This window comes from Salmo salar, chromosome 17 (assembly GCF_965601325.2).
Source record: "Salmo salar chromosome 17, fSalSal1, whole genome shotgun sequence".
NCBI lineage: Eukaryota > Metazoa > Chordata > Actinopteri > Salmoniformes > Salmonidae > Salmo > Salmo salar.
Window position 1 is genome coordinate 13,814,330 of NC_138307.1, and position 72,089 is coordinate 13,886,418.

At 41.5% G+C, this 72,089-nt stretch overlaps 2 long non-coding RNA genes and 2 other non-coding genes across 4 annotated transcripts in view; all 4 read left to right on the forward strand.

Moving 5' to 3' along the window:
- Window positions 1-1,275: 1,275 nt before the first annotated feature.
- On the forward strand, window positions 1,276-22,772 carry LOC106575374 (uncharacterized). Its single transcript, XR_014381093.1, has 2 exons — window positions 1,276-1,658; window positions 19,976-22,772. It is a non-coding gene; the product is annotated as an uncharacterized LOC106575374 (transcript).
- Window positions 22,773-27,421: 4,649 nt separating this feature from the next.
- On the forward strand, window positions 27,422-36,467 carry LOC106575375 (uncharacterized). Its single transcript, XR_014381094.1, has 2 exons — window positions 27,422-28,332; window positions 33,911-36,467. It is a non-coding gene; the product is annotated as an uncharacterized LOC106575375 (long non-coding RNA).
- Window positions 36,468-59,494: 23,027 nt separating this feature from the next.
- LOC106575378 (uncharacterized) lies at window positions 59,495-63,091 on the forward strand. Its single transcript, XR_014381095.1, has 2 exons — window positions 59,495-60,291; window positions 60,590-63,091. It is a non-coding gene; the product is annotated as an uncharacterized LOC106575378 (transcript).
- Window positions 63,092-66,547: 3,456 nt separating this feature from the next.
- The window catches only part of LOC145861357 (uncharacterized), a 17,301-nt gene continuing 11,759 nt past the window's right edge, over window positions 66,548-72,089 (forward strand). The window contains exon 1 of the long non-coding RNA XR_014381096.1: window positions 66,548-67,408. This is a non-coding gene — a long non-coding RNA (uncharacterized LOC145861357). The remainder of the gene's footprint in view (window positions 67,409-72,089) is intronic.

A 72,089-nucleotide genomic window follows, 5' to 3' on the forward strand; every position in this document is an offset into this window, starting at 1 on the left:
ACTACCAATTGGATATCATGAAAAATGGGGTAACGCCATGGCCCAGAAAAGTTTGAATACATTGGCAATGCTGTCAATCCAGAATGACTTCTGCCGCATTCAAAACAACTGAAACCTATGGTTTTTACTTGGTGTACAGGGAGAATATGTTCTGAATTCTAGTGCTGTACATTTTCAAAAATACTGAACAAATAGTTATATTGACTACATCCTTCCTAGCTTGCTCATTAATTTCTTAATTGAAATTATGGATTATGCCATAGGTCCCCCCCCCCCCCCCCCCCCCCCCCCCCCTACAGGGTGGTTAAGCTAATGTAAGCTAATGTGATTAGCATGAGGTTGTAAGTAACATGTACATTTCCCAGGGCATAGACATATCTGATATGGGCAGAAAGCTTACATTCTTGTTAATCTAACTGCACTGTCCAATTTACAGTAGCTATTACAGTGAAAGAATGCCATGCTATTGTTTGAGGAGAGTGCACAATTATGAACTTGAAAATGTATTAATAAACCAATTAGCCACATTTGGGCAGTCTTGATACAACATTTTGAACAGATATGCAATGGTTAATTGGATTAGTCAAAAACTTTGCACATACACTGCTGCCATCTAGTGGCCAAAATCTAAATTGCACCTGGGGTGTAATAATACATTATGGCCTTTCTCTTGCATTTCAAACTGCCTGTAGCTTCAGTTCCTGAGCTACAGGCAGTTAGATTTGGGTATGTCATTTTAGGTGAAACATTGAAAAAAGGGTCAGATCCTTTTAAGCAAGGCAGCCATATTTTTAAACAATTATTTAACTAGTTAAGTCAGTTAAGAACAAATTCTATCAGCAATGTTTTTTAAAAAGTCAGTAAATGAGGCTGAATGAACTGTTTCGCTGCCAGACAAGGCTCCGCTGATAGACAGGTGGCAATGATTCACTCCATGGTGCTGAAAAGAAAGCTCTGCTGTTGGGACAAATTTATGTAGGCCTTAACAGTTTGTGGGCACCGTTTGTCACCGTTATAATGCAATGAATGTATTGCTTAGTGTTGTGTTGTGTAGTGGCTTTGCTGGCATGCATCAAACTTTTTTTTTTGGTTTGCCCCACCAAGATTTACAAGCTAAAATCAACACTGTCTCTCATTGCCTTCCCTAAACCCGACAAACCCCGGCGTTGTCATGTCAGTTTGCTTCGCAAGCTTTCCCAGAAGTCTCGCGATGTATTTGTTTTTAGAAATGAATACTCTGCATTCATACGTAAAGTGAAACGTCTGCAAGCATTTTACGACACTTCGTTCTCGGTGGGTAGTTCAGGCTTGCTGCGTTTTTCTTCTTTTTAAACCGCATCACGTTCTGGTGTGGAGAGAGGAATACCAGCAGTGGATAGACGTGCAGCAGCACAACAACAGTCGTGTGAGATTGTTTTATTATTTACTTTGAATCAAATCTAACCAAAAGCTTCCATTTGCAACCTGCAAAAGCAGACAAAAATATTGTGTATAGAATAGAACAGCAGACTTGGTTGGTTTGCAGCCTCTGGTTTTACCAGCAAAACACCTCTGTTGGGATACAAAACACACCATTGAAAATGGCGGAACTTGAGGACGCAGGACTGCCCCAAACAATGCAGGAGACCCGAGATGAAGAGGAGCCGGGCAATTCAAAGGTAACACAATGACGCCGAGACATCGATTTTTCACTTCAAAAGTATGCCAAACAAAAAAACATTGATTGCAAAGTTAAACAAACCATACAACTCTTTGCACAACTACTTTTAACAATTTCCACTGAAGATTTTACACAAACACATTTACTCGAACAGTACAGATAAAGTTTGTTAACAGAATGACACTATAACCTCCATCAGTTTGACCACGTTTTCCAAACCTCTACCCCGAATTATGATTCAAAGATGTCGGCAGAAAGAATGCGGCGTCAGCTATGATATGAAGACTCAAGTAAAAAGAAAATATATATAAATATGTATATATTTCGCTTATTGAGCTACAGTAAGTGAATTGGATTAACACCCAGTAACAGAATGATGGTAATATAATCACATCATGGGGCCCTGATCTGTACAGAAATCCATAATTATGAATGTTATTCTCTTCATGGTGATGCATTCTGAGTACACAAAGGTAGAAAAATGTAATATCCTCCTTTGCATGTTTGGGTATTCTACGCACTGGCTATTATTCTGAGTTCTCTCCCCAAACAAGACCAAGTTTGGTTTGTCTGGACCAGACCAAATCTGTACCGATCATAAACATCTATGTTAAACAAGTTTGGACATTAAAGTACAGCATGGTAGTGTATAGTTCAGTAGAGAAGACAGTAAATTATACTGAACTTTAGTGTACTAAATTCTACTGTACAGTACTCTGTTGTACCGGACTATACTCTGCCCTACTTTTATTTTACTGTACTGTCCAAACTTGTGAAACAGACATCTGATTAGTTCAGATTTGGACTTCCCAAATTTCAACTACGTTTCAACATCCATGGTCGGTTGGCGCTCAGTGGGTGAGGATGCTGATTACAGTAAATGGAAAGAGAGGGGGCTAATGTGTAGGTGTCAGTAAGCGCAGGGTAGTTAACATTAACTGGAGAGAGAGACAGGGAGAGGGAGGGGTTGTCCAGATGTCACAATCCTGCTTTGACCACCACCTGACAGAAAGAGAAAGTAGGTCTAACTTTACTTGTTACTTCTGTGAACTAAGAAAAGATCTTAGCATTTTGGTAACAGAATTACTTACATTTACAGAAGGCAAATAATTTCTGCAAAACTACATTTAAATGTTGATATTAGTTGGCAGGTGTCTTTACACATGATTGTTTTTATGTATTTCTAATATATTTTAAGACTATTTCTGCTAGATGTTTTCTAAGACCTTTTTTCCATCTGTTTGACCAGTGTTAGGTTCTGAACAAACAGAGTAGAAACTCGAATGGACGACTAGAAAAAGATCAAACCAAGTTTATTCAACCCACTGGGTGCTTTAGCTGCAGACACGACATACAAGTCACACAAGCATATATTTATATCTTCCGGCTGGCGGCTTCATCTTGCATGTCTAAGATAAACAATCCTTCTCTGTTAGGCAGAAACACAGTAGATTCCTCTTACTGGTATTGCCATGGCCTGCCTAAGTCTATGATCCTCATGGGCGTGGAAGTGTGTGTGTGTGTGTGTGTGTGTGTGAGAGAGATGGTCTTCTGGGTGGGCCCCTGTGGCCCCCCTCCCAGCAGTGTCTTCTCTCTTCAACTGGTGACCTTATCTCGAGCTGAGTTCCACATCCCTCATGGTCCTAGTTCCAAAGCAACTGGCCTGCCTTATCAGGAAATGAAACTAGACTATTGCTCTTTGCCTCCTTGCTCACGAATATTCATATTCAGCAACAACATGTTTTAACAGAATATGAACTTTCTGCACTTGTCACCCCTTGTAACTTTCCATACACAGCGTTCCTATTCACCTTTCATTGACCCCCAACATATACATTTCTTATACAGGTAAAGTAATAACTTCTGGTATGGTAACATAAGTATATTTCAAGCTCAAATCCAAACAGTCTCCTTTTTGAATAGTATCTCCATACTGTTTAACATTTTATATAAACGTTGACATTACTTATAAATGAACAGAAAATAAAACATTATTCTTATTCCCACAATACATTTTTTTATTTTATTTTTACAGGGACAATGCACAATAATCAACGTTTCAGTAAATCAACGTTTCAGTAAACTCCGCCATCATATCGTTTACACTGATTTAATTTCTGTCACTAGTTCAGCCCCTAAACAAATGTGTAAGTATGCCTTCATCTGCTCATATACCTCTTCCCCCTGATGCTTGACCGTGAGAATAGTTTGGTTACCATATTCAGTCCTCGTGGTCTGCTGGTGTCTAAAACCTTCCCTGACCACTTTACTCCTTTAGTTGCAGTACTGTAGGGGTTATACTGATGAATGTAACCTCTTACATGATAGCACTTCCCCAAATCAAATAATGTTATTGGTCACATACACATGTTTAGCAGATGTTATTGCGAGTCTAGCAAAATGCTTGTGCTTCTAGTTCCTACAGTGGAGCAATATCAACAAGTAATCTAACAATTCCACAACAACTACCTAATACACACACGTAAGTAAAGGTATGGAATAAGAATATGTACATATATGGATGAGCAATGACCGAGTGGCATAGGCAAGATGGTATAGAATACAGTATGTATGTATGTATATGTGTATGTATGTATATGTGTATGTATGTAGTGTGTATGTATGTATGTATATATGTATGTGTATGTATGTATGTATATATGTATGTGTATGTATGTATGTGTGTGTATGTATGTATGTATGTGTATATGTATGTATGTGTATATGTATGTATATATGTGTATATGTGTATGTATATCTATGTATGTATGTATGTATGTATGTATATATATATATATATATATATATATGTATATGTATATGTATGTGTATGGGATGAGTAATGCTAGATATGTAAACATCATTATTAAAGTGGCATTAATAACGTGACTAGTGATGCATTTGTTAGCGTGGCCAATGATTTCAAGTCTATGTTGGCAGCAGCCTCTCAGTGCTAGTGATGGCTGTTTAACAGTCTGATGGCCTTGAGATAGAAGCTGTTTTTCAGTCTCTCGGTCCCAGCTTTGATGCACCTGTACTGACATCGCCTTCTGGATGGTTGTGGGTGAACAGGCAATAGCTCGGTTGGTTGTTGTCCGTGATGATCTTTTTGGCCTTCCTGTGACATCGGGTGCTGTAGGTGTCCTGGAGGGCAGGCAGTGTGCCCCCGGTGATGCGTTTGACAGACCGCACCACCCACTGGAGAACCTTGTGGCTGTGGGCGGTGCAGTTGCCGTGCTAGGCGGTGATACAGCCTGACTGGATGCTCTCATTTGTGCATCTGTAAATGTTTTTTAGGGGCCAAGTCTAATTTCTTCAGCCTCCTGAGGTTGAAGAGGTGCTGCTGCGCCGCCTTCATCACACTGTCTGTGTGGGTGAACCATTTCAGTTTGTCCGTGATGTGTATGCAGAGGAACTTAAAGCTTTCCACCTTCTCCATTGCTGTCCCATCTGTGGATGGGGGGTGCTCCCTCTGTTGTTTCCTGAAGTCCAAGATCATCTCCTTTGTTTTGTTGATGTTGAGTGAGAGGTTGTTTTCCTGACACCACACTCCTGAGTGCCCTCACCACCTCCCTATAGGCTGTCTCGTCGTTGTTGATGATCAAGCCTACTACTGTTGTCATCTGCAAACTTGATGATTGAGTTGAAGGTGTGCATGGCCACACAGTCGTGGGTGAAAAGGGAGTACAGGAGAGGGCTGAGAACGCACCCTTGTGGGGCCCCAGTGTTGAGGATCAGCGAAGTGGAGATGTTGTTTCCTACCATCACCACCTGGGGGTGGCTTGTCAGGAAGTCCAGGACCCAATCGCACAGGGTGGGGTTGAGACCCAGGGTACTATGATGAGGGTGATGAGGGTACTATGGTGTTGAATGCTGAGCTGTAGTTGATGAACAGCATTCTTACATAGGTATTCCTCTTGTCCAGATGGGATAGGGCAGTGTGATAACGATTGCATCGTCTGTGGCCCTATTGGGGCGGTATGCAAATTGCTGTGGGTCTAGGGTGACGGGTTAGGTGGAGGTGATATGATCCTTAACTAGTCTCTCAAAGCACTTCGTGATGACAGAAGTGAGTGCTACTGGGTGATAGTCATTTAATTCAGTTACCTTTGTTCCTGTACCCAAGAAGACAATGGTGGCCATCTTGAAACATGTGGGGACAGCAGACTCGGATAGGGAGAGATTGAATATGTCCGTAAACACACCAGCCAGCTGGTCTCCGCATGCTCTGTTGACGAGGGTAGGGATGCCGTCTGGGCCGGCAGCCTTGCGAGGGTTAACACGTTTTAATGTCTTATGTCGGCCATGGAGGAGAGCCCACAGTCCTTGGTAGCGGGCCGTGTCGGTGACACTGTGTTATCCTTAAAGCGGGCAACATGGCCCAGAGTGCTGCGTTGTGCCCTTCTCCCTGAGTGCTGTGCAATCCGAAGCGCATCTCACTCACATGGCTCGTCATCACGTGATCTGGTCTTTTTCACAGGCTACAAGTGAAGACCGATACATCGGGGACACAACTGCGCGCGTCCTTATCTATTTCCGAGGTACATATTGAAGATACTGTAAAAACTGTCCACATTTACTTTTCGTAAGCCAACAAGATGAGTAGGCCTAACGAACAGCAAAAGCACTAGCCTATGTCCATCTACTATCCCCCATAGTACAAAAGTTAACCTATTCTGTGCTACAAATAAATATTCCAAACATAGTCCGGGACAGTTGTGGGATGCAATAGATCCCAAATTAATATAACCACTAGCATCAAAAACTTTTTTTACGCAATGTGGCTGATGCAACAGATCAGAACGTTTAGCTTAAAATGTTGATAAACTATTAGGCTGTTTCTTCACATTATAAGCGCAACTATGCGCACATGGTAGTAGGCTATAAGCACAAATGTTCCATTAGCGGGAAAACGCCATTATAAAAAGTGACCGCAAATGTGATCATGCATGTAATGCTTTTATTATAAAGGTGCATTTTTATGGTGAAAATGTTCTTCCCCAAATGTCAAACTCATGCGCTGCTTATCTATGCCAGTTAGGCTCTACACCCATTGTAAAGCGGATTAATGTGTTTCATTTTAAGAAGTTATTTGGCCACTTAAGTTGTGATACAAAACATATAGCCCTATGGGCTAGGCTACATGAGGTATGACTATGATTTGAAAAAATCATCAAAAAATGCTTTGTTTCTTATGCTAGGCATCATTCACAAGTGATTATATATTCACAAGTGACAGGCTAATATTGTCACCATCAGACTATTCTTGATTTAATCTTGTCTTTACAAATACTTAATGTGTGTAAAATTTGTTTTGATTTTTAGAATGGACCATTATCATGCACATGTCTCGAAACAGGGGCAGCGGGAAAAAATACATGTCATCTATGCACTTAGAGAATGGAGGAAGCTTTTCCTGTGGTTCATTTTCCTGCCAGCCACAAATCAAATCAAAATGTATTTGTCACATGCGCCGAATACAACAGATGTAGACCTTAGAGTGAAATGCTTACTTACAAGCCCTTAACCAACGATGCCGTTAAGAAAATACCTAAAAAATAAAAGTTAAAAAAGTAAGAGTTAAGAAAAACAAATAATTAAAGAGCAGCATTATGTACAAAACAAGTTACGAACAACGTGAAAAAACTAACAAAATAGCATGATTGGTTGAGGGCCGATAAGACGGCAGCCCTACCCACCGTCGCCATCAATGCTTATTATTCATAGACTATACTCCTGTTGTAAAGATAAACATAAACAATGTGCTTAATATTAGGAAAGTTGAGAAATAAATATAGTAGGCCTAGTCTATATAAAGCTGATGGCCTCTACTAAAAAGAGGATCCCATCACTCTGTTTTCTCGCGCAATTGCATAGCCTATGAAGTGTTTGATTCGATTTTCGATTTAATTTGCGTTGATATCAGAGTGATTAGAGTGACAATGGAGTGCTGAGTACCAGGCAGTTAGTAAGTTTGGTAGGCTACTAATGACCATCAGCAGCATCAGGGCATGGAGAAGCCTAATTACCATGACTAAACGGTCATGTGGAAGTTGACTGCCTTCTTGACTCGTGACCGCCAGTGTGGCTGTAATACGGTCACCTCAACACTCCGAGGTAGCACTAGTCTGAAATATATTAACTGACCCTCAGCTGATTGAGAACCCAAGCCCATTATGTTAATTTAAGGCAGGAGAGAAAATGTAGTTTAATTCCTTAGACTCTGTGCCATTACTTTCCTTCCATACTTCTTTCTGTACCAAGATTACACCTTGTTCTGAACAGCCTATGCCCAATGTACTAGTCCTGTTATCAAGTTGTTCCACCCAGAGTACTGTGCCTTTTGTGATTAGTGACCTCTCTGGTCTGTGTGGCGGTAGTCCTGACTCTTCCCAATGTACTCTCGTGTCTTTGTATTTGGCCACCCATTCTATGCGTTTTGTCAATCTATCCGTCTTACATGTGGCATTGACCATTACAGCAACTGACACAGACTAGGGTGGTTAAAAGTAGCTCCTATACCCCATCCAACTGCTTGTTTACAGTGGAATGTACTCTTACTAAGGCTTGGCGATTCCCTATGGCTATTTTATCTGTATGACTCATATGCGCTTCACATTTCACTACTGGGTAATTGACACGCTTCAAATAATGCTTCTATTTGCCCATTTTTGATTGGTGTTCCTGTCACACACAGCATACCCCGTCACCCTCTTCCCTTCTGTGGTCATGTAACTAGAGCCGTCTGTGTAATTTGATCTGGGTTACATACATGCGTTTCTTCCTCCCCAGGCAACGGCGTTAACGACGCAGGATTCAAAGCACCGATTTTATGGCTTTGTAGATTTTCCCCATTTAATGTTAACTCCCATTCTGTCCATCTCGCACTAGTAATGTGCTGTTAACTGTGGTTGCTACAGCATGTGGATCGATGCAGTGTTATGCAAAACCATTTCTGTCGCCTGTACTGCCCTCAGACACTGCAGCATTCCTCTCGCTACCGAGTCTAACGATTTACTCCAGTACGTGGTCTCTCTTTACCCCCATGATTTTGCGTACCCACCGCACTACAATGTCCTTCCTGCTCATGTACAATAATGTTAAAAGGTTATTTTAGGTTTGGTAACCCCAATGCTGGCGCTTGACACAATTGCTTTTTTAACTCAAACTGTGAGAGAAATTACAAATTTACCTGATTTGTTTGATATTAATAGTTAGATATTTCTGTCCTGTTAATGCTACACCTGTTGTATTCGGTCAGAGTGAAGGCCTTGAGGCCGATACGTAAAGCTTATTAAAGAGCAATGATGCTATCAAGAGCAGTGTGCGGGTTTCTTCTTTTTTCTCATTTTATTCAACTGTTACCATGCACCTGCAAAAAGGACAGCTCAGATGTGCGAGTGCCTTTTGAATTTAGAATATGACGGAATAAAATGTCTCACAAAATTGAGAAGCCCTATAGTTTTCCTGAGTGTGCGATGAGTGTTTTGTCGTGGTCGCCAGAGAACTCATTGTCTCTACTGGATCGCGTGTAATGTGCTTTGTGCACATTATATGTTAACTCCTGTTTGGCCATTTGGGCTTTCTTATATGATGCTTTGTGACCCTGCTCTGCCAAATAGTTTACTATTGTTGTAAGGTCTCTGTATGAGTTGCTTTGTCTTTTGACACCAACAACAAATCATCTATGTACTGTACCAGACGGAACCCTCAAATGTACTACTTAAAAAAAAATATATAGATATATTTTTGAGATTTTTTTTTTATGCTGTGTGTTACAAAGTTACTGTTTGTAAATCCCATTGGTACCCTTGACTACGTAAACTGCTCCCTCTGACAACAAAATCCGAACCAGTATCGTGACTCCTACACAGCCACCTGCACTGACCAAAATCATTTTTTCATGTCACGCACGCTGTACTAGGGCTGGGCGGTATACCATATTTTACTATATACTGGTATGGATGCATGGACTGGTTTGGGTTTTTATTTTACCTTCTATAACGTTATTTGAATGTTGGGTTTGTTAACCTCTCTTGGGGAGGTGGGACGCCACGGTTCACACTATTCAACAGCCAGTGAAAAATCAGAGCGCCAAATTCAAAACCACAAAATGTCATAATTCAAAGTTCTCAAACATACGACTATTTTACATAATTTTAAAGATGCACGTCTCCTTAATGTAACCACATTGTCCGATTTCAAAAAGGATTTACGGCAAAAGCATAAAGTTAGATTATGTTAGGACAGTTCCAACACAAGAAAAACCACACAGCCATTTTCCTAGCAAGGACAGGCGTCACAAAAACCAGAAAACCAGCTAAAATTAGGCACTAACCTTTGACGATCTTCATCAGATTACACTCCTAGGACATCATGTTACACAATACATGCATTTTTTGTTCGATCAAGTTCATATTTATATCCAAAAACAGCATTTTACATTGCCGTGTGATGTTCAGAAAATATTTTGCCTCCAATACTGCCGGTGAATCAGCACAACAATTTACAAAAATACTCATAAACGTTGATAAAATATTAAACTGTTATTCAAAGAATTATAGATGAACATCTCCTTTATGCAACCGCTGTGACAGATTTCAAAAAAGCTTCATGGGGAAAGCACACTTGCAATAATCTGAGTACTGTGCTCAGAAAAAGACATCAAGCAATACAGATACCCGCCATTTTGGAGTCATCTAAAATCATAAATGGCATTAGAAATATTCACTTACCTTGGATCTTCATCAGAGGGCACTTCCAGGAATCCCAGGTCCACAATAAATGTTGTTTTGTTCGATAAAGTCCATAATTTATGTCCAAATACCTCCTTGTTGTTTCCGCGTTCAGTAAGCTACTCCAAGTGTAGGAAGCGTGGCCAAAATGTCACGAAGAAAAGTATAAAAGAAGTTATATTTACGTTCATTCAAACATGTCAAACGTTGTATAGCATCAATCTTTAGGGCCTTTTTAACTTATAACTACAATAATATTCCAACCGGACGATTCCAATGTCTTGAAAAACGTTTTGGAACACAGCTACCCATTATGTGAACGCGTGCCAATGAACTCCTGTGCTTTCCTGAGTCAACAAATTCCAACTTCCTCTGTTCGCTCTCTGTTCATCATAGACGCCTCAAACAACTTTCTAAAGACTGTTGACATCTAGTGGAAGCCTTAGGCAGTGCAAAATGAACCCTAAGTCACTGTGTGTTCGATAGGCAATGACTTGAAAGGACTACAAGCACCAGATTTTCCACTTCCTGGTTAGAATTTTTCTCATGTTTTTGCCTGCCATATGAGTTCTGTTTATACTCACACACATCATTCAAACAGTTTTAGAAACTTCAGAGTGTTTTCTATCCAAATCTACTAATAATATGCATATTCTAGTTCCTGGGCCCGAGTAGTAGGCCGTTTAATTTGGGTACGTTTTTCATCCGGCCGTGAAAATACTGCCCCCTACCCTAGAGAACTTAAATGTGATGCGCCGTGTGTAACGTCCATTTTTATAGTTTACTCCGCTATTTGAGTCATCCCTCTCCGCTCTCTCTCCACACCGCTTTCCACACAGACCTAGTCCCACTTCCTGTCACTCAAGGAGCACATTTGTCGTTGCTTGACCACGAGACACTTTCGTTAAGTCTGCATGGTCAATGCAGCACATGGCAACAATGTATCAAATTTTATTAGTCACATGCACCAAATACAACAGGTGTGGACCTTAGAGTGAAATGCTTACTTACGAGCCCCTAACCGACAGTGCAGTTTAAAAAAATATGGATAAGAATAAGAGAAAAGTAAAGAGGAGTAGTAAAAAAAATAACAATATATACGGGGGGTGCTGGTTAGTTGAGGTAGTATGTACATGTAGGTAGAGTTATTATAGTGACTATGCATAGATGACAACAGAGTGGTGGGGGTGGGCAATGCGCGTAGTCACTGGGGCCAAGCTAGACTTTGTGCTCCAGTACTGCTTGCCGTGTGGTAGCAGAGAGAACAGTCTATGACTAGGGTGGCTGGAGTCTTTGACAATTTTTAGGGCCCTTCCTCTGACACCGCCTGGTATAGAGGTCCTGGATGGCAGGAAGCTTGGCCCCAGTGACGTACTGGGCCGTTCGCACTAACCTCTGTAGTGCCTTGCAGTCGGAGGCTAAGGTAGTTGCCATACCAGGCATTGATGGAACCAGTCAGGATGCTCTCGATGGTGCAGCTGTAGAACCTTTTGGGGATCTGAGGACCCATGCCAAATCTTGTCAGTCTCCTGAGGGGGAATAGGTTTTGTCGTGCCTGCTTCATGCCTGTCATGGTGTGTTTGGACCATGATAGTTTGTTGGTGATGTGGACACCAAGGAACTTGAAGTTCTCAACCTGCTCCACTGCAGCCCGTCGATGAGAATGGGGGCGTGCTCGGTCCTCTTTTTCCTGTAGTCCACAATCATCTCCTTTGTCTTGATTACGTTGAGGGAGAGGTTGTTGTCCTGGCACCACATGCCCAGGTCTCTGACCTCCTCCCTATAGGCTGTCTCGTTGTTGTCGGTGATCAGGCCTACCACTGTTGTGTCATCGGCAAATGTAATGTTGGAGTCGTGCCTGGCCGTGCAGTCATGAGGGAACAGGGAGAACAGGAGGGGGCTGAGCACGCACCCCTGAGGGGCCCCTGTGTTGAGGATCAGCGTGGCAGATGTGTTGTTACCTACCCTTATCACCTTCGGGTGGCCCATCAGGAAGTCCATGATACAGTTGCAGAGGGAGGTGTTTAGTCCCAGGGTCCTTAGCTTATTGATGAGGTTTGAGGGCACTATGGTGTTGAACGCTGAGCTGTAGTCAATGAATAGCATTCTCACATAGATGTTCCTTTTGTCCAGGTGGGAAAGGGCAATGTGGAGTGCAATAGAGACTGCATCATCTGTGGATCTGTTGGGGCGGTATTCAAATTGGAGTGGGTCTAGGGTTTCTGGGATGATGGTGTTGATGTGAGCAATGACCAGCCTTTCAAAGCGCTTCATGGCTACAGATGTGAGTGCTACTGGTCATTTAGGCAGGGTTACCTTAGTGTTCTTGGGCACAGGCTCTATGGTGGTCTGCTTAAAACATGTTGGTATTACAGACTCGGACAGGGAGAGGTTGAAAATGTCAGTGAAGACACTTGCTAGTTGGTCAGCGCATGCTCGCAGTACACGTCCTGGTACTCTGTCTGAATGTTGACCTGTCTAAAGGTCTTACATCTGCTGCGAAGAGCGTGATCACACAGTCTTCCGGTACAGCTAGTGCTCTCGTGCATGTTTCAGTGTTATTTGCCTCGAAGCGAGCATAGAAGTACTTTAGCTCGTCCGGTAGGCTTGTGTCATTGGGCAGCTCTCGACTGTGCTTCCCTTTTGTAGTCTGTGGTTTGCAAGCCCTGCCACATCCGACGAGCATCAGAGCCGGTGTAGTACAACTCAATCTTAGTCCTGTATTGTTGCTTTGCCTGTTTGATGTTTCGTCGGCGGGCATAGCGGGATTTCTTATAAGCTTCTGGGTTAGAGTCCCGCTTCTTGAAAGCGTCAGCTCTAGCCTTTAGCTCAGTGCGGATGCTGCCTGTAGTCCATGGTTTCTGGTTGGGGTATGTACGTATGGTCACTATGGGGATGCCGTCATCGATGCACTTATTGATGAAGCCATTGATAGATGTGGTGTACTCCTCAATGCCATTGGAGGAATCCCGGAACATATTCCAGTCTGTGCTAGCAAAACAGTCCTGTAGCTTAGCATCTGCTTTATCTGACCACCTTTTTATTGATCTAGTCACTGGTGTTTCCTGCTTTAATTTTTGCTTGTAAGCAGGAATCAAGAGAATAGAATTATGGTCAGATTTGCCAAATGGAGGGAGAGCTTTGTATGCATCTCTGTGTGTGGAGTATAGGTGGTCCAGAGTTATTTTCCCTTTGGTTGCACATTTAACATGTTGATAGAAATTAGGTAAAACTGATTTAAGTTTCCCTGCATTAACCTCTATGGGCTAGGTGGGACGCTAGCGTGCCACCCGTGGTGCACTCCATCAACAGCAGGTGCATTTCAAGAGCGGCAAATTTGAATCCAAATAAATGTCAAAATAATTTATTTTCAAAAATACAACTATTTTACACCATTTGAAAGATAAACATCTCCTTAATCTAACCACGTTTTACGATTTCAAAAAGGTTTTACGGCGAAAGCATAAATTTAGAGTATGTTAGGACAGTACATTTACAAGAGTTGTGTGTAATGTTTTGTCAAGTCAAAGACAGGGTCACCAAAACCATAAAACCAGCTAAAATGATGCACTAACCTTTTACAATCTCCATCAGATGACACTCCTAGGACATTATGTTAGACAATGCATGCATTTTTAGTTCTATCAAGTTCATATTTATATCCAAAAACAGCGTTTTACTATGGCATTGATGTTGAGGAAATCGTTTCCCTCCAATAACCGGCAGTCAAGTCAGCGTCACAAATTAAATAATAAAATTAGAAAACATTGGTAAAATATTATATTGTCATTTAAAGAATTATAGATTTACATCTCTTGAACGCAATCAACTTGCCAGATTTAAAAATAACCTTACTGGGAAATCACACTTTGCAATAATCTGAGCACTGCGCCCAGAAAAATACGCGTTGCGATACAGACTAGACGTCATGTTGGGGAGATCTAAAATCGAAAATACTATGTAAATAATCCATTACCTTTGATTCTCTTCATCAGATGTCACTTCCAGGTATCACAGGTCCATAACGAATGTAGTTTTGTTCAAAAAAGCTCATCATTTATGTCCAAAAATCTCCGTCTTGTTAGCACATGATCTAAGCCAGCCGGACTTCTCGTCATGAACGAGGGGAAAAAATATATTTCCGTTCGTTCAAACATGTCAAACGTTGTATAGCATAAATCATTAGGGCCTTTTTTAACCAGAACATGAATAATATTCAAGGTGGACGAATGCATACTCTTTTATAACGTATTGGAACGAGGGTACCCAACATGAACTCGCGCGCCAGGTGTCTAATGGGACATCATCGTTCCATGGCTCTTGTTCGGTCAGATCTCCCTCCAGAAGACTCAAAACACTTTGTAAAGGCTGGTGACATCTAGTGGAAGCAATAGGAAGTGCCAAAATATTCCTCAGCCCCTGTGTTTTTCAATGGGATAGGTTTAAAGTCAATACAACACATCAGGTATCCACTTCCTGTCAGAAAATGTCTCAGGGTTTTGCCTGCCAAATGAGTTCTGTTATACTCACAGACACCATTCAAACAGTTTTAGAAACTTTAGAGTGTTTTCTATCCATATATAATAAGTATATGCATATTCTAGTTACTGGGTAGGATTAGTAACCAGATTAAATCGGGTACATTTTTTTTATCCAGACGTGCAAATGCTGCCCCCTAGCCCTAACAGGTTAAAGTCCCCGGCTACTAGGAGCTCCACCTCTGGGTGAACGTTTTCTTGTTTGCTTATGGCGGAATACAGCTCATTCAATGCTATCTTGGTGCCAGCCTTTGACTGTGGTGGTATGTAAACAGCTGCAAAGAATATAGACGAAAGCTCCCTCGGTAGGTAATGTGGTCTGCAGCTTATCAAACTCTACCTCAGGCGAGCAATGGCTCGAGACTTCCTTAGATATCGTGCACCAGCTGTTTATAAAAATACATAGACCGCCACCCTTTGTCTTACCAGACGCTGATGTTCTATCCTGCCGGTACATCATATAACCAGCCAGCTGGTATGTTGATATTGTCATCGTTCAGCCACGACTCCGTGAAACATAAGATGTTACAGTGTTGGTAGATTAATCTTCCCAATATCTCGTCCATTTTATTGTCCAAAGATTGCATGTTTGCGAGCAGAATTGAGGGGAGTGGGGGTTTATTTCATCGCCCCCTCCTCCTCAGAAGGCAGCCTGCCTTCCGGCCTCTTTCTCCGCCTCTTCACGCAGATCACTGGGGTCGGGGCCTGTTCCCAAGGGAGCCGTATATCCTCCGCCTCGGGTTCATCAGAGTCGTGAAAGAAGAAAAAGGATTCTGCTAGTCCGTGGTGAGTAATCGGAGTCCTGATGTGTAGAAGTTATTTTCGGTCGTAAGAGACGGTAGCGGCAACATTTTGTACAAAAATAGTTAATAAATAAGTTACGAACAAAAAAACAATAGGTTGGGGACACGTAACACGTCTGCCTTCTGTTCCGGCGCCATTTGACAGAATTTGATCTTTATATAAACCCACAAGCGTTCTATAATTACAATATTAGTTTGTGTTTCTTACATCTGCAAACAGCTAGTTAGTATTTTCTTAGCAAGTTAAGCTAAATCGTGTTAGCCACTAATGCTAATCTCTAGTTAGCTGGCTAATTAACTAATAAAGCAAACGTAGCTAGCTAATACAGCCTGATACCAGTGCTCTTGGAGGCCTAAATCAGCATGTTTGTGCAACAGTATTTTATAAATCAAAGAGGAATAGGGGAAGCATGAATATGTTGGCTATATGAATAAAGATTTAATGTAGCCAATGATTATAGGGTCCCCTAGGAAACACGGAACATCACTTTGGTTCCTACCCTGTCACAATAACTCATCCATGGCATTTCCATTCGTTGTCATGTCAAACACTGTATAATCTATTTCCATGATTCCAAAAGTTCACCCAAGTGTTTTAATCTAAATTGCAATTGCAACATTTGGTTAAAAGTAAGGCCTAGTATTTTTGCCCATATCGTGGCAGTGTTGAAAGGATCTCAAATGAGTGCAGGAAATGATTTTTAGGTTGAATTGAACAGTATAAACCAATCAGAATGGAGAAATACCCCTTGAAATAATTTAGAATCTATGTGTTGCCATCCTAGGGTCACGTACTACTCATAAAGCAAATGTAGAACTTTTATTCATCAACAACATAAAATACTGTCATACCGTCTAAAATGTGAAAAATACCATGATAGGATATTTTGGCCATATCACCCAGCACTACGCTGTACCAGTCTGAGGGAATAGATGCCAGTAGGTCTGCCAAATCCACTACTACTGGTGTGATTTTCATTGCATGTTTGTTTATGTCGTGAAAATTCACTTTAAAACGCCATTTTAGTCCTTTCTTTACTATAAATAAAGTGCTGTTGCATCGGACTGGTCCTAGTACCGCAATTCTTTAAATCTAACTAGGTAAGTCAGTTAAGAACATTCTTATTTACAATGACGGCCTACCTATTTACAATGATGGCTATGCCTCGCTCTAGTAATATTGCCACCGATTTCTCAGCCTCCGGTTTAATAGGATATTGCTTTATCGTTGACAGTGGATGTACCTCCACCACAACAGGGTTACAGCCTTCAATCTGACCGCAATCTAATGCGTCTTTTGCCCATAGGGGATGATCCTGAAACAACTATTGCTCGGCTTTCACCGTCTGTACTGCCAATGTTAATTTGTTACCTTTTGAGAATCCACTCCCCTAGCTTTTCGCAGAGATTATCCAACCCCAACATTGGTTCCACACCCGTCGCCATGTAAAATGAACAACTGGTCCTATGATATAGGACATGGATAATATTTGTATCGCTTTCCATTCCGCCCGTTACCCCGCTGAATGTGGTACTTTTTACCTGTCGCAAATTTAGCTAATTTCTCATTCTAAGCAATTAGTGATATTTGAGCGCCGGTATCTACTAGGAAGCTGTGTTTGACGTAGCCTCCTACGTCTCCTTCCACAAAGAAACCGTTATCTTGCTGAACCACAAATCGACTGCACAGAGGCCAGATACAGTACCAGTCAAAAGTTTGGACACCTACTCATTCCAGGTTTTTATTCTACATTGTAGAATAATAGTGGTGTGAACTTTTGACTGGTACTTTATATAACAAAATATTCCCAACTGCTGTTAAGAATCCCTCAATTTTTTTGGTCATTTGTGGTTGCTGGGTCACTCATTCCTGATTTTCCTTTTTACTCTTTTGTAACGCATTAGCCAATTCCTGCTTCTGTACGCATGCCCTTCGGATGTGCCTAGTTTTTAATGTTTTTATTAGTCATTTTATTGCTCCATTTTACCTGGCAGGTTTTTATTTTTGACCTTTTTTCCATTTTTTATCCTTTGCTGATAAAGTGCCGTGGTTAGGATACCGGTGTATTGTGGTCTGGGTCATTCTTTGATTTCAGTGTTCCACAATATGATGGCACCCATACACTCTTGGCTGGATTTAAACTGTCCATTTGATGGGATGTGTACCAATTTTGTCTGATTTTTGGTTAACTTGCCTCACCACTTATTTGATTCTTGGTGCTGATAGTATGCCCTTTTTTCAGCGCTTCTAATGCTTTGGTAACATTCTCCCCTCCCGCTCCAGGAGTCTCCTGGCCTCCAGATGCCATATCAGGTATTATAGGCTCCGCTCCACCCCCAACAGTGTTTAGGTTTCTGTACCCACGGTTCTAACACTCACCTTCTATTAAGGACTTTCCCAAGGCAGTGATACACACTCCCCCGGAGAGTAGTAACAGTGTAGGCGCTGGACGACACTGTGTTGTATTGTATGCCAATTCACCACAGACTATTGTGGACAACTAACCAAGGAGGGGGCTGCCCTCTAGAACTTACAGGCAACCTTCTATCACCATCCACATTCCCACTCACTGACAATGTTTCATCTTTAAGCACAGATATCTGCTATTCTCCACCGAGAGCACGTCGGCCTTTCCCCTTCTACATGGACTACTTCTCTACAACTTACTGTACTAGTATACAAGAATGACAATTTATCCATATACACACTTTATGGCCACCACGGCTGGGGCTTTCACCCCCTGGGACCTTCGTCCCGCTTACGGATCTCTCAGGGAACCAACCCTACACGGAATCTACCCTTCACCGTGGGGTCACCCACGGATCTCGCAGGGACCCATCTCCACTCTGGACCTATCCTTGCAGAACCTACCCTACACCATACATCTATGGCTGTTCGTAACACAATGGGACTACTGAAGAATCTCAGGTTTCCTAGGTCCGTATCCTATAATATGTGTTCAGCCTATGACTCATCTCCCAGAGATGTCAGAATGAGTGGTAACAGGTGTAGGAACTGTGCCTGCCTTGTTTTTGGTGCCGGCTCCAGCTCAACTGATTCGGACTCTCCAGTTCGACTGTAAATCGTGGTGAATCACTAGCAACACCAACTGTTAGGTTCTGAACAAACAGAGTAGAAACTCGAATGGACGACTAGAAAAAGATCAAACCAAGTTTATTCAACCCACTGGGTGCTTTAGCTGCAGACACGACATACAAGTCACACAAGCATATATTTATATCTTCCGGCTGGCGGCTTCATCTTGCATGTCTAAGATAAACAATCCTTCTCTGTTAGGCAGAAACACAGTAGATTCCTCTTACTGGTATTGCCATGGCCTGCCTAAGTGTAAGATCCTCATGGAAGTGGTGTGTGGACTGAAATCAGATGGTCTTCTGGGTGGGCCCCTGTGGCCCCCCTCCCAGCAGTGTCTTCTCTCTTCAACTGGTGACCTTATCTCGAGCTGAGTTCCACATCCCTCATGGTCCTAGTTCCAAAGCAACTGGCCTGCCTTATCAGGAAATGAAACTAGACTATTGCTCTTTGCCTCCTTGCTCACGAATATTCATATTCAGCAACAACATGTTTGAACAGAATATGAACTTTCTGCACTTGTCACCCCTTGTAACTTTCCATACACAGCGTTCCTATTCACCCTTCATTGACCCCCAACATATACATTTCTTATACATGTAAAGTAATAAATACGTTCTAGTATATAATAAGTATATTTCAAGCTAGAATCCAACACCAAAAATCAAAGCCTTTCCTTATTCCTAACTTTTTAGGATGGAAAATGGTTGAACATTTGATATGCCTTAATTTCTCAAATATAGGCTCTTAACTTTCATTTGACACTTCACATGCTAGTGATCATGGGGCTTTTTACATGGAAATGCACACTACTAATACTAGTCAATGAACCTTCTCTGGCCTCGATCACAAGCCAATGCAATCAATATGTTATATCATGGTGATCTCTAAGCCTAATGACAAACAACAAATCATCATTATCATGTTGATACTGCTAGGTAATACACATGATTAGACCTAACTACTACTGTAAAGATGTATAGACCTAAGTTATTTGTTTAGCTATTTATTGTATATGCTATCTATTCTAATTTGGACTTGAACCATAATGAAAAGTAGACTATTTTATGTATTACAAAATGTTGTTTTAGAGAACAGAGACGATAGGCCTACTAGTAATTATGCTATTTTAAATGTTTTTCCAGGCAGAGGAGATGGACACCTCAGAAGACCTGCAAGATGACAACCTGATCAAGCAGGAACACTTCCACAGTTCTAATAATGAACAGCAAGATGGACATTTGGCAGTTAGGAGGAATGTAATATTAGAACGAACTAAATTCAACCAAAGACAACAAGAAGCAGGAGAGACAGCTGATGATTTTATCACTGCACTTCATTGTTTGTCAGAACATTGTGGTTATGGAGCTCTGCTCAGTGAGATGATAAGAGACAGACTAGTCATGGGCTTACTTGACAGAAGACTTTCCGAGCAATTACAAATGGACCCAGAAATAACACTGGATAAAGCTGTCACACGCATTCGTCAAACTGAACTTGTGGAAAAGCAACAGGACCTGCCGGAGAATACCTTCAAAGCTGCCAGCAGGGCAGCAAATGTAGACGGTGTGCTTTCACATAGCAAACAGCAATGCCCAGCCAATACCCAGTGCCAATCAGAGAAGAAGAAGACTCAAAACTCAGAAAGACCACAACAACCCCAAACAACACAGGAGAATGAAGAGGAGCCCCAACATACTGGTGGCACTGATGAGTGGATCGAGGGTTTCAGTCCTGGAGGAGAGAAGCCTCACTACTGCTTTGACTGCAGTAAGAGCTTTAGAAAAGTGAGGGATCTTATAAGACACCAGCGAACACATACTGGAGAGAAGCCTCACCACTGCCCTGATTGTGAACAAAGTTTTGCTCGATTAGATCGTCTTAAGTCACACCAGCTAACACATACAGGAGTGAAGGCTCACCAATGCCCTGATTGTGACAAAAGTTATTCTCAATCGTACCATTTGAAAAGACACCGCCAGCGAAAGCATATGAAAGGGAAATACTTCCACTGCAATCATTGTGAGGAACTTTTCTCCAGGCCTAAAGATCTAAAAACACACATGCATGTACATGCTGGAGAAAAGGCATACCTTCAGCAAGAAACTCATACAGGTAAGAAGCCTTACCACTGCTCTGAAATGAATCAGTGCTCCGAATGTGGGAAGAGCTTTCGACAAGTGGGGGATCTTAAAAGACACCAACGAACACATACTGGAGAGAAGCCTTACCACTGCCCTGATTGCGACAGAGGTTTCGGTCGATTAGATCGTCTTAAGTCACACCAGCTAACACATACAGGAGTGAAGGCTCACCAATGCCCTGATTGTGACAAAAGTTATTCTCAATCGTACCATTTGAAAAGACACCGCCAGCGAAAGCATATGAAAGGGAAATACTTCCGCTGCAATCATTGTGAGGAACTTTTCTCCAAACCAGAAGATCTAAAAACACACATGCATGTACATGCTGGAGAAAAGGCATACCTTCCACAAGAAACTCATACAGGAAAGAAACCTTACCACTGTTCAAGGTGTGATAAAAGATTTCCTGACATGGCAAAACTAAGATCACACCTTCCAGTACATACTGGAGATCTGGCACTCCACTGTTCTGACTGTGGAAAGTGTTTCTTAAACAAGGCAAAGTTTGAAAGACATCAAAGAACACACACTGAAAGTGTACTATACCTCTGCACTGACTGTGGGGAGGGTTTTACAAATATGCAAAGGTTGGAAACGCACCAGCGAATACACACTGGAGAGAAACCATACCACTGCACTGATTGTGGGAAGAGTTTTGCACTTGAAAAAACATTTAAGTGTCACAAGCAAGCACACAAGTTCAAACTCTCTGGAGAAAGGGCAGCCTATCCTTGCTCGGAATGTGGAAATACCTTTTCTCGTTCATGTGACGTGATGACTCATGTGAGAAGGGTGCATAATAAAGAGAGACCTTTCCAGTGCTCCTGCTGTGGAAAAAGATTTTTCCAAAAGAACTCACTCACAATACACATGAGAATTCACACTGGAGAGAAACCATACCACTGCTCAGACTGTGGACAAAGCTTCTCTCAAATTAATGACAGAAAACGCCACCAGAAGAGGCAACACTCTGGAGAGGAGACGACCTCTATTCTGCAGTCTGAAAGGCAAAGTCATGGAGACACTCAATAAGGACTACTACAACAGACACAAAAATGCAATAAAGTAACAGTATAACTGACTTATTTCAGATTTTTATTTTCACTAATAGTAAACTTTATTTTATATATCACATTTAAAAAAATCTCATCATTCTCTTAGTTTCCACCCTGTATAAATTGAGTTCATCAACCCTCCCCTGCACCTAAAGCATTCCATAAGGCCAAACAACCAAATGGGTAATTATTTGCCCAGTTAAACTACCCAAAGTACTATTTCAAAGATTACAGTAACTGTAGTAAACATGGACTATTAGAACCAAGGTGTGAATATCAGCGACGTGATCAGAGTATAAATCATGTATGGAATAATTTGGGAAATCCAATTAAAAATAACAATTTCTCAGTATTCAAACTGGTGAACTGTTATTAGATGTCCATGTTATTTAGGTTGTACTCTCCTAAACCTCAAAGAGCCGTCAGAAGGTAACCGTAGCTGAGTTTGACTTTTTTTTTTAAGTGTCTTGAATCCTAAAAGCCTTTTCCACATCTCTTGCATGAGTATGGTCTGACTCCTGTGTGCACTTGCATGTTGGCTGCGACATGAATGGCTTTGCTGAATCTTCTCCCGCAGACGTCACAGCTGAAAGGCTTCTCTCATGGACTTGCCTTTTGCGATAACGGATTAGTAGAAAGTCTCCCACAATCACTGCACTTATGTGGTTTTCTCACTTGTATTGATCAGCTCATGTATCTTAAGAGATTGTTTTGTAATAAATCTCTTTCCACCACGACCACAAGCATTGGGCTTCTCTCCAGTGTGTAATTTCTGGTGATAGTCAAAAGTAACTTTATGGAGAAAAGTCTTTCCGCATGTGGAACAAGTGTATATGTTTTCTCCTGTGAAGTTCTCCATCTATTTACAGAGAACCGATGGAGATGAAGCCCTTCAACCATATCTCACAGCTGAGAGGGGTTTGGTTGGTCAGTTTTGGTTGTCTCGCTCCTTGAGTGTTTTACCCATTACCCGTGTGTGATAGCTTGTGTATTCTCAGTTGATAATTGTTATAAATTCTTTACACGTACAGTGGAGTCTAATAATGATAACTGTATAAAATAAATAACTCAAATACTGAGCTTTATTTCAGGGGCGGCAGGTAGCCTAGTGGTTAGAGCGTTGGACTAGTAACTGAAAGGTTGCAAGATCGAATCCCCGAGCTGACAAGGTTAAAATCTGTCGCTTTGACCCTGAACAACCCACTGTTCCTAGGTCGTCATTGAAAAATAAGAATTTGTTCTTAACTGACTTGCCTAGTTAATGTCCTACCAAAAGGCCTCCTGCGGGGATGGGGGGCTGGGATAAAATAAAAATAAATAGGACTAAACACACATCACAACAAGAGACAACGCTACATAAAGAGATACCTAAGACAACAACATAGCAAGGCAACTGCAACTTTTTAATTGTTTCAGATTATTTTGTGTCCAATAGAATTGAATGGTAAATAATGTAATGACAATCATGGATGACAAAGGGAAAATAGTCACGTCGTGGACACGTCTTGCTTCCGGACAAGCTAAACACCACCTTCGCCCGCTTTGAGGATAACACAGTGCCACCGATGCGGCCCGCTACCAAGGACTGTGGGCTCTCCTTCTCCGTGGCCGACATGAGTAAGACATTTAAGTGTGTTAACCCTCACAAGGCTGCCGGCCCAGACGGCATCCCTAGCCGCATCCTCAGAGCATGCGCAGACCAGCTGGCTGGAGTGTTTACGGACATATTCAATCTTCCTATCCAAGTCTGCTGTCCCCACTTGCTTCCAAATGTCCACCATTGTTCCTGTACCCAAGAAAGCAAAGGTAACTGAACTAAATGACTATCGCCCCGTAGCACTCACTTCTGTCATCTTGAAGTGCTTTGAGAGGCTATTTAAGGATCATATCACCTCCACCTTACCTGACACCCTAGACCCACTTACCGCCCCAATAGATCGCACTGCACACTGCCCTATCCCATCTGGACAAGAGGAATACCTATGTAAGGATGCTGTTCATTGACTATAGCTCAGCATTCAATACCATAGTGCCCTCCAAGCTCATCATTAAGCTCGGGGCCCTGGGTCTGAACCCTGCCCGGTGCAACTGAGTCCTGGACTTCCTGACGGGCCGCCCCCAGGTGGTGAAGTAGGAAACAACACCTCAACTTTGCTGATCCTCAACAGATGGGCCTCACAAGGGTGTGTGCTCAGCCCCCTCCTGTACTCCCTGTTCCCCCATGACTGTGTAGCCACACACGCTTCCAACTCAATCATCAAGTTTACAGACAACACAACAATAGTAGTCCTGATTACCAACATTGACGAGACAGCCCACAGGGAGGAGGTGAGGGCCCTGGCGGAGTGGTGCCTCTCACTCAACGTCAACAAAACAAAGGAGCTGATCGTGGACTTCAGGAAACAGCAGATGGAGCATGCCCCTATCCACATCGATGGGACCTCAGTGGAGAAAGTGGAAAGCTTCAAGTTCCTCGGCGTACACATCACTGACGATCTGAAATTATCCACACAGACAGTGTGGTGAAGGCAGCGCAGCAGCACCTCTTCAAACTCAGGAGGCTGAAGAAAGTTGGCTTGGCACCTAAAACCCTCAAACATTTACAGATGCACAATCGAGAGCATCCTGTCGGGCTGTATCACCGCCTGGTACGGCAACTGCACCGCCCACAACCACAGGGTTCTCCAGTGGGTGGTGCGGACTGCCCAGCGCATCACCGGGGGCAAAATACTAGCCCTCCAGGACACTTACAGCACCCAATGTCACAGGAAGGCCAAAAAGATCAACAACATCAACCACCCGAGCCATGGCATGTTCACTCCGCTATCATCCAGAAAGCAAGGTCAGTAAAGGTGCATCAAAGCTGAGACTAAAAAACACCTATCTCAAGGCTGTCAGACTGTTAAATAACCATCACTAGCTGGCTGCACCTTAGAGGCTGCTGCCCCATATAGACTTGGAATCACTGGCCACTTTAATAATGGAACACTAGTCACTTTTTATATAATGTTTAAATAATGTTTACAATACTGCTTTACTCATCTCATATGTACACTACCATTCAAAAGTTTGGGGTCACTTAGAAATGTCCTTGTTTTTGAAAGAAAAGCACATTTTTTGTCTATTAAAATAACATCAAATTGATCAGAAATACAGTGTAGACATAGTTAATGCTGGAAATGGCAGCATTTTATGGAATATCTACATGGGTGTAGAGGCCCATTATCAGCAACCATCACTCCTGTGTTCCAATGGCACGTTGTTAGCTAATCCAAGTTGATCATTTTAAAAGGCTAATTGATCATTAGAAAACCCTTTTGCAATTATGTTAGCACAGCTGATTTTAAAGAACCAATAAAACTGGCCTTCTTTAGACTAGGTGAGTATCTGGAACATCAGCATTTGTGTGTTCGATTACAGGCTCAAAATGGCCAGAAACAAATAACTTTCTTCTGAAACTCGTCAGTCTATTCTTGTTCTGAGAAATGAAGGCTATTCCATACCAGAAACTGAAGATCTCGTACAACGCTGTGTACTACTCCCTTCACAGAACAGCAGAAACGGGCTCTAACCAGGATAGAAAGAGAAGTGGGAGGCCCCGGTGCACAACCGAGCAAGAGGACAAGTACATTAGTGTCTAGTTTGAAAAACAGACGCTTCACAAGTCCTCAACTGGCAGCTTCATTAAATTGTACCCGCAAAACACCAGTCTCAACGTCAACAATGAAGAGGCGACTCCAGGATGCTGGCCTTCTAGGCAGAGTTGCAAAGAAAAAGCCGTATCTGACTGGCCAATAAAAGATTTAAGATGGGTAAAAGAACACAGAAACTAGACAGAGGAACTCTGCCTAGAAGGCCAGCATCCCAGAGTCGCCTCTTCACTTCACTGTAGCAACCTCATGATGGGTACAGGGAATTTTTCAAGTATCATGTAGTAGTCTAAACCTATCGACCTTACATTGAGCTGGGTGAATGGAATATGAATGACTGTCATCCAATATGCTGTAATAGAAATAAGGCCATGATCATAATTGTATTATCCTCCCTCATCTTAAACGGCACCAACCGCCACAGACTTTAGTTCAATGTCTAGTTGTGATTTACATTTGGTTGAGTTGTCAACTGTGAATGTGAATTCAATGTGAAATCAACAAAACATTTCACCATGTCATTGATTTAGGTTAAAAGTTGGGTGAAAAATGACAATGCCCTTCAGTTGTTTTACTTTTTTCAAATGCAGTCAGTTTTCCACGGTGAGTCAATGTCATCACATTTTTGGGGTTGAAATAATGTGGAAACAAAGTTGATTCAACCAGTTTGCGCCCAGTGGGATAGTACAGCTGGTGTACCTTGATAAGAAACCCTGTCTACAAGTGAGGCAGTTTCAGGGTTGATGGCTGACCCATTCTATTTTTATGGGTGGCTGACCCAGGTAAAAACCAGGGAGTAGCCTGGTGTAGGTTCCTTGGGAAAGTCAGACCCACACAGACGTTAAACGGGTGTCCCATGGCGCTTTTCATAACAGTAGGGGTGTTAACCCCCAGTGTCCTGGCTAAATTCCCAATCTGGCCCTCATCCCATCATGACCACCTAATCATCCCCAGCTTCTAATTCCCCCTTCCTCTCCCCTGTAACTATTCCCAGTTTTTGTTAAAAAAAAAAATATTTAACTTTTATTTAGACAGGGGGGGTCACCATTGAGACCAGGGTCTCATTCTCAAGGGAGCCCTGTGAACCTGAACACACAATTCAGTACAATATAAAGCAAAATAACAACAACACAATACAATAAATACAACAAGATTAATCCAAACAAACACAATGATCACATCTCCCACAATTGATCTAAACTCTCCAATGGTGTCCAGCAAGTCCAGCTTCAAGGTGGCCTGAAGGCTATTCCATGAGCCGGGGGCATAAAAACTAAAAGCATTTTCCCCCAGCTCAGTGGAGACCTGTGGGACTTCCAGAACCAGCCAGTCCAGAGAACGGGTTGAACATTTCTGGATCTCCAATTAATATGTGAGCTGAGGTAGTGGGGGAGTCTCTGAAGAACAGCTTTATATACAAAACGTTGCCAATGCTGGGCCCTTCTGGTAGTCAGAGACTCCCAGCCAACAGAACTATACAAAATGCAGTGATGTGTGTGTGAAAATTGTCCCCAGTGATAAAACGCAGTGTTGAGTCATAGACTGAGTCTAAAGGTTTTAAAACAGAGGCTGCCACATGCATGTAGAATATATCACCATAATAAAGTACTGGGAGAAGCGTTGCTTGAACAATCTTCCTTCTTTCCAAAGTGAGGAAGGATGTATTTCTACAAAAGAAACCAATATTAATTCTCTGTTTTTTTCAATGTGTGTTTTAAAAAAGAGAGCTTATCGTCAATCAAAATCCCAAGTACTTATAATGGGGAACTTTGGACTCCCTTTAAATAAATCAGATTTGACCTCTCAGACAAGTCACATGATTTGTATCTGATTTCCTACAAAGGTGGTTTGAAATAGCCGATTCGAATTGGATATGCGAAAAAATAGGATTTAAGTCACTTCAAACTGCCAATGTGAACAAGGCTTGAGTCGTTTGCGGAATGCCACCTGCATCCACATATAAATTCATTTGTAAAAGTCTAACGAATGATCAAATAAGCCTCAGGTAATTCAACACTCTCTTAGACCTCCATACAAAAAAGGCTTATTTCGCGGGCATATGTTGGACGGAGTAAATCCTCTCACTTCGCCTCTTCCTCGTCCATACTCCGCATTCAGACGTAAAGTATGCAAGCTTTTTATGACACTTCGATGTGCATGTGATTTGCATCCGGTCATGTAAAATTGTAATTATAGAGTGGCAATGACTGCAGAAAATAGTCAGCTAGATTCGTTCTCAATCAGTAGTTTAGCTAGCTAACCAGATAAGCTTGTTTTATAAACCTCAACACACTGCGTCTGGTTTCGAATAGCGAATCATACCGTGGGATAGATGTGCAGTAGCAACAAGGATCGTGTGAGATGGGCTTTAAAAAACATTATTTCACTTTGAATCAAAATCTAAGTGAAAGACAAGCAGACAAAACTGATGTGTATACAATAGCACAGCAGACTTCGTTGGTTTTCAGCTTCTGGTTTTATCCGCACCCCTTTCGTTTGGGATCCAAAACACAGAGAAAATGGCGGAATGTGAGGACGAAGCACTGCCCCAAACAATGTAGGAGAACCGAGATAAAGAGGAGCCCCAAGATACTGATGATTAAGCCAATCAAGATGCAAGACAACGCAAGTTGAGGAAAAGCTCATTGAAGAGGTAAGAAGGTACAAAAAGAAGACTACTACTAGGAACGTCGAACGTCCAGGCTGCTGCACACTGGTAGTAGTGGGGAGTCGACTCAAATAATCGATTATTCGGCTCCAATTGCTGCGTGTCAAGCATCGATTCCGCTAGGCATCACTCCTAAGATTCAGTATTTTTGCAACGCAGGAAACGGTTTTACTTATTCTACTATGAGAACCAGCTCTTGCGTCTTTCACAGCAAATAAATTAAGAGCAAGGCGGAGAGAGAGAGATGGAAGGGGCATAGGTCGGTATGTTTGCCAGTCAACTGTGCATCGGCAATCAAAAGATGTAGGCTATAGCAATGCTGTATTTCGCAATTTCTTCGCTTGCAATGTCTTGCGCAAGTTCACTAACGTAGAGGCTATCAATGAGTATGCTGAGCTATTCTACACACTACAGACCGAAGACCCAAACACACTAGAGAGAGGATCAGGGCAGGCAGAGGGACAGTCAGAACCGTGCATATAGGCTATATCTTGGTAATATGTATCTAGCAATGCCTCGTAAATTCACAAAGTATATTAAAATATACATTAGGCATTCAATGAGTACGACTAAGTTATTCTTCATAGTGCCAGTAAATTGAAGTTGAACATTGCCAAATGCATCAGTTTAATTATATCTAAATGTGCAATAAAAAGTATTGTCTAAAGCTTATGCAATGAAACCCTGGCTGGCGGTTGATGGCCTAGGTCGCTCCAACCCCAGTTGTAATTAACCTGACTTCAGTTTATCAACCACTATACTGAACAAAAAGCAACATGCAACAATTTCAAAGCTTTTGCTGAGTTAGTTCATATAAGGAAATCAGTCAATTGAAATAAATTAATTAGACCCTAATCAATGGATTTTACTGGGGCGCAGCCACGGGTGAGCCTGGGAGGACATAGGCCCAATCACTTGGGAGCCAGGCCCAGCCAATGAGAATTAGTTTCCCCCCACAAAAGGGCTTTATTATAGACAAAAATACTCCCCAACACCCTGCTCACCCTACCCTCAGACATTCCCGCAGGTGTCTGGCTAGACTGTAAACTCCTTCCAGACTCATATTAAATATCTCCAATACAAAATGTAAATCTAAAATCTGCTTCCTATTTTGCAACAAAGCCTCCTTCACTCATGCTGCCAAACATACCCTCGTAAAACTGACTATCCTACCGATCCTTGACTTTGGCGATGTCATTTACAAAATGGCCTCCAACACTCTACTCAGGAAACTGGATGCAGTCTATCGCAGTGCCATCCGTTTTGTTACCAAAGCCCCACATACCACCCACCTGCGACCTGTATGCTCTCGTCGGCTGGCCCTCTCCGCATATTCGTCGCCAGACCCACTGGCTCCAGGTCATCTATAAGTCTTTGCTAGGTAAAGCTCCGCCTTATCTCAGCTCACTGGTCACCATAACAACACCCACCCATAGCACGCGCTCCAGTAGGTATATCTCACTGGTCATCCCCAAAGCCAACACCTCTTTTGGCCGCCTTTCCTTCCAGTTCTCTGCTGCCAGTGACTGGAACTAATTGCAAAAATTGCTGAAGTTGGAGACCGATATCGCCCTCACTAACTGTAAGCATCAGCTATCTGAGCAGCTTACTGATCGCTGCAGCTGTACACAGCCAATCTGTAAATGGCCCATCCAACTACCTACCTCATCCCCATATTGTTTTTATTTACTTTTTGTTTGCTCTTTTGCACACCATTATTTCTACTTGCACATCATCATCCGCACATCCATCACTCGTTAATTTGCTAAATTGTAATTACTTCGCTACTATGGCCTATTTACTGCCTTACCTCATGTCATTTGCACACACTGTATATAGACTTTTTCTATTGTGTTATTGACTGTACGTTTGTTTATTCCATGTGTAAATCTGTGTTTTTGTTTGTCGCTTTGCTTTATCTTGGCCAGGTCGCAGTTGTAAATGAGAACTTGTTCTCAACTGGTCCATCTGGTTAAATAAAATAAAAGGTGAAGAAGCCGGATGTGGAGGTCCTGGGCTGGTGTGATTACACGTGGTCTGCAGCTGTTAGATTACTTGTGGGATTGTTAGATTACTTGTTAGATATTACTGCACTGTCGGAACTAGAAGCACAAGCATTTTGCTACTCACGCGTTAACATCTACTAACCATGTGTATGTGACCAATAAAATGTGATTTGATTTGAGGCCCGGTTGGACATACTGCTACATTTTCTAAAATGACGTTGGAGGTGGCTTATGGTAGAGAAATGAACATTGCATTCTCTAAACAGCTCTGGTGGACATTCCTGCAGTCATCTTTTCTCTCTCTGTGGATCTAACCCCAAGAAGTTCTGGAAACCGGTTAAAGACCTGGAGAATAAACCCTCCTCACATCTGCCCATGTCCCTTAATGTTGATGATGTGGTTGTTACTGACAAGAAGCACATGGCTGAGCTCTAATCACCACTTCATTAAACCAGGATTCCTGTTTGACTCAGCCATGCCTCCTTGCCCGTCCAACATTTCCTCATCTTCCACCCCTTCTAATGTGACTATCCCCGATGCATCGCCCTCTTTTTCCCCTGCTACAAAGTTTCTCTCTGCAGGCGGTCACTGAGTCCGAGGTGGTAAAAGAACTCCTTAAACTTGACCACAAAAAAACATTTGTGTCAGATGGATTAGACCCTTCTTTAAGGTTGCTGCCCCTATCATCGCCAAGCCTATATCCAACCTTTTTAACCTGTCTCTCCTCTCTGGGGAGGTTCCCATTGCTTGGAATAACGCCACGGTTCGTCCTTTATTTAAAGGGGGAGATTAAGCTAATCCTAGCTGTTATAAGCCTATTTATATTTTGCCCTGTTTATCAAAAGTGTTGGAAAAACTTCAATAATCAACTGACTGGCTTTCTTGATGTCTATAGTATTCACTCTGGTATGCGATCTGGTTTCCACTCAGGTTATGAATGTGTCACTGCAACCTTAAAGTTCCTCAATGATGTCACCATTGCCCTTGATTCTAAGCAATGTTGTGCTGCTATTTTTATTGACTTGGCCAAAGCTTTTGACACGGTAAACCATTCCATTCTTGTGGGTGGGCTAAGGAGTATTGGTGTCTCTGAGCGGTCTTTGGTCCTTTTTGCTAACTACCTATCTCAGAGTACAGTGTACAAAGTCAGAACATCTGTTGTCTCAACCACTGCCAGTCACCAAGGGAGTACCCCAAAGCTCTACCCTAGGCCCCATAATCTTCTCAATTTACATCAACAACATAGCTCAGGCAGTAGGAAGCTCTCCCATCCATTTATATGCAGACGATAGTCTTATATTCAGCTGGCCCCTCCCCAGATTTTGTGTTAAATGCTCTACAACAAAGCTTTCTTAGTGTCCAACAAGCTTTCCTTACCCTTAACCTTGTTCTGAACACCTCCAAAACAAAGGTCATGTGGTTTGGTAAGAAGAATGCCCATCTCCCCACAAGTGTGATTACTACCTCTGAGGGTTTAGAGCTTGAGGTAGTCACTGGAATGAGCTGCAACAAACACTCAAACGGGACAGTTCTCAATCTCTTCATTCAAAGACTCAAACATGGACACTCTTGCTGACAGTTGTGGCTGCTTTGGGTGATATATTGTTGTCTCTACCTTCTTTCCCTTTTTGCTGTTGTCTGTGCCCAATAATGTTTGTACCATGTTGTTGCTACCATGCTGTGTTGTCATGTGTAGCTGCCTTGCTATGTTTTCTTATGTGTTTCTTTATGTAGTGTTGTTTCTTTTGTCATGTGTGTTTTTGTCCTATATATATTTTTTTTAATATTTAAAATTATTTCCTGTCCCGCAGGAGGCCTTTTGCCTTTTGGTAGGCTGTCATTGTAAATAAGAATTTGTTCTTAACTGACTTGCATAGTTAAAGAAATTTAAAAAATCATGACAATTGCACACTCCCTCAATTTGAGACCTCTGTGGAATTGTGTTGTGCTACAAAACTGCACATTTTAGTGGCCTTTTATTGTCCCCAGCACAAGGTGGACCTGTGTAATAATCATGCTGTTTAATCAGCTTCTTGATATGCCACACCTGTCAGGTGGAGGGATTTTCTTGGCAAAGGATAAAATGCTCACTAACAGGGATGTAAACAAATTTTATTTCAGCTCATGAAACATGGGACCAACACTACATTTTGCGTTTATATTTGTGTTCAGCGAATGGGGTATGGTAGTCAACAACCTTAGTTCCACTTCTTTCAGTAAAAAACATTTGGCCCCTTGATAAAAAAAAAAATCGAGCTATGTTTGAATGCCACAGGATATCTGAACATCATTGCCAGTCAGGTGCATCCCTTCATTGTATCCATCTGCGAATAGATTGTTTTCTGCGGGATAATGCCCCATGCTACAAGGCTAGGATTGTCCAGGAATGGTTCCACGAACATGAATGAATCAAGCTTACTGCAATGGCCTGCCCGGTCACCAGATCTCAATCCAAGTGAGGATCTGTGGGATGAGATGGAATGAGCTATTCGGAGTAGAGATCCACTACCAGCCAACTTGACACAACTGTGGGAAGCATTGGAGTCAACACAGGCCAGCATCCCTATGGAAAGCTTTCGACAACTTGTAGAGTCCATGTCCCAACGAATTGAGGCTGTTCTGAGGGCAAAAGGGCGTGCAACTCCAATATTAGGAAGGTGTTCCTAATGTTTTGTACCCTCAGTGTGTATACGATGGTGTAAAGACAGACATAATGGAAAGTATATATGAATAGATAAGGTGTTTACAGCACTAGTTATAGAAGATGAGCCTTGGCTAGAATACGCATGCTATTGATTACAGTAGAACAAGCTAATCAAATCAAACTTAGAGTGGCCGCTTGGTAAATGTTATGTGTGCCGTTTTATAAGGTACTAATTTATCAAAATGTTAGCAACCAAGAGGGTGCACAATGTCACAACTCTTGGTTGCATCGAAGCTAGCAAAATATAAGTCATCTGAACACGTGTGACACGTATGTGGAGGTAGTCATTTTTATGTTTGGTCTTCAAAATATCCCAACTTATTTCTGCAGGTATTGATGATGATTTTGGACGTTTATAAATCGGTGTTTTGACACTGGGCTATAAATCTAAAATCGATGACAACCGTATCAATGTCAACTTATGTTTTAGGAATATAAATGATACGTTTAACATTATTTTCAATATGATTCTACTTAATGTTGTAAAAACTACTGAATGAGCCCTACAACTTGCTTTGATTTATAGATTTCAAAAAAAAATGTTTTGTGAAAATACATTTCTCAACTTATACTGTCAATGAACTTTCTCTAACCTAGATCACTAGTCTATGGTAATGACAAACAAATCATTATCATGTTGATACTGTTAGGTCTAATCATATGAAATACCTAACTACTACTGTAAAATAACGTAAGTTATTTGTTTAGCTATTTATTGTAATAGCTATCTATTCGAATTTGGACTTCAACTGTATCAAAGTAGGCTATTTTATGTATTACAAAATGAATGTTGTTTGAGAGAACAGAGACGATAGGCCTACTAGTAATTATGCTATTTTAAATGTATTTCCAGGCAGAGGAGATGGACACCTCAGAAGACCTGCAAGATGACAACCTGATCAAGCGGGAACACTTCCACAGTTCTAATAATGAACAGCAAGATGGACATTTGGCAGTTAGGAGGAATGTAATACTAGAACGAACTAAATTCAACCAAAGACAACAAGAAGCAGGAGAGACAGCTGATGATTTTATCACTGCACTTCATTGTTTGTCAGAACATTGTGGTTATGGAGCTCTGCTCAGTGAGATGATAAGAGACAGACTAGTCGCAGGCTTATATGACAGAAGACTGTCCAAGCAATTACAAATGGACCCAGAAATAACACTGGATAAAGCTGTCACACGCATTCGTCAAACTGAACTTGTGAAAAAGCCACAGGACCTGCCGGAGAATAGCTTCAAAGTTGCCAGCAGTGCAGCAAATGTAGACGGTGTGCTTTCACATAGCAAACAGCAATGCCCAGCCAATACCCAGTGCCAATCAGAGAAGAAGAAGAAGCAAAACTCAGAAAGACCACAACCTCAAACAACGCAGGAGAATGGAGAGGAGCCCCTAGATACTGATGACTCTGATGAGTGGATCGAGGGTTTCAGTCCTGGAGGAGAGAAGCCACACTACTGCTCCGACTGCAGTAAGAGCTTTAGAAAAGTGAGGGATCTTATAAGACACCAGCGATCACATACTGGAGAGAAGCCTCACCACTGCACTGTTTGCGACAGAAGTTTTGCTCAATTAGATAAGCTTAAATTACACACAAAAATGCATATGAAAGAGAAACATGTCACACAGACGGAAGAAACTAAACTGAAGGTAGACCGTGTGCACACACAGCAAAGAACCGCCAGCAGAGCCAGGAAGAAGAGTAAAATGCGTGCAGGAACACCAGGTAAAATAGTCCAGTCACAGCCAGGAAAAGAATTGTCTTGTAAAAGTTCAATTAGAAAGAATCAACACTCAGAAAAACTGCAACCCCAAACAACGCAGGAGAATGAAGAGGATCCTGAAGATACTTCTGATGACTGGACCGAGAGTTTCAGTACTGTAGAGAAGCCATACATCTGCTCCGACTGTGGTAAGAGCTTCAAACAAGCGAATCGTCTTATAAGACATCAGCGAACACATACAGGAGAGAAGCCTTACGACTGCCCTGACTGTGAAAAAAGTTTTGCTCGATTAGATAATCTTAAATTACACCAAAAAACACATATGAAGGAGGAATGTAATTTCCACTGCTCTGACTGTTTGAAAAGCTTTGTCCGACTGAAGCAGCTTGAAAAACATCAGCTAACACACAAAAAAAGTTTTGAAAGACACAGAACTCATTTGAGCAAAAGAAAACAATTTCTCTGCACAATTTGCGGGAAGGAGTGTCGCAACATGAAAATACACATGCGAATACACACTGGAGAGACACCGTATCACTGCACTGAGTGTGGGAAGAGTTTTCCATATACAAAATCGTACCAAAGACACATACTAACACATAATACCTCTGGAGAAAGAGAAACCTATCCTTGTTTGGAATGTGGAAAGTGTTTTACTCGCAGAGATGGCATGTTGAGACACGTGAGAAGGATTCATACTGGAGAGAGAAATCATCAGTGCAAAGACTGTGGAAAGCGATTCTTTCGAAAAGAGACACTGAAGAGACACATGCTAGTTCACACTGGAGAGAAACCATACCAATGCTCTATCTGTGGTCAACGCTTTTCCCAAGATGGAGACAGAAAACGCCACGAGAAGAGGCACTACTCTGGTGTCTCAAATTTCCTCAATCTATAATGCAGAAGTGGTGCAGGTACAGTAGCCTAGCGGTTAAAAGCATTGGGCCAGTAACCGAAAGGCTGCTGGTTCAAATCCCCAAACTTACTAGGTGAAGAATCTGTCGGTGTCCTTGAGTCAGGCACTTAATCCTAATTGCTCCTGTAAGTCGCCTTGAATAAGAGTGCTAAATGACTAAAATGTCATGTAAAATGTGTTTGGCATTGCAGGAAGTGGGAACCTACCTAATCACTGTGACTTGATAATCTAATAATCTGTTAACTACAATGTTGGTGGCCTGGAATTGGCACCACAGACTGTTGAAGAGACTCACAGACAGACTGTTGCTGATACAAGACTGAGTATTACTGTCTTCATAGCAGTATTTTTTTTTTTTCAAAAGTTGGTTATTTTAAATCAAGGGTTGTAATCGGTTCAGCGAACCGGACTTAAAATATGGAAAATAACTACATTATTTGAGTAACACTAACTGAAAACTAAAGTGATCTATACTGTTCCGGAACAGAACCATTATTTTAAAAGCATGGGAACCGATTAATAACATTATTTTACGTTTTCCAGTCCCACAAAAATCGTAAACAAAGTGCATATGCAAAGCCCTCACTCTGTCACTCAGAAACTTATTCCAGCGTCTGCCTGCCAGCTGGAAGTCTTTGCCAGTGGGTGTGCGTGTGTTTTGGATACCCTCCCCTCTGAAACATAGGTTACTGTAGCCTACTGATGACGTAACGAGTGTAATTCAGAAAATAGGCAGAGCTGTTTAATAAAATTATGGATTGACATATTTAATTGGTCGGAACAGTGGAGGGAAAAAAAAGTAATGTTCAGAACGAAATTATTGGAAAATAATTTCATTTCCGATATATATATATATATACATATATATATATATATATATATATATGTATATGTATATATATGTGTATATGTATATATATGTGTATATATATATATATATATATATATATGTGTATATATATATATGTATATGTATGTATGTTTTTTTAAACGGTATTTGAATATTTTGTTTCAACAAAAGTATACTACCAATAGCAGTCATTATTGAACGATGGTGGTTCAGTTACTTCATATTGTGTTAATGTTTATATTGTTTTGATTATCAAGTGGACCGTAAGCTAGTTTAAAAACAAGTCAATGAAAGGTTCACAGCTACAACCTTCAGTGAGTGTACCGGAGAATGATGCTGTCTACCGGTGTCGCTAACTAGCAAGCAGGACTCCCGTACACAGCAGGCCAGCTGAGATGCATGGGTGACCGGTGCACTATACTTCGCCCCAGCCTGTTGGGAACAGTTTTCTCGCAATTCTGTTAACGGCAGTGAGGGCAGGCGGGAGCCAAGGACACTTTTGGACTTTCTATACTCGGCATTCAGACAAAGTGAAAACGTCTGCAAGCACTTTACGACATTTCAACGTGCATGTGATTTTGCATATCCAATGTTTATTTTACCTTGGTCACCACCACACAGTTGCGCACACACACCATATAAGTATTTTTGTGCATAGGATGGACTTGTGGTTCTGAAAGGTAAGAACAAATAATGTTGTAAGCTATGCAATAGGAATATCTACACAGGAAAGAATGGCATAGCATCTATACAGGGCTATTTACATAACAGCATAAACATCTCGCAGAGAGCGAGATAACTAATTACTTAGGCGAGATTTATGGCACTCTGGTGGAGCTCTGATCTGTGTCTGGTGCCACAGAGTAATACATTTTACTGCGCATGCGGGAGCGCTGAGGACAGTCTGAAAGTTCGAGAATCTCTGGCCATGACTTAACACTAGCATGAACTATGAAAACGCAGCGGTAAAGTGCGCATACAGGCCATAGGATTTAACCAACTCTAAACAATAACATCTAATGTAAAACACATGCAATCAATGAAATACAAGCACTTATAAACGACATGGAGTATCTGAAATTTACATAAGCTGCAGCAGTACTATGCAGCTACAAATGTAACAATGTAATTACACAGGAGGTTGGTGGCACCTTAATTGGGGAGGACAGGCTTTTTGTAATGGCTGGAGTGGAATCAGTGGAATGGTATAAAATAAATCAAACACACGAGCTGTGTTCGAATACCCATACTGCATACTTAATGAGTATATACTACATACTATAAGTTAATTTTAGTATACTGTAAACGAACGGTATCGTTTCAGTTGAGCGTACTAGAACTTTGCCTGTCTACCAGAAGTTGATGCAGTTGCTATGCAATCTCTTGCTAGCTTGTTAGCATAACAAATTACTTGCTAACATTTTAAGAATAAGAGTAGATAGCCAGAATGAACAATGTCCATCGAAACGCACAATGACTATACTACTTAGCTAACAATGATGTGAATAATCAAGTCAATAAATGTTGGGTAGTTAGTTAATAATACTGCCTGGGAAGTTCGATGTATTAGTAGCCAACTAAGTTTAGGTTGCAAGCTAACATACTGGTACCTACTGCTGTAATCCTATGTGGTTCGTAAGGATAGCGTAGCTAACAAATTGTCAGCCAATATAATGTGTAACGTAACTTATTTGAAAAGTCATTACTTTATTACATTGCTCAACATTTTATTACATTTTTTCATAATTAAATAAATGAATTTGTATTTAGTACGACATCCGGGAACTTTTGGCATACTATGACCAATAAGCATACTATATACTCAATTCACATCACAAATAGTATGGTTAGTGCAGTTAGTATGAGTATTCGAACACAGCTACGGTTTCCATGTGTACAATGCCATTCCATTTTCTCCTTTGCGGACATTAAGAGCCGTCCTCCCCTCAGCAGCCTCCACCGAATTAGGCCTTTCAGTCAATCACCATAACATAGCATTAACCCTCTCTAGACAAGAAACCCCAGAACTCACTTATTGGATGCACAAACAATCTTCCTCATACACACTGATAACCCTGCCGGCATCCAAACTTGCGTCTTCATCTGCCGACAACGATTCAGATGACCATCCTACCCATGCTAGATTATGGAGACATCATTTATAGATCGGCAGGTAAGGGTGCTCTCGAGCGGCTAGATGTTCTTTACCATTCGGCCATCAGATTTGCTACCAATGCTCCATATAGGACACATCACTGCACTCTATAGTCTTCTGTAAACTGGTCATCTCTGTATACCCGTTGCGAGAGCCACTGGTTGATGCTTATTTATAAAACCCTCTTAGGCCTCACTCCCCCCTATCTGAGATATCTACTGCAGCTCCTCCACATACAACACCCGTTCTGCCAGTCACATTCTGTTAAAGGTCCCCAAAGCGCACACATTCCTGGGTCGCTCGCCTTTTCAGTTCGCTGCAGCTAGCGACTGGAACGAGCTGCAACAAACACTCAAACTGGACACTTTCATCTCAATCATGGACACTCTTACTGATAGTTGTGGCTGCTTTGAGTGATGTATTGTTGTCTCTATCTTGTTCTTTGTGCAGTTGTCTGTGCCCAACAATGTTTGTACCCTGTTCTGTGCTGCTACCATATGTTGTCTTAGGTCTCACATTTTGGGGAGTATTCAGAGGTGGAAACTTTCTGTGGGAATTAATACTATTTAAATGTAATGTTTTTTTTGCATTGGATATATTTACCATATCATATGGAGACAAACCTTTTACTGTATCATAAGTGCAAATGATTAAATCCTTCCAATAGAAAGAAAAAAAAAACTGGTTATGAATTGAACTTTAATTAAATGAGTTGACTCTTCACATGGGATGATTTCACTGAACATTGAATATTCCCCAATGATCCATCGCATCTCCCAAAAACATTTTCAACATGCATCTGTAAAATGATAGTCTAGAAACTAAAGCTTTGGTTGTCTTCCTCTCAGGCTTCCATGTCTTCTCCCTGGACCTCAATGTCCACCTCTTGAACATCAGACTCTGAGGCCTCATCTTCACTATCGCTTTCCAACCTTTTTGAGGATGGCTCGTTGTCAGGCTCAAAAAGCCTCAAATTTGCCCAGATGGCCACCAATGTTTCAACCCTTGTATTGGTCAGCCTGTTGGGTGCTTTGAGTGTTGTGTCTCAGTGTGCAAGATCTTGAGAATCAGCTCTACATGTGATGGAAGAGTGCACTGCACATGTGATAGAGGAATGCACTGTACATGCAGAGGGTTGCAATTCCATTGAATTGGGGATTGTTTAACCAAAATATGCCACAATACCTAGAATTACCTTATGTATATCCCACAAAAAAGGTTCACTGTTATAAGCTAACTTTAATGAATTTAAGCAAAATCCCCCAAATTCCTGGGCTTAACTTCCCATTGGAAAATTACCGGAAAGTTTCCGACTACTCTCTTCTCATGTGTGTTTTGTCCTATATTTTAATGTATTTATATTTTCAATCCCAACCCCCACAGGAGGCCTTTTGCCTTTTGGTAGGCCGTCATTGTAGATAAGAATTTGTTCTTAACTGACTTGCCTAGTTAAATAAAAATAGCCACTCCAGACATATTTCACTGGATGTATAAATGAAGCATCTGCTTGGGTTTCCACTCACTACCAAATATGGTAGTGAGGAAGCCCAGTGAACCGCAGTGGGAGAAGATGGAACGAGATGGATTTTGGCCGACATAATGCCAATTTTCTAATCGATTAAACATTTGATCTCCATACAATTTTATGTTCCCAAAACTAAAATGTTACGAACAGAGTATTACATTTTGTAGACTTTACCCTTTGCCAAAGTTGTAAAAAATAGCGTTGTTTAGGAGTGCAAAGGCGAATTGAGTTATTGCACACGCACACTTCAGAGTAGGTGTTCCCTAACAGAAATATGCACATGAATGCTAGAACGCACAAATAGGATCGTGCTTGGCTTTGCTATTTGCATGCCTGTTCTGCCCACTATGACTAATTTGTTCCGTTTGAAACGATGGGCTGGGATCGATCTTGGTTTAGTTATAAAAACTCTTTGGCCACGCTGTCCTGGAGCTGGCAAACTGTTGTGTATAGAAGAGCACTGCAGACTTCTTTGGTTTGCAGCCTCTGGTTTTACCTGCACTCCTTCCGTTGGGATACAAAACACACAGAAAATGGCAGAATTTGAGGAAGGACTGCCCCCAAAAATGCAGGAGAACCAAGATGAAGAGGAGCTCAAAGAAGATATTGATGAATCCTAAGCCAAGCAGGATGAAAAATGTTGCAAGTTTAGAAGAAACGCTAAATGAAGGTTCACAAATGTGTACAATACCTCATTGAAAGGCTACAAAGATTTCACCATGACCAACAATAGCTGGAAGGAGATTCTACTCTTAGAGTTTGGGCTAACACATTTGCTGGACGAAATAGAAGAATTTGAGATATACATTAGACTGAGAAAGAAAATGAAGGGGAAGAGTGGGGATGCATTAGGAATACAAACAAATACTCACTGTCCTGGCTGTCTGGCTTCATAAAATACAAGGAGACAGTGTCTAACTGTCCAAAGGTAAAGACCACTTCTACTGTAAATAAACCTTCTCTAGCCTAGATCACTACCCAGTGTGCAAAACCTGGTTGAAAATACTTAAATGACTTTTTATGATGTCTAATTCTGGTTGCAAACTGGTTAAAAATTAAGGTTTTTCATCTTTTTCTGACCACTATATGACCAGTTGGTCATAATTGTGACCACTATATATGCTATATTATGTACTGGTCATACTTAAGACCATCATAACTTGGTAATGACCACCTGACTACAGCTTATTACCTACTGTAAAAAATATTGCTGCGGATGAAGTTGGATATTGAAAACGTTGATTACATTTCTATTTGTTTCCATAGGCACCAATTCAAGTTTAAATTGGCAACATATTCGTACATTTTAAAATATATCAAGCAATGGCAAAAATAAATCTGAGCACAGAAGGTGATCTGGAGTGTAGTGGTCCTCTTGAAGAGTGCTGTGATTGGTCAGATCTGCAGTGAAGAGAATCAGCGCATTACAACTTTATCAATTTGAGATTAAAAAAGAAACAACATTCCTGAAGAAACATTGTAAACTCAGCTGGCTAAAAGTATTTCTTTCCATCCTACTAGTTGAAGTTTGTGGCAGTTATAGCTTAGAGATGTCTTTAAAAGAGCAACTTGCTCCTATACATACAGTTGAAGTCGGAAGTTTACATACACTTAGGTATGAGTCATTAAAACTCGTTTTTCAACCACTCCACAAATTTCTTGTTAACAAACTATAGTTTTGGCAAGTCGGTTAGGACATCTTTTTTTTCCAACAATTGTTTACAGACAGATTATTTCACTGTATCACAATTCCAGTGGGTCAGAAGTTTACATACACTAAGTTGACTGCCTTTAAACAGCTTGGAAAATTCCAGAAAATGATGTCATGGCTTTAGAAGCTGCTGATATGCTAATTGACATCATTTGAGTCAATTGGAGGTGTACTTTTGCAAAGGGTAAAGTCTACTTAGTCCACTCTATGACATATTCTAGAGAGAGCGAGAGTTGCACCCCTTCTGAAAAAACCTACACTCGATCCCTCCGATGTCAACAACTACAGACCAGTATCCCTTCTTTCTTTTCTCTCCAAAACTCTTGAACGTGCCGTCCTTGGCCAGCTCTCCTGCTATCTCTCTCTCTCAGAATGACCTTCTTGATCCTAATCAGTCAGGTTTCAAGACTGGGCATTCAACTGAGACTGCTCTTCTCTGTGTCAGGGAGGCTCTCCGCACTGCTAAAGCTAACTCTCTCTCCTCTGCTCTCATCCTTCTAGACCTATCTGCTGCCTTTGATACTGTGAACCATCAGATCCTCCTCTCCACCCTCTCCGAGTTGGGCATCTCCGGCGCGGCCCACGCTTGGATTGCGTCCTACCTGACAGGTCGCTCCTACCAGGTGGCGTGGCGAGAATCTGTCTCCGCACCATGCGCTCTCACCACTGGTGTCCCCCAGGGCTCTGTTCTAGGCCCTCTCCTATTCTCGCTATACACCAAGTCACTTGGCTCTGTCATATCCTCACATGGTCTCTCCTATCATTGCTATGCAGACGACACACAATTAATCTTCTCCTTTCCCCCTTCTGATAACCAGGCGGCGAATCGCATCTCTGCATGTCTGTCAGACATATCAGTGTGGATGACGGATCACCAGCTCAAGCTGAACCTCGGCAAGACGGAGCTGCTCTTCCTCCCGGGGAAGGACTGCCCGTTCCATGATCTCGCCATCACGGTTGACAACTCCCTTGTGTCCTCCTCCCAGAGTGCTAAGAACCTTGGCGTGATCCTGGACAACACCCTGTCGTTCTCCACTAACATCAAGGCGGTGACCCGATCCTGTAGGTTCATGCTCTACAACATTCGCAGAGTACGACCCTGCCTCACACAGGAAGCGGCGCAGGTCCTAATCCAGGCACTTGTCATCTCCCGTCTGGATTACTGCAACTCGCTGTTGGCTGGGCTCCCTGCCTGTGCCATTAAACCCCTACAACTCATCCAGAACGCCGCAGCCCGTCTGGTGTTCAACCTTCCCAAGTTCTCTCACGTCACCCCGCTCCTCCGCTCTCTCCACTGGCTTCCAGTTGAAGCTCGCATCCGCTACAAGACCATGGTGATTGCCTACGGAGCTGTGAAGGGAACGGCACCTCCATACCTTCAGGCTCTGATCAGGCCCTACACCCAAACAAGGGCACTGCGTTCATCCACCACTGGCCTGCTGGCCCCCCTACCTCTGAGGAAGCACAGTTCCCGCTCAGCCCAGTCAAAACTGTTCGCTGCTCTGGCACCCCAATGGTGGAACAAGCTCCCTCACGACGCCAGGACAGCGGAGTCAATCACCACCTTCCGGAGACACCTGAAACCCCACCTCTTTAAGGAATACCTAGGATAGGATAAAGTAATCCTTCTAACCCCCCCCCCCCCCTTAAAAGATTTAGATGCACTATTGTAAAGTGGTTGTTCCACTGGATATCATAAGGTGAATGCACCATTTTGTAAGTCGCTCTGGATAAGAGCGTCTGCTAAATGACTTAAATGTAATGTAAAATGTAATATTATAGTTTTTGGAACAGAAAACTGTATTGAGATCAAATCTTTAATTGATGAGAACATTTGCAAAATGTCAGCCAAAATCCTGATATTTCCAGGTTCAGACCCCTAGATGGTACTATTTCTGCTATTAGGTGAATATAAAAAATAATGTTAAAGGAATAATTCACCCAAATTACAAAATGACATTGGTTTTCTTCCCATGTAAGCAGTCTATGGACCAGGTATGACAGCAACCAATGCTTTGGTTTTGTTTACCTGGCCAATGTTTCAAATGCTATGTTTTTTGCATTAGGTGCACAAATCCAATGCAAGTCAATTGTACCTATGTTAGAATTTTTGCGCTTCATATGCAAATCATCTATTATTATAAAATGGATCGATTAGGGGGAAAAGTATAAGGCTGTAACGTCACAAAATGTGGAAAAAGTAAAGGGGTTTGAATACTTTCCGAATGCACTGTATATTAGCATTTTCAGTCTTTGTGTCCAAATACTCATTAAGTATCTAAAAATTGATTGTGTTACAGCCTTATTATAAAATGGATCGATTAGGGGGAAAAGTATAAGGCTGTAACATTGACTTGCATAGGATTTGTGCCACATTTTTTTTGGGGTGCTTAGAAGTTAGCATTTCAAACAGTGGCCAACAAAACCAAATCATGAGGGGGAATTCTCTAATAGCATGAACAGCACCATCTAGTGGTCAGAACATGGTAATATCAGGATGTTGGATGGGACATAAACCTAACAACTTCAATGACTAATTTCTCTGAATGGGGAAAAAACATCACCAAATTCACTGAGAATACATGACATACTGTAGGATGACAAAACAATACTCTGATCCGCAGATCTAATACTAGTTGTCAGACAGAGAGAACCTATACTATATAATTGTTGTTTGAGTGGGATTGGCATGGGGTGTGGTGGGTTCATGGGGGGCTTTTGACAATTTCTTTGGATTCCTCATGTCTTGCTCATTGTTCTAAAAATGTTGGTCCAAATTGGAAGTTAGCCACTATATTTATTGAATATGATATAAATCCCACAAATTTAAAATGGCCCATTTGAGTGCAATCAATTAGCTTAATTTCTCAGATCAAATTATATTCCAACAAAATAATGTTGCAGGAATCCTAATCTTATCCGTTTCTAACAACAGAAATTATTTTAGAACAATCTTTAGATGGTGGATGTCAAACCTCTTTCTTGTGCTTTTTGAGGTGGAACGACCCTGGAGTATTCGCCAGAGAGCTAATGTTAGCTAGCAAATCTTTCCTTGGTGTTCTTCTCCCCAACAAACCACAGCTTTATGTACAAAAGTAAAACAAGAATGCAGGAGAACAGGGACTACTACTTAGCAATCAAATCTTAAAAAAATATTGTGTACATTTTGAGAAACTGTTGTTGTTTTCCAGCTTTGTTGTGTAGCCTACCGGGTGCTCTGTCCTTGTGGCGTTCTGCATTAGCATTGAATAGCCCCCGCGATATGCAACTTTTCAGGGAAGTTAGGAACCAATATACACAGGCAGTTAGGATAGCAAAGGCGAGCTTTTTAACACAGAAATGTGCATCCTGTAGCACAAACTCCCAAAAGTTCTGGGACACTGTAAAGTCCATGGAGAATAAGAGCACCTCCTCCCAGCTGCCCACTGCACTGAGGCTAGGAAACACTGTCACCACCGATAAATCCACGATAATTGAGAATTTCAATAACCATTTTTCTACGGCTGGGCATGCTTTCCACCTGGTTACCCCTACCCCAGTCAACAGCCCTGCACCCCCCACAGCAACTTGCCCAAGCCTCCCCCATTTCTCTTTCAACAAATTCAGATAGCTGATGTTCTGAAAGAGCTGCAAAATCTGGACCCCTACGAATCAGCTGGGCTAGACAATCTGGACCCTGTCTTTCTAAAATTATCCTCCGAAATTGTTGCAACCCCTATTACTAACCTGTTCAACCTCTCTTTTGTATCGTCTGAGATCCCCAAAGATTGGAAAGCTGCCGCGGTCATCCCCCTCTTCAAAGGGGGAGACACTCTAGACCCAAACCGCTATAGACCTATATCTATATCGTTTAGGACCATGCTCAAGGTCCTAAACGATATCATAACCGCCATCGATAAGAGACAATACTGTGCAGCTGTATTCATCGACCTGTTCAAGGCTTTCGACTCTGTCAATCACCACATTCTTATCAGCAAACTCAACAACCTTGGTTTCTCAAATGACTGCCTCGCCTGGTTCACCAACTACTTCTCCGATAGAGTTCAGTATGTCAAATCGGAGGGCCTGTTGTCCGGACCTCTGGCGGTCTCTATGGGGGTGCCACAGGGTTCAATTCTCGGGCCGATGCTTTTCTCAGTATATATCAATGATGTCGCTCTTGCTGCTGGTGACTCTCTGATCCACCTCTACGCAGATGACACCATTCTGTATACTTCTGGCCCTTCTTTGGACACTGTGTTAACTAACCTGTATGCTCTCGTTGGCTGACCCTCGCTTCATATTCGTCGCCAAACTCACTGGCTCCAGGTCATCTATAAGTCTTTGATAGGTAAAGCCCCGCCTTAGCTCACTGGTCACCATAGCAGCACCCACCCGTAGCACGCGCTCCAGCAGGTATATTTCACTAGTCACCCCCAAAGCCAATTCCTCCTTCGGCCGCCTTTCCTTCCAGTTCTCTGCTGCCAATGACTGGAATGAACTGCAAAAATCATTGAAGCTGGATACTCATATCTTGCTCACTAGCTTTAAGCACCAGCTGTCAGAGCAGGTCATAGATCACTGCACCTATACATAGCCCATCTGTAATTAGTCCATCCTACTACCTCATCCCCATACTGTTATCTATTTCATTTATTTTGCTCCTTTGCACCCCGGTATGTCTACGTGTACACTCATTTTCTACACATCTTTCACTCCAGTGTTTAATTGCTATATTGTAATTATTTTGCCACTATGGCCTATTAATTGCCTTACCTCTGTTATCCTACCTCATTTGCACACACTGTATATAGACTTTTTCTATTGTATTATTGACTGTATGTTTGTTTATTCCATGTGTAACTCTGTGTTGTTTGTGTTGCACTGCTTTGCTTTATCTTGGCCAGGTCGCAGTTGTAAATGAGAACTTGTTCTCAACTAGCCTACCTAGTTAAATAAAGGTGAAATGAATAAAATAAAAAAAAGGCTGTATGGAATGTTGACGCTCAAGAAATGCACTCGAGCAACCAGGCTGCCTGCGTACATAATCTATTTCTGCACACGAGGCACAGATTCCAATTCAAGTTTTAGCTAGAACTGATATGACTACCTCGTTATTTAGCTACTGAAATGTAAATAAAATTACTGCACGCATAATGTTAATTGCTTTTAAGCTTTAAGGGAAAATAGAAAAGTCATATTTTCAGGGTCAAATTCAGGTGCAATAATTTTGACTAATTCTTGATGGAAATAAATGCAATTTAAAAATAGTGTTTTGTAAATCCTGGTGGATTGAAGTAGGATATTGAAATAAAATACCTAGGCCTTTGTGTTATTTATGAAATTCTGAAAACAATTTTAATTAGTCATAATGGAACATTGAAATTGCATTCAGTGAAACAGAACAAATGTTTTGCACAATAAAAACTGTGCAATTAGCCAACACAGACAACATATTATCATTAGAAGCCAACACACACAGCAAAAGCGACCAGATACAGTGCATTCAGAAAGTATTCAGACCCCTTGACTGTTCCACATTTTGTTACGTTACAGCCTTATTCTTAAATGGATTAAAAAAAAAAAAATCCTCATCGTTCTACACACGATAGCCCATAATTACAAAGCAAAAACATGATGGGGAATAATAAAAATAAATAAAACAATTTTGAATAAGGCTGTATCATAACAAAATGAGAAAAAAAAAGACAAGGAGTCTGAATACTTTCCGAATGCACTGTATCATTAATTAAACAACCATTATCTCATTGTACTGCATTTTAATGTCAGTGCATTCCTGTAAGGGTGTCCTGTATTATTGTGGATGTTTATCTTGCATGCTGGTAGCCTAGAACAAATGTTATGGAAGTGAATGTGCACTTTTCAATTGGGTGGACTGCAACTATGAAAAACACTGCCATAGCCTGTCGTAAAAGCAAAAGCATTTATAGCATCAGAGATTCTCTAAATTAGGGACCACTGTCTGATAGCTATAGGTCTCAAATGGAATAGGCCCGAGCCCAGCACGTTGACTGGGTAGAGTATGCTGTTGTTTGCCAACTGTGCTAAACTGAATCATGCAAACCCTGCTGAAAACAAACATTTACTCTAATTGTATTAATTGTAATGGCTCTAATGCTCTTATATCCAATGGGTGCATGGCCCACAAACACTATGCACATGTTTATATAGATTGGTGTCTATTACTTTAGTAGCATTTAGATAACTGGATTGTAGTTCAATCAGATTTCAATCAAAAACAAGATATAATCCAAAATAAGACTTTTTTTAATGACATCAAAAAGATTTAAACCAGAAAAAGACATCTTTATCATGTCGTATGCCCACTTATGCTATAGTAATGTCTAGACCTAATGACAGACAATAAATCATCATCATGTTGTGTGGGGATGCAGCATCAGTAATACAACCAGAAATACTCACCACACTGTCCTGGCTGTCTGGCTTCATTAAACACAAGGAGACGAAGTCAGACTATCCACAGGTAAAGATACTACTTCTACTGTCAATGAACCTTCTCTAACCTAGATCACTAGTCTATGGTGATCTCTGGGCCTAATGACAAACAAATCATCATTACCATGTTGATACTGCTAGGTATTTCACATGATTAGACCTAGCTACTACTGTAAAGATGTGAAGACCCTAAGTTATTTGTTTAGGTATTGGGCATACTAGTAATTATGCTATTTTAAATGTTTTTCCAGGCAGAGGAGATGGACACCTCAGAAGACCTGCAAGATGACAACCTGATCAAGCAGGAACACTTCCACAGTTCTAATAATGAACAGCAAGATGGACATTTGGCAGTTAGGAGGAATGTAATACTAGAACGAACTAAATTCAACCAAAGACAACAAGAAGCAGGAGAGACAGCTGATGATTTTATCACTGCACTTCATTGTTTGTCAGAACATTGTGGTTATGGAGCTCTGCTCAGTGAGATGATAAGAGACAGACTAGTCGCAGGCTTACTTGACAGAAGACTGTCCAAGCAATTACAAATGGGTCCAGAACTCACACTGGATAAAGCTTAAGTCACACGCATTCATCAAACTGAACTTGTAAAAAAGCAACAGGACCTGCCAGAGCATAACTTCAAAGCTACCAGCAGTGCATCCAATGTAGACTGGCTGCTCACACAGCAGAGAACATTCAGCAAAGTCAGAGAGAGTAAAAGGCAGCAGAGTAAAATACGAGCTAGAACTCCCAGAATGAGAACACCATCACATAGTAAAACAATGCAGGAGAAGGAAGAGGAGCCCCTAGATACTGATGACTCTGATGATTGGATTGAGGGTTTCAGCCCTGGAGGAGAGAAGCCTCACTACTGCTCCGACTGCAGTAAGCGCTTTAGAAAAGTGAGGGATCTTATAAGACACCAGCGAACACATACAGGAGAGAAGCTGTTTGTGAACAAAGGTTTTCTCGATTAGATAAACTTAAATTACACAAAACAATACATATTAAAGAGGAACATATTGTCACACAGAACCATCGAACTGAACTAAATGTAGACTGTGCGCACACAGCAGAGAACAGCAAGACAAGGCAGGCAGAAGAGTAACATGCGAGCTAGAACACCAGGGAGACCTTTTTTTTCAGTTCAGTTTGCTCGATTAGATCATCTTAAATTACACCAAAAAACACATATGAAGGAGGAACGTAATTTCCACTGCTCTGACTGTGTGAAAAGCTTTGTCCGATTGAAGCAGCTTGAAAAACATCAGCTAACACACAAGAAAAGTTTAAAAGACACCGGAGAACACATTTGAGCAAAATACAAAAATGTCTCTGCACAATATGCGGGAAGGAGTGTCGCAACATGAAAACACACATGCGAGTACACACTGGAGAGAAACCATATCACTGCACTGAGTGTGGGAAGAGTTTTCCATACATAAAATCGTACCAAAGACAAAAACTAACACATAATACCTCTGGAGAAGAGCAACCTATCCTTGTATGGAATGCTCAGACTTTTACTCGCAGAGATGGCACTGTGAGACATGGAGAGAGAAGAGAGAAATCATCATTGCAGATACTGTGGAAACCGATTCTCTTGAAAACATACTCTGAAGATACATATGCTAGTTCACACTGGAGAGAAACCATACCAATGCTCTGTGGGCGACAGTAATAGACTGCATCCAATTTGGTGACTAGTGTATTGAGGCTATTTTGTAAATGACATCGCCGAAGTCAAGGATCGGTAGGATAGTCAGTTTTACGAGGGTATGTTTGGCAGCATGAGTGAAGGATACTTTGTTGCGAAATAGGAAACCGATTCTAGATTTAATTTTGGATTGGAGAGTTTAGGAGAGTTTACAGTCTGGAAGGAGAGTTTACAGTCTAACCAGACACCTAGGTATTTGTAATTGTCCACATATTCTAAGTCAGAACCGTCCAGAGTAGTGATGCTGGGCGGGTGGGCAGGTGTAGGCAGCGATCGGTTGAAGAGCATGCATTTAGTTTTACTTGCATTTAAGAGCAGTTGGAGGCCACAGAAGGAGAGTTGTATGGCATTGAAGATCATCTGGAGGTTAGTTAACACAGTGTCCAAAGAAGGGCCAGAAGTATGCAGAATGGTGTCGTCTGCGTAGAGGTGGATCAGAGAGTCACCAGCAGCAAGAGCGACATCATTGACAAATACAGAGAAAAGAGTCGGCCCGAGAATTGAACCCTGTGGCACCCCCATAGAGACTGCCAGAGATCCGGACAAAAGGCCCTCCAATTTGACACACTGAACTCTGTCTGAGAAGTAGTTGGTGAACCAGGCAAGGCAGTCATTTGAGAAACCAAGGATGTTGAGTGTGCCGATAAGAATGTGGTGATTGACAGAGTCGAAAGCCTTGGCCAGGTCGATGAACACGGCTGCACAGTATTGTCTTTTATCGATGGTGGTTATGATATCATTTTGGACCTTGAGCGTGGCTGAGGTGCACCCATGACCAGCTCGGAAACCAGATTGCATAGTGGAGAAGGTACGGTGGGATTCGAAATGGTCGGTGATCTGTTTGTTAACTTGGCTTTCGAAGACCTTAGAAAGGCAGGGTAGGATAGATATAGATCTGTAACAGTTTGGGTCTAGAGTGTCTCCCCTTTGAAGAGGGGGATGACTGCGGCAGCTTTCCAATCTTTGGGGATCTCAGACGATACGAAAGAGAGGTTTAACAGGCTAGTAATAGGGGTTGCAACAATTGAGGCGGATAATTTTAGAAAGAGAGGGTCCAGATTGTCTAGCCCAGCTGATTTGTAGGGGTCCAGATTTTGCAACTCTTTCAGAACATCAGCTATCTGGATTTGGGTGAAGGAGAAATGGGGGAGGTTTGGGCAAGTTACTGTGGGGGGTGCAGGGCTGTTGGTAGGGGTAGCCAGCAGGAAAGCATGGCCAGCCATAGAAAAATGCTTATTGAAATTCTCAATTATCGTGGATTTATCGGAGGTGACAGTGTTTCCTAGCCTCAGGGCAGTGGGCAGCTGGGAGGAGGTGCTCTTATTTTCCATGGACTTTACAGTGTCCCAGAACGTTTTGGAGTTTGTGCTACAGGATGCAAATTTCTGTTAGGAAAGCAAAGGCTAGCTTTTCAAACTGCCTGTGTATATTGGTTCCTACCTTCCCTGAAAAGTTGCATATCGTGGGGGCTATTCCATGCTAAGGCAGTACGCCCCAGGATGTTTTTGTGCTGGTCAAGGGCAGTCAGGTCTGGAGTGAACCAAGGGCTATATCTGTTCCTGGTTCTACATTTTTGGAATGGCGCATGCTTATTTAAGATGGTGAGGAAATCACATTTAAAAAATAACCAGGCATCCTCTACTGACAGATTGAGGTCAATATCCTTCCAGGATACCCGGGCCAGGTCGATTAGAAAGGCCTGCTTGCTGAAGTGTTTTAGGGAGCGTTTGACAGTGATGAAGGGTGGTCTTTTGACTGCATATTCATTACGGAAGCAGGCAATGAGGCAGTGATTGATGAGATCCTGGTTGAAGACAGCAGAGGAGTATTTAGAGGGCAGGTTGGTCAGGATGATATCTATGAGGGTGCCCATGTTTACGGATTTGGGGTTGTACCTGGTAGGTTCATTGATAATTTGTGTGAGATTGAGGGCATCTAGCTTAGATTGTAGGACGGCAGGGGTGTTAAGCATGTCCCAGTTAGGGTTACCTAACAGTACAAACTCTGAAGATAGATGGGGGGCAATCAATTCACTTATGGTGTCCAGGGCACAGCTGGGGGCAGAAGGTGGTCTATAACAAGCGGCAACGTTGAGAGACTTGTTTCTGGAAAGGTGGATTTTTAGAAGTAGAAGCTCGAATTGTTTGGGCACAGACCTGGATAGTATGACAGAACTCTGCAGGCTATCTCTGCAGTAGATTGCAACTACGCCCCCTTTAGCAGTTCTATCTTGTCGGAAAATGTTACAGTTAGGGATGGAAATTTCAGGATTTTTCAGGAAACATGGCTGAGATGCAAAGAAATTTCAAGGAAAGAGGGTACAAAAATGATCAAATCAATACTGCTGTTGAGAAAATCCAAAACAAATCGAGACGTGCTCTTTCAAGGACCATCTCGCCAAAATAATCATTATTGCGTTCTCACTATGCGCTATTTAAAGTGCTCTGAACAATGTTGGATTCTAGCTTGAAATATACGTATTCGGGTTACTGTATTAGAACTTATTGATTATTGTACATGTATAATGAATGTATATGTTGGGGTAAATGGAGGGATAACAACTAGGTGTATGGAAAGTTACTGAGTGAGGAAGAGGGAGTGTAGAGACCTTACATTCTGTTAGAACATGTTATTGTCGAATCTCATGGATCCTAGGGAGAGAGGAAAGGGGTAACCGTCTGGTTTCAGTCACTGATAAGGCAGCGGTGAATTAGGGAGGAGTGAGGAATTCAGGCCGATGTCATGTCAGATGAAGTGAGAAGGAACAGTCACCACTTAAGTTCCTGCCTAGCAACAGAGATGGCCAGCCACGACTCCAACACCATCATTAAGTTTGCAGACGACACAACAGTGGTAGGCCTGATCACCGACAACGACGAGACAGCCTATAGGGAGGAGGTCAGAGACCTGGCCGGATGGTGGCAGAATAACAACCTATCCCTCAACGTAACCAAGACTAAGGAGATGGTTGTGGACAACAGGAAAAGGAGGACCGAGCACGCCCCCATTCTCATCGGGGCTGTAGTGGAGCAGGTTGAGAGCTTCAAGTTCCTTGGTGTCCACATCACCAACAAACTAGAATGGTCCAAACACACCAAGACAGTCGTGAAGAGGGCCCGACAAAACCTATTCCCCCTCAGGAAACTAAAAATATTTGGCATGGGTCCTGAGATCCTCAAAAGGTTCTACAGCTGCAACATCGAGAGCAACCTGACTGGTTGCATCACTGCCTGGTATGGCAATTGAATGTCCTCTGACCGCAAGGCACTACAGAGGGTAGTGCGTATGGCCCAGTACATCACTGGGGCTAAGCTGCCTGCCATCCAGGACCTCTACACCAGGCGGTGTCAGAGGAAGGCCCTAAAAATTGTCAAAGACCCCCAGCCACCCCAGTCATAGACTGTTCTCTCTACTACCGCATGGCAAGCGGTACCGGAGTGCCAAGTCTAGGACAAAAAGGCTTCTCAACAGTTTTTACCTCCAAGCCATAAGACTCCCGAACAGATAATCAAATGGCTACCCAGACTATTTGCATTGTGTGCCCCCACCACCCGCCAACCCCTCTTTTACGCTACTGCTACTCTCTGTTTATCATATATGCATAGTTACTTTAACCATATCTACATGTACTTACTACCTCAATCAGCCTGACTAACTGGTGTCTGTATGTAGCCTTGCTACTTTTATAGCCTCGCTACTGTATATAGCCTGTCTTTTTACTGTTGTTTTATTTCTTTACTTACCCATTGTTCACCTAATACCTTTTTTGCACTATTGGTTAGAGCCTGTAAGTAAGCATTTCACTGTAAGGTTGTACTCGGCGCATGTGACTTTGATTTGTATTGGCTGTCTAGAGGTGCAAGGAGTGGACACCTTCTAAAAGGAGGGTATAAATATATGTGCTTGTGTAAACATGTCTTTGTCTTTTGCAGCTGTTTGACCCAGTGGGTGAATAAACTTGGTTTGAGCTTTGACAAGTTGTCCGTTAGGTTTTTCACTCTGTCAGAACCTAACAACAAATAAAGGGAATCGTTCTCAAACATTGCCACATTCTAAGATCAGATGACAGTATCGGTAATGTGTTTTCGGGCCCTCCCTTTGTAGTATTCTTGCTGGACAGAAATCTCAAAGATCAATTGGTAACTCTGATTTACCACCCCAAAATACCCCCGCACAAAGTCTGCTTGCGCGTCTACCAGACAGAAACTACAAGTGTAAATGCTGCGCTCAATGCAATGGCACTAACAAATGTAGATTCTTCAAACACCCCCAAACAGGGAAACAGAACCCAATTAGTCACAACGTGCTTCACTAAGGCTGTTATTTATCTTATAACTTGTCCTTGTGGTAAAATGGTGCATCGTAGCACCATTAGGTACAAAAACTCGACGTACCCTACTTTATTGAAGCGAACCACCCTATTTCGTCCCTCGAACACAACCTTGACAATTTATTGTTTAAACGAGAGGCTGTCTGGATCTTTAATTTAAAGACCCTCACTCCCTTCGGTCTCAATGTAGAGTTTGATCTGAAGCCATTCCTGTGATTGTGTTTTTGCTATCCATTGTACATAATGTGTTTGCAGGCCTATATGATGTATCTATGATCATATGTAAACCATTCTTGCTTTTTTATATGTTCTATTGATAGTTGTAAATCAACCAATGAAATCATGCCACAGCTGGCCATGATTACAGACACCTTTGTGTGTGTCCTTTGAAACTACACAAAAAAAAGTAAATTGTTGGTCCCATGTTTCATGAGCTGAAATAAATGATCCCAGAAATGTTCCATACGCACAGAAAGCTTATTTCTCTATAACTGTGTGCAAAAATATATTTACATCCCTGTTCGTGAGCATTTTATCCTTTGTCAAGATAATCCATCCATCTGACAGGTGTGGCATATCACAAAGCTGATTAAACAGCATGATCATTAAATAGGTGCACCTGGTGTCACACAACACAATGCCACAGGTGTCTCAAGTTTTGAGGGAGCATGCAATTGGCATGCTGACTGCAGGAATGTCCACCAGAGCTGTTGGCAGAGAATTGAATGTTCATTTCTCTACCATAAGCCTCCTCCAACATCGTTTTAGTGAATTTGGCAGTGCATCCAACCGGCCTCACAACCACAGACCATGTGTAACCACGCCAGCCCAGGACCTCCACATCCGCTTCTTCACCAGCGGGATCATCTGAGACCAGCTTCCCGGACAACTGATGAAACTGTGGGTTTGCACAACCAAATAATTTTTGCACAAACTGTCAGAAACCGTCTCAGGGAAGCTCATCTGCATGCTCGTCGTCCTCACCAGGGTCTTGACCTGAATGCAGTTCGGGGTCGTAATCGATTTCAGTGGGAAAATGATCATCTTCGACGGCCACTGGCACGCTGGAGAAGTGTGCTCTTCACGGATAAATCTCAGTTTCAACTTTACCGGGCAGATGGCAGATGGCATTGTGTGGGCGGGCGATTTGCTGAGGTCAACGTTGTGAACAGAGTGCCCCATGGTGGCGGTGGTGTTATGGTATGAGCAGGCAATTTCAATGCACAGAGATACCGTGACGAGATCCTGAGGCCCATTGTCGTGCCATTCATCCGCCGCCATCACCTCATGTTTCAGCTTGATAATGCACGGCCCCATGGGATGCTCTGGATCGACATGTATGACAGCATGTTCCAGTTCCCGACAATATCCAGCAACTTCGCACAGCCATTGAAGAGGTGTGGGACAACATTCCACAGGCCACAATCAACAGCCTGATCAACTCTATGCAAAGGAATGTGTCACACCCAGTGGTGATTTTAGCATGTAAATCTTGGTGGGGCAAACAAAACAAAAAATGTGGGATGCATGCCAGCAAAGCCACTACACAACACAACACAATACTAAACAATACATTAATTGCACTATAACGGTGACAAATTGTGCCCACAAACTGTTAGAGCCTACATAAAGCTGTCCCAACAGCAGAGTCCCAACAGCAAAGTCCCAACACCTTACCACTGCTACACCTGGCTATCAGCGGAGCCTTGTCTGGCAGCGAAACAGTTCATTCAGCCTCATTTACTGCCTTTAAAAAAACATAGGTGATATGGCTGACTTGCTTAAACAAATATGGTTTCTACTGACAATTGAGATGAACAAACGATGGCATAAGGGGATGACAAGCGGATAAGGGGCAATCCGTAATTTCGATTAAGACATTAATGAGCTAGCTAGGACGGACGTAGTCAATATAACTAATTTGTTCACTTTTGAAATGTACAGCGACAGAATTCAGAACATGGGCCATTCTTACAGTGCTCTCCCTGTACACCAAGTCAGAACAGTAGGATAAATAAAGGGGCTATATAAGCAGACAATGAAAGCTCTTACAATATTCGATGATTACATTTCTCAAAAACAGGTTATAGGCTACATGTGCACCACCAAGTCAGAACAGTAGGTGAATTTAAGAGGTGAAAATAGACCAAATTATTAGGATGAGGCACATGGGCCACTAACAGCTTACTGCACAACATAAACATAGTATTTCTTTCTAAGCTACAGTATACATATCTCCCTGGCATATTACATAATTTATGCAGCAGCATACAAGACATTTTTGGACTCACCTTGTTATGCTGTGCTCACTTGAACAGGAAGGTGGTGCAGCGGTCCTTCGTGGGAAAATGTTGTCATCAAAACTTTGTCATCAAACTCTGCCATTCTCTGGATTCATGGTGCTTTCAAGACAACTGTGAACTCGAAAGAAAAAAAAAGGTTGAATCATAATGACGTCAGTGATCTTCACGTTGTAGCTCTAGAAAGAGGTCCGAATTCCCGATTTACAATTCCGAGTTGGATGAAAGTTTTTTTCCCAGTCGTAGCTCATTTTCCCTGATTTCCCAGTTGTCTTGAACACACTAAAGTCAGATTTTGCCGTTGTTTTAACCGTGGCACAAATCATGCTTCATTGACAGCATGGCAAATATTGAATGTTTACAATTTTAAACTAGGAAAAGAGACCCTTAATCTTGTCCAATGGCCGATGAGCACCGATACGTTTTATCTATAATTTCTCTTAATTATTTCTCTTCATATGACAAGGATTAAAAAGGATTTACCAGTAGATTGTCGATTTGATTCATGATGATGACTGCTAGCTAAGATTTTGTCCAATCAGTCCAATCAAAGCTACTGTAGATATAATGTGATTTTACATCATTTTATCTGTGGCCAATGACCTTAAGCCTTCTTGAATGGGCACTTCTAATGTAACTCTATGGCAGCACCCAAGGGGCTTGAATTTTCGAGCTCTACCCTTAGACTTGGCGGTGACGTTGTGTACCCATGAGTGACAGAACACTGAGCCAATCACAGTGCAACGCACTGTATTTTCCGCTAGCTTGCCCCACCACCACAGAAAGCACTGAGCTGGGCTGAAACACATGCATGTTGGAGCTGCCTTACTCAAGAAAACAAAAAAGAGACCATGTTTGTACGCGGCTTTATTAACTCAATGATTTATATATTTTTTTACATTGTTTGCAAACTGATATGTGACACGTATTTTTTTTTTTTTTGCAAAAATGTGGGGCTCAAAACAGGGTCGCCACTGGTCACACCAGATACTGACTGGTTTTCTGATCCACGCCCCTATCTTTTTTTAAAGGTATCTGTGACAAACAGTCATTTGAAATCCATAGATTAGGGCCTAATGAATTTCTTTCAATTGACTGGTTTCCTTATATAACTGTAACTCAGTAGAATCTTTGAAATTGTTGCATGTTGCGTTTCTATTTTTGTTCAGTATACAATCAAGCTGTTAAAAAACGTATATAACCCAACTATTTTTTTGCATTGCTAATGTTGATGGTAATCTAATCTCTCTCTCCTCAGTGGATTAATAATCTGGAGACAGACAGCAGGTACGGCTCATGGCCCTACAACATCCAGGAGCTAAATGTATTATTACCTTCGCCCAATTGACATTTCAAATTGCCCACCCTGACATACCAAGCTATAACGGGCCCTGCGTTTCAACCAATAGCCAATGTACGCTATAATACCCCAAGCAGGGCTATCTGAACTTTTCGAGAGGGTCAGGCTCCTTTTAGCCTTGCGGTGGCCACTCTGGTTTGGCTGTCCTCGGCATAACCAAGTGTTCACATATCGTTCTGGGTTCCACTGCGCAAGAGTAGAGAGTGGGTCCATGGAGTTTTATAAACATCAAGGCAGACACACGTTGAATTAATTTTTTTCAACATTCTGATCCGCCGTGCACACACGTAGCCTGTAGTTCTTCATCATTCTTGCCAGAGGCAGAGAGAAGACACGGAAGAAACCACAATTTCCCTTCCTCCAGTCTGCAATACATCTTTTTTTTTTCATGGAATTTTAGATGTAATTAAATATAATTTTGAATTGATCAGAATATATTTTCCAGAAATAGTTTTACCAGCGTCTTGTATCCTCAGATTGGAAAAAAGTGAGTGAGCCCCTCTCCGCGCTCAGGTACCACTACACTATGTTTCCTTACCTTAAGTGTCCACAGCAGCAGAGGAAATTAACTAAATACATCATTTGAAGAACATACCCTGTTGGGGTAGATGTTCACATTGAAATTAGACTAACTAATTATGGTATTGGGTATGGGATGAAGTTTCGAAATGTAACATACTATAAAACTTTATTTTTGGCATACTCAAAATGCTTACTATTTAAAACGCAAGTACGGTATTCGGACACGACCAGTATTTCAAGATGATGGCCGACGGGGTACTACAAGCTGGTGGAGCAACTAAATGATCTTTATAACTTATTATGTGTGCGATATTAAAATAATCGGTTCAAGGACATAACGTTGCATCTTGTGTAATAGAAGCAATTGTTGGTACCATGATTATATATTTTTATTTAAAGAATAATAATTCCACGAATATTGACCATTTCCCCATTCACTATAATGTGGATCCTGAGAGGATTCCTGTGAGTAGGCAGAGACTAATAGAGAGTGTCGGAAAGAATATGTGCTTCAGTAAGGTAGGTTTATTGGCATTCATACAGTAGCTATGGTTGTCAATTGTACTGCAGAAAGGGATCGAAAGTCCCAGAAAATAGTGGCAGCGGCAGATAAACACTTGGGATTGCAAGGTTTTACTGCAGAACAGTTGCAGGGGGTGTTGAGTGGTAGTGTTCTGTCCTCCCAGGCCGTTGGTAGGGTAATACAACAACAACAAAAATAGTTGGCAGGGTAATGTAATTTTTACTTTCCCCAAATGGTATAGGACCATATCACAAATCATTTAATGAAGGTAGGCCGTGAATGGTCTTAAACTCCAGTGCAGTAGGTGGCGGTGTAAGCATCTTAAATTGAATGCGATCCGCCAACACAATCCCGAAGAAGAAGCATTTTGACGTTTCAACATGCATGTGATTTGTATATCCGATCTAGTCGTCTATATTCGTTTTCAGTCGGTAGTTTAGCTTTCTGTGTTTGTCTTGTTCTTTCTAAACCTCATCACGCTGCGTCTGGTGTGGAGAGAGGACTACCTAACCAGCCAGTGAGATAGATGTGCAGTAGCAACAACAAGGATCGTGTCAGATGATGGGCTTTTTATTTTGTTTCACTACGAATCAAATCTAACCAAAAGCTTAAATTGTTACAAGAAAAAGTAGACAGCTGTTGTGTATAGAATAGCACAGAAGACTTCGTTTGCAGCTTGTGGTTTTACCCACACCCCCTCTGATCGGATACAAAACGAACATCAGGGAAAATGGCGGACTTTGAGAAGGACGAAGGACTGCCCCAAACAATGCAGGAGAACCAAGATGACGAGGAGCCTCAATATACTGATGACGCTAAGCCAAGCAAGACGCAAGACGACGCAAGTTTGGAGGAAAAGGTAATTGAAGAGGTCAGAAGGTACAACAATTTGTACAACACCTCATTGAAAGACTATAAAGACTTCACCATGACCAACAACAGCTGGAAGGAGATAGCCAAAACTCTGAGAGTAGAAGAACAGATTTGCAGGACGAAATGGAAGAACTTGAGAGACCGATATGTTCGACTGAGGAGGAAAATGAAGGGGAAGAGTGGGGATGCAGCATCAGAAATACAACCACAAATACTCACCACACTGTCCTGGTTGTCTGGCTTCATTAAACACAAGGAGGAGAAGGTAAAGACTACTACTGTCAATGAACCTTCTCTATTCTAGATCAGTAGTCTATGGGGATCTCTGGGCCTAATGACAAAGAAATCATCATTATCATGTTGATACTGTTAGGTATTTCACATGATTAGACCTAACTACTACTATACAAATGTAAGTTATTTGTTTAGGTATTTATTGTATGCTATCTATTCTAATTTGGACTTTGTATCGAAAAGTAGACTATATTATATATTACAAAACTAATGTTTTAGAGAACAGAGACGGTAGGCCCATTAGTAATTATGCTATTTTAAATTTCCAGGCAGAGGAGATGGACACCTCAGAAGACCTGCAAGATGACAACCCGATCAAGCAGGAATGCTTCCACAGTTCTAATAATGAGCTGCAAGATGGACATTTTGTAGTTAGGAGTAAAATACAAGCTAGAGCTCCCGGAAAAAGGACACCATCACATAGCAAAACAACGCAGGAGAAGGAAGAGGAGCCCCTAGATACTGATGACTCTGATGATTGGATCGAGGGTTTCAGTCCTGGAGGAGAGAAGCCTCACTACTGCTCCGACTGCAGTAAGCGCTTTAGAAAAGTGAGGGATCTTATAAGACACCAGCGATCACATACTGGAGAGAAGCCTCACCACTGCCCTGTTTGTGACAAAAGTTTTGCTCAATTAGATAAGCTTAAATTACACAAAACGAGACACATGAAAGAGGAACATGTCACACGGATCGAACAGGCTGAACTGAATGTAGACCGTGTGCACACACTGCAGAGAACAGCCAGCAGAGGCAGGCAGAAGAGTAAAATTCGAGCTAGTGCACCAGCGGAAAAAATGGTCCAGTCACAGGCAGGCGAAGACTCGCCTTGCAAAAGTTCTGTTAGAAAGAATAAACACTTAGAAAAAGGACAACAACTCCAAACAACGCAGGAGAATGAAGAGGATCCTGAAAGTACTTCTGATAACTGGACCGAGAGTTTCAGAACTGTAGAGAAGCCCTACGTCTGCTCCGACTGTGGTAAGAGCTTCAAACAAGAGAATCGTCTTATAAGACATCAGCGAACACATACAGGAGAGAAGCCTTACGACTGCCCTGACTGTGACAAAAGTTTTGCCCGATTAGATAATCTTAAATTACACCAAAAAACACACATGAAGGAGGAACGTAATTTCCACTGCTCTGACTGTGTGAAAAGCTTTGTCCTATTGGAGCAGCTTGAAAAACATCAGCTAACACACACGAAAAGTTACAGCTGTTCAAAGTGTGAGGAAAGGTTTTCAGACCTGGTTGACTGGAAAGCACACTTTTTAGTACACAGAGAGATCCTCCACTGTCCTGACTGCGACAAGCAGTTCTTGTACAAGGGACTTTTTGAAAGACACAGAAGAACACATTTGAGAAAAATAGAAACATTTCTCTGCACAATATGTGGGAAGGAGTATCGCAACATCAAAATACACATGCGAGTACACACTGGAGAGACACCGTATCACTGCACTGAGTGCGGGAAGAGTTTTCCATACATAAAATCGTACCAAAGACACATACTAACACATACCTCTGGAGAAAGAGCAACCTATCCTTGTTTGGAATGCGGAAAGACATTTACTCGCAAAGATGGCATGGTGATGCATGTGAGGAGGGTTCATACTGGAGAGAGAAATCATCAGTGCAGATACTGTGGAAAACGATTCTTTCGAAAAGAGAAACTTAAGGTACACATGCTAGTTCACACTGGAGAGAAACCATACCAATGCTCTGTCTGTGGGCAACGCTTCTCCCAAGATGGCGACAGAAAACACCACGAGAAGAGGCACTACTCTGGTGTCTCAGATTTCCTCGATCTATAATGCAGAAGTGGTGTTTGGCATTGCAGGAAGTGAGAACCTACCTAATCACTGACATAATCTAATAATCTGTTAACTAAAATGTTAACAGATTATTAGGATTTACAAAACCCTATTGTTGTACCTTCTGACCTCTTCAATTATCTTTTCCTCCAAACTTGTGTCGTCTTGCGTAAGATTTACAAAACCCTATTGTAATGGGATTTTTAATGTTTGTGGTTTTCTTATAACTAATTTCTGTGTTCTATTCATGTGCTGATCTAGAAACCAATTTCTGTGTTCAACCAATTTCAAGTGGTTGACTGAACAAATCCTCTTATCAGTAACTGCAATTTGGCAGTACACCCAGACCTTGTTTTGAGAACAAACAAAAGATATCTCAGTTTCAAAGTCTGAGTTTAGAGAGAAGCCTCGTGAGGTGTTGGTCTGTCACATGTTATGAACCAGTATTGGTCGGTCACATGAATGAAACAAAACAGTAATGATGAATTAATTATGCTAAATCATGCAAATATAACTTGTCTGTGTACAGCCATATATAAGACAATTGCTGGGACTGCCCAAAAAGAGCTCCTGGTTAACATGTATGGTGCATTGAGTTAGTTGGAACCTCTCCAGTGCGCTGACAAATGAACAATGATTCATTTAGTCCCTGTGTAAGAATTTCCACAAATAATTAGTTGCACCTGAATTTGACCCTGAAAATAGTACTATTATATATTTTCCCAAAAAGCTTTTAAGCAATTAACAATGTGTGCAGTAATTTAGATTGGACTCTGTGCCTCGCTAGCAGTAATAGATATCTGCATGCAGGCAGCCTGCTTGCTGGAGTGCATCGGTCAACATTCCATACAGCAGTTGGGACAGAGCAGGTAGTCTACACAACAAAACAGCTGGAAAACAAAGACAGTTTCTCAAAATGTACACAAAAAACTAATAAAAGATTTGACTGCTGTGGTAGTTCCTGTTTTCCTGCAATCTTGTTTTACATTTGTAAGTAAAGCAGCTGCATGTTTGGGAGAAGAACATCAAGGAAAGATGTTCTAAACAGATATCAAAATGGATTATGGTCATTGAGTTAATAGGGCTAGGGGGCAGTATTTGCACGGCTGGATAAAAAAAATGTACCCGATTTAATCTGGTTACTAATCCTACCCAGTAACTAGAATATGCATATACTTATTATATATGGATAGAAAACACACTAAAGTTTCTAAAACTGTTTGAATGGTGTCTGTGAGTATAACAGAACTCATTTGGCAGGCAAAACCCTGAGACATTTTCTGACAGGAAGTGGATACCTGATGTGTTGTATTACCTTTAAACCTATCCCATTGAAAAACACAGGGGCTGAGGAATATTTTGGCACTTCCTATTGCTTCCACTAGATGTCACCAGCCTTTACAAAGTGTTTTGAGTCTTCTGGAGGGAGATCTGACCGAACAAGAGCCATGGAACGATGATGGCCCATTAGACACCTGGCGCGCGAGTTCATGTTGGGTACCCTCGTTCCAATACGTTATAAAAGAGTATGCATTCGTCCACCTTGAATATTATTCATGTTCTGGTTAAAAAAGGCCCTAATGATTTATGCTATACAACGTTTGACATGTTTGAACGAACGTAAATATATTTTTTCCCCTCGTTCATGACGAGAAGTCCGGCTGGCTTAGGTCATGTGCTAACAAGACGGAGATTTTTGGACATAAATGATGAGCTTTTTTGAACAAAACTACATTCGTTATGGACCTGTGATACCTGGAAGTGACATCTGATGAAGAGAATCAAAGGTAATGGATTATTTACATAGTATTTTCGATTTTAGATCTCCCCAACATAACGTCTAGTCTGATCGCAACGCGTATTTTTCTGGGCGCAGTGCTCAGATTATTGCAAAGTGTGATTTCCCAGTAAGGTTATTTTTAAATCTGGCAAGTTGATTGCGTTCAAGAGATGTAAATCTATAATTCTTTAAATGACAATATAATATTTTACCAATGTTTTCTAATTTTAATTATTTAATTTGTGGTGTTGACTTGACTGCCGGTTATTGGAGGGAAACGATTTCCTCAACATCAATGCCATAGTAAAATGCTGTTTTTGGATATAAATATGAACTTGATAGAACTAAAAATGCATGCATTGTCTAACATAATGTCCTAGGAGTGTCATCTGATGGAGATTGTAAAAGGTTAGTGTATCATTTTAGCTGGTTTTATGGTTTTGGTGACCCTGTCTTTGAATTGACAAAACATTACACACAACTCTTGTAAATGTACTGTCCTAACATACTCTAAATTTATGCTTTCGCCGTAAAACCTTTTTGAAATCGTAAAACGTGGTTAGATTAAGGAGATGTTTATCTTTCAAAGGGTGTAAAATAGTTGTATGTTTGAAAAATTTGAATTTTGACATTTATTTGGATTCAAATTTGCCGCTCTTGAAATGCACCTGCTGTTGATGGAGTGCACCACGGGGGGGACGCTAGCGTCCCACCTAGCCCATAGAGGTTTTTAAACTAGGTTGAATATCTTCTTAATAAAAACTACAACTCTGTGTCCCATAGATCCTGACTTGATTTCTGACTTGAATGATTAGAGAAACAGTGCGTTAGGCTCACATACACAAAACAAACAAATTGCAATTCAAGTAATTGAAGCGTCGGTTAATTAGTTGTTTAATAACAAACAAAACAATGTCGGTTAATCGCTCAGCACTAGTAGATTCTGACTTAAATATTTTACTGTGAGTTACTGTTCTGTTGTATCCGGCATGCCCACATTATGCCAATCGTTATTATATATTTTTTTTATGCTGACAGTAATTGTCATTGAAAAGCCAGAAAACTCTGGAAGTTGGTGTGTTGCGGGCCCCCTGGAAAGTTCTAAAATATGGCTCTGCCGTAGTGGTGGAAAAGGATGCAAAGTATGAGCAAGTTGCTCTTTTTTGAAAACATCTCTATAGGTGGTTACACGGTTTACGTGCGTGCATATTCGTGTGCGTGCATGTTCGTGGGTGGAGTCGTTTTTGGGGGCAGCAGACTCTTGCGTTACGCCCAGAGAGGAAGTCCGCCTTGTGTAGTGTATATCCATTAGGTGGCTTGAGGAGCCAGATTAGTTTACCAAGAAAACGGGACGAAGCACTATTTTTTTTTACTCTAGCTAGCGACGACATTTGAACTTCCGGATCCGGTGTTAGATTCTCGTTTTTATACAACGGGTGGTTCTAATCCTGAATGCTGATTGGTTAAAACCGCATTCCAGCCAATGTCTATTCCACAAAATGATTCTCTTCACTGCAGATCTGACCCATCACATGACTCTTCAAGAGGGCCACTATGCTCCACATCGCCTTCTGTGCTCAGAGGTCCTTGATGACGATCTACCCCATCACAACACTCATATTAATCATTAATCAACTAAAACAATGGGCATTTATGTTCTGTGTTCCAGTATTTCTATGCATGTAATGTCTGTGGGTGAAATATGAAACAATTACTGTATGCAGATGTGCAAAAAACTGACGGAGATTTGTTTTTGCCATTGCTTGATCTATTTTAAATGTAAGAATATGTTGCAGATTATGGTGGCTATGGAAACAAATAGAAATTTAATGAACAAGGTTTTCAATATCCAACTTAATTCTCTGCAATACTTTTTACAGTACACTCTTAGAAAAAAAAGGTGTCCTCTAGAACCTAAAGGGGTTATTCGGCTGTCCCCATAGGATAAACCTTTGAAGAACCCTTTTTGGTTCCAGGTAGAACCCTTTCCACAGAGGGTTCTACATGGAACACAAAAGGGTTGTATGTGGAACCAAAAAGGCTTCACCCTGGAACCAAAAAGGGTTCTCTAATGGAGACAGCCAAAGAACCCTTTTGGAACCCTTTTTTCTAAGAATGTTGATAATCAGCTGTAGTCAGGTGGTCATTACCAGGTTATGATGAGGTTTTAACAATGACCAGTAGGCTACATAATATAGCACATAATATAGTGGTCACAATTATGACCAGCTGGTAAGATTTATCACAATTATCGTAAAACAAAACAACAAAAAAAACGTAATTTTCAACCAGTTTCCGACCAGAATAAGACTTCATAAAAATACATCACACTGAGGTCTTTTCAACCAGGTTTACCCAGTTTTCTCTTCTGCACACTTTTTGGGTTGCCACTAGTTACCACATACACAAAGTCAAAAGTGTCTAGAGTAAAAAATCAGATAAAAAAAAAAAAAAACATTTAAGGTTAGACAAAGGGTTAGAAGTGTGGTTACGGTTAAGGTTAGGTTTAAAATCAGATTAAAAAAAATATAAATGTTTTAAATAGGCGGGGTTTAGACATTTTGACTTTGTGGCTGTGGTAACTAGTGATGACCCCACTTCTTGGCCCTTTGGACTTTCCATACTCGGCATTGAGAAGTAAAGTGAAACGTCTGTATGCATTTTACGACATTTCGCCGTGCATGTGATTTGCATATCGGATCATGTAAAATGCCAACTCTCAAGTGCCAATGATTGCAGAAAATAGTTAGCTAGAGTCGTTATCAATCGGTAGTTTAGGTTGCTCTGTTTGTCTAGTTCTTTCTAAACGTGACCACACTGCGTCTGATGTGGAGAGAGGAATAGCATACCGTAGACAGTAGGATAGATATGCAGTAGCAACAACAAGCCTTGGATCGTGAGAGCTGATGATGGGATTTTTATTTTCTTTGAATCAAATCTAATCAAAAGCTTCAATTGCCACCTGCAGAAGCAGACAAATTTTGTTTATAGAATAGCACACCAGACTTCGTTGGTTTGCAGCCTCTGTTTTTACCCGCAGCCGTTCTGTTCAGATATATAACACATCCGATAAAATGGCGGAACTTGAGAAGGAAGAACTGAACCAAACAATGCATGACAACCAAGATGAAGATGAGCCCCTATATACTGATGACGCTAAGCCAAGCAAGACGCAAGACGACCCAAGTTTCGAGGAAAAGCTAATTGAAGAGGTCAGAAGGTACAACAATTTGTACAACACCTCATTGAAAGACTATAAAGACTTCACAATAACCAGCAACAGCTGGAAGGAGATAGCCCGAACTCTGAGAGTAGAAGAACAGATTTGCAGGACGAAATGGAAGAAATTGAGAGATCGATATGTCAGACTGAGGAGGAAAATTAAGGGGAAGAGTGGGGATGCAGCATCAGGAATACAAACACAAATACTCACCACACTGTCCTGGTTGTCTGGCTTCATAAAACACAAGGAGACGAAGTCAGACTATCCACAGGTAAAGATACTACTTCTACTGTCAATGAACCTTCTCTAACCTAGATCACTACCCAGTGGGCAAAACCTGGTTGAAAAGACGTCACTGTTTGAATGTGCTTTTTTGTTACGCCTTTTTACTGACCAGGGTATGACATATTTTACTGACCACCATAGGACCAGTTGGTCATAATTCTGGCCACTATATTATGTACTGGTCATAGTTAAGACCATCATAACTTGGTAATGACCACTTGACTACAGTTTATTACATACTGTAAAAAGTATTTCAAGGGATAAAGTTGGATAGTGAAAGTTGGATTGTTCATTATATTTCTATTTGTTTCCATAGGCACCAATTAAAGTTTAATTCTGCAACATATTCTTACATTTAAAATAGATCAAGAAATGGCTGGGGTTGCTGGTCCAATCAGAGGACCGAGTGTGTTTCAATAGCCAATCTGTTGCACATTTTGTTGCTAGGGTAATCCACGGAGACTCTGCCACAAAATTTGTGACAAAATGTTACAAAACCTGGCCAGATAATTTCAAGTCAAAGTCCCAGGTCTTGAGGCTCCAAGTCAAGTCTAGAGTGATTTTATGTCAAGTCGAGTCTCAAGTCATCAAATTTGTGACTCAAGTCAGACTCGAGTCCAAGTCATGTCACTAGAGTCCACAACTCTGGCTAGTACAAACCTAGCTCTTACCAAGCTGGTTAGTAGGAATCATTACACATTGAAGGTCAGAGTATCAAATAGAAAAAAAACATTTGACACACAACTTAATGTCAATGACTGGATTTAAGGAGGGGCGGTTCTGTTCTCTCCTTTTGCTGGGCTGTGGCTGAAAAGGTCACTGCTAACCGAGTGGGTGGCCAAGCACTGTTGGAGAGGTCATGCATCAGGTCATTGACATGTTTCAGGAATTGTAAAGACCGAGACGAATCATGATTAACTATTACCTTCGGTATTCACTAAGTTAGACTTAGCCTAGCATGTACATTGATTATGTTGCCCCTCAGCAATCTGGCAGTCAGGCAGACCGAGAGTGGGAGCAAAACATATCTACATTTCTTAGTCGGCAGGCTGGATAAATTCTCTTCTCCTTCCCTTTGTTCTTTCCTCCATTCTTCTATCCAAGCTAGCAGGCTCCTGCAAAAACAGAGAATCAAGAATTGATAAGGGCAAAAACAGAGAATCAACAATTGATAAGGGCAATAAGAATGAGTGTTGAGGGGGAGCAGGGAAAGGCACAATGTATCGTATTGTCAAATACAAAATACACAAAAATACAAGGATCCCTGATGAATCAAGAAGAACTTAACATCTAGATTGAGGGGTACACATTTAGAATTAGGCAAGCTCACAATGTCACACACAATCAATGTTTCTTATGTGTGTATTCATCAACCATCACACACACACACACAGCTAGCATGATGCAATGTTCACATGATGACAATATTTTCTATAAATTATTGATCTCTCTCCCCCCATCTCTCTCACACAGAAAACACACACGCGTACACACAGCTAGCCTGATAACTTTGACATGACAATGTTTTCTAAAGTTATTGTGATCATCTCTCTCTCACACACAGAGAACATACACATTTACTGTCATTAACTAAACAGGTGTCAAAATATTTCCTTGATGTTCTTCTCCCCAACAAACCGCCACTTTACTTACAAAAGTAAAACAAGAATGCAGGAGAGCACGGGCTACCATTTAGCAGTCAAGAAACTGTTGTCTTCTAGCTCTGTTGTTGTGTAGCCTACCGGGCGCTCTGTCCCAACAGCCATATGGAATGTTGACACTTGAACAATGCAGACTACCTGCGTGCAGTGATTCCAATCCAAGTTTTAGCTGGAACTGATATGCCTAGCTCCTTGTCTACTAAAATAAAAGTACTGCATGTGTTGTTATTTGCTTAAAAGCTTTAAGGGAAAATATAAGTCATATTTTCAGGGTAAAATTCAGGTGCAATAATTTATTTATTGATGGAAATAAATGCGCTAAAAATAGGGTTTTGTAAATCCTGGTGGATTGTAGTAGGATATTGAAATAAAAGACCTAGGCCTATGTGTTATTTGTTAAATTCTGAAAACAAATGTAGTTAGTGATTAATAGAACATCAAAATTGCCTTCAGAAGACAATGTGCAGCACAATAAACAGTGCAATTAGCTAACACAGATAAAAGATTACCGTTAGAAACCAACACACAGCAAGCTACCAGGTATCATTAATTAAACAACCATTATTTCACTGTACTGCAGTTCTAACTGCATTTTAATGTCAGTGCATTCCTGTGAGGGTGTCCTGTATTATTGTGGATGTTTATCTTGCATGCTGGTAGCCTAGAACAAATATTATGGAAGTGAATGTGCACTTTTCAATTGGGTGGACTGCAACTATGAAAAAAACTGCCATAGCCTGTCGCAAAAGCATTTATAGCATCAGATTCTCTAAATTAGGGACTAATTCTCTAAATTAGTCTCTGGAGTCCTATATCTGTCACAATTCTTTGCTTTTGATAGCCTAGCAAATTAGATGACTTTGAGGTGAAATATATTACATTTTTCTGTTTATTTAAAATTGGTATTTCTTCACCCGCCGAATAGAAACCTCAAATTGCCCTACTCCTGAAAAAATTCATCGGGCCGGATAAGCTGAAGTGGGCTCGCCCCGAGTACCATTAGACGGAGCACTGAGTAATATGATTCTGCTGGACCCGGGAAGAGTCTGAGTCCATGCAGAGTCCCCCGAGTCTCAAAGGAAATATGCCTGAGCCCAGCGTGTTGACTGGGTACAGTATGCCATGAGACTCTAATCCGCTTTGGTGCACTCTGCCAGCTGTTGTTTGCCAACTGTGCTAAACTGAATCATGTAAACCCTGCTGAAAAAGAACATTACTCCAATTTTTATAATTGTAATTGTTCTAGTGTCTTATATCCAATGGGTGCATGGCCCACAAACACTATGCACTTGTTTATATATACTGAACAAAAATATAAACGCAACATGCACCAATTTCAAATATTTTACTGAGTTAGTCAGTCAATTGAAATAAATTCATTGGGCCCTAATCTATGGATTTGGCATGACTGGGAATACAGATATGCATCTGTTAGTCACAGATACCAGGGGAAAAAACGTAGGGGCGTGGATCAGAAGACCAGTCAGTATCTGGTGTGACCACCATTTGCCTCACACAGATCTCACCATTTGCCCCACAGATCTCCCACAAGGGTCAAAAACAGGGACCCGAACCAGCGATCCATCAGTCACCGGCCCAAGCTCCCAACCGCCAGGCCACCAGCCCTCCAAGACCCCCCCCCCCCCCCCCCACAGTTCCCCAAGAGCTGCCCCTCAACCATCCAAGACACACACACAATGACACTGACCCTCAGTGTCATTCAAACTTCCTTTTTGTTATGTCTTATTTTGACTTATTTTTTTATACTTTTATCTTTGACTGTCATTCTATCCCCACCCAGCAACTCCAATCCCACTCGTCTCCAATTCTACAACCCAACCCTCAGCTTCCCTCAGCCCATCCCACCTATCTCTATGCACCATATATCTTTCAACTATGCTGTGATGTTTAACATACAATTTCAATCTATCGAATAGAATCCACAGATTGCGAGTTGGAGATAAATACTTTTATTAAGAGTATTAGTAATTGACTGACCCGGTCTCTCCAAATCTCCCAACAGTACTATGTCTAGGGTCAATTTTAGATCAATGCTTTTCATTTTCAGCCATTCCTGAACCTGAGACCAGAAACAGGCTACCTGAGGGCAATACCAAAATAAATGGTCTATTGATTCTGTATCCTCACAACAAAATCTGCAGAGCTTCGATGATTGTATGCCTAAATATTCAACATTTTGTTGGTGGCAAGAGTTCTATATACAAATTTTAGCTGAAAAGCACCAGTCTTGAGTCCTGCATCGTTTTATATATCAACTCATGGAATCGGTTCATCAAAAATCTCTTCCCAACTATTTTGTAGTCTGTATGGCACATCCGTCAACATCCTGGTCCTCAAATGAAACTGGTATACTTTCCTATTGATGCTATTTTTATTCCTCTGCCAGTTTTGATCCTTTAAATTGGGCAGACAGACCAGTTCCCTACCTCTTCCTGCAGCCACCTGCCTCCTCCATTTTTGGGTTAATGCTGTAATCAGTTGGTTGTACTCTTGGATTGAGCAGACCTTCCCGTAAAATTCTGATACCTCCATGAATGACCTAACTCTACCATTCCAATTTACAATATCATTTAAGAACAAAATACCCTTTTCAAACATCTTTTCCCATAAACACAGGTATTTTAATAACCAGCACATTTGAGTTCAGCCATAATATTTGTTGTAATATTTGTTCTATCTTTTCAGGGGGGTGAAATTGTAGCCAGCTCTGCAATGCTTGTTTGAAAAAGAGAGATACTTTGAAAAAAGTATCATTTTCAATTAATCGAAAATGAGACATGGCAATCTGCAAAAAGGCAATGTTTAAACAATGTATAAGCTTTTCTTAGTAATCTTCTTGAGAACCATTTAGGGTTCAAGTAAAACCTTTGAGTAAGTGAAGCTTTTAGAGAGCGGTTTACTGCTTTTACAGTAGAAGTTGGAAGTTTACATACACCTTAGCCAGATACATTTAAACTACATTTTTCACAATTCCTGACATTTAAT